Source organism: Pristis pectinata, chromosome 29 (genome assembly GCF_009764475.1).
Source record: "Pristis pectinata isolate sPriPec2 chromosome 29, sPriPec2.1.pri, whole genome shotgun sequence".
In the NCBI taxonomy this organism is placed as follows: Eukaryota; Metazoa; Chordata; class Chondrichthyes; order Rhinopristiformes; family Pristidae; genus Pristis; species Pristis pectinata.
This window is the reverse complement of record NC_067433.1, coordinates 2,730,307-2,802,194: the sequence shown is the minus strand read 5'-3', so window position 1 is coordinate 2,802,194 and position 71,888 is coordinate 2,730,307. Positions and strand designations below refer to the sequence as shown.

The 71,888-nt window shown below is 49.5% G+C and overlaps 2 protein-coding genes across 2 annotated transcripts in view; one reads left to right on the top strand and one right to left on the bottom strand.

Moving 5' to 3' along the window:
- Positions 1–16,086, bottom strand: part of ikbkb (inhibitor of nuclear factor kappa B kinase subunit beta) — a 100,857-nt gene extending 84,771 nt beyond the window's left edge. The window contains exons 1-2 of the mRNA XM_052041249.1: positions 15,922–16,086; positions 7,709–7,759 (exon numbers count right to left, since the gene is read on the bottom strand). The gene's annotated coding sequence lies outside the window, so the exon portion shown is untranslated. The remainder of the gene's footprint in view (positions 1–7,708; positions 7,760–15,921) is intronic.
- A 27,814-nt stretch (positions 16,087–43,900) lies between these two features.
- Positions 43,901–71,508, top strand: plat (plasminogen activator, tissue). Its single transcript, XM_052041251.1, has 14 exons — positions 43,901–44,031; positions 56,417–56,510; positions 57,656–57,713; positions 58,918–59,049; positions 60,801–60,911; positions 60,996–61,170; positions 61,970–62,061; positions 62,577–62,751; positions 63,722–63,816; positions 64,886–65,084; positions 65,490–65,626; positions 66,371–66,511; positions 67,323–67,471; positions 69,426–71,508. The coding sequence occupies exons 2-14, from the start codon at positions 56,451–56,453 to the stop codon at positions 69,621–69,623; spliced, it is 1,722 nt and encodes a 573-aa protein (XP_051897211.1). The 5' UTR covers positions 43,901–44,031; positions 56,417–56,450; the 3' UTR covers positions 69,624–71,508.
- The last annotated feature ends 380 nt before the right edge of the window (positions 71,509–71,888 follow it).

The window sequence follows — 71,888 nt, the reverse complement described above, 5'->3', positions numbered from 1 at the left end:
TGGAACTGTGAGGCAGTAGCTCTGCTAACTGTACCATTGTGCCACCCTTCCCATCATTTCGACTCCCACTCTTTTGCCATTGAGGCAGTCTCCTAGCAAGGTCAAATACTTACCTTCAATTCTATGAGATTCAATTTTAGCCCACACTTTGTTGAAAGGGACTTTACCAATTGCCTTCTGGAAGTTTATATAAATAACACCCATTATACCTTCCCTACCACTCCCAGGTATCACAGATGTTCCTTACCCTTTGCTGTCTCTGTACAACTGTAAATTTGCAAAGCCTACAGTCCCTATGTGGTTAACTGCACTGTGGTCATTGCCTAACAACAGACAAGCCACTCAACCTTGAACTCCCTGGCTTCCATCAGTCCACCTTCCTCAAAGTAATAGGTGCAATGTTCCAGTCAAAAGCAATGATTCACAAACACAGAGACCTTTGGAAAATTATAACTGGACTTTCTCTGTCACTCCACATTCCACACTCCACAAGCCCCAGTTCCTTGAAGTTATCACCTCTTTTTGTCATTATTTAATTAATTCCTGTTATTTTGGTTACATTAATTTTCATGAATTTCTTTCCCCACATTGGTTAATTCTATTAGACTGGCATGCTACCTTCTAACATAAATATTGATGCAACATAATTACTCAGCATGACTGTCAAATTCTTATTTCCATTTACAACATTATCATCAATTGTAACTTATTTTGTTAGCCTTTTTGTAGCTCTTCCTTTGTGCTTTGTCATTCTTTTAATCTCCCCTAGACAGGGGGAGCTATGCTAGTTTTGCCTTCATGTATGATACTTCTTTTAGTTTTATGTTGCCCTCTTGCCTCTTTGCTGGGATTCCCCATCCCAATCACACCAAGGACCCCTCTGTACCCTTGAACAGCACAAGATGGGATCTGCAGGTCTGTGGACCAAGTGCTGGAAGGTGGAATTAGGCAGGGCAATTCTTTTATTTTTAACCAGAATGAAAAGAAAGAGGCAGTGGCCTCCTTCCATGTTGTAAATTTTCTATGATTCTGATTCTGCATTGTTCTCTGCCAGTGACTAAGGTCTGGAGGAAACTGCCTGGGATTGTCCTCTGCTCATTCAATGTCGCTGACTTGAATACCTCAAAATTTTAAGACAGAAGTTATGCAGAAGCATTTGCGCTAGACAGCGTCACAGTTCACAAACTTGCACATACTGCAGTCCAGAAGCGCGACCTGTGTCTACATTCATTGGGGCAGATTTACTGCTTAACTGGGCAGAGGGTCGGGGCAGCTGAGCACAAGCCGAAGGGAAGACTTTCGCTCCAAGTCAATGCAGTTGTGCTGTGTCTGCGATCTCCTCAGGGAGTTCATTGAAGCAGCACCGGCTTCATCGGATTTCCCTGCTCTCAGGCTGGAAACCAGCTAACTGGGAGTGAGTACAAGGGATCCTCTGAAATGAATGAGTAAAAATAAATGATTTAATCCAGTTGTTTAGATATACTTAAGTGTATGTGCTTACTTTTTAACAACTTTTTACATATTATTTTTAATTTTTATTAGTTCCCAAGTGCTATTTATCATTTCTAAGGACATCCATAAGTATTCAGTCTCAGTGATGGTCAGGACCCTGGTGAGTGAGGGACAGGGGTGGGGAATAAGGGTCTCACCGGCTATTAAAGCCATTCTAGGAGTGCAGCCAGCTACTAGCTCCGAGACAGACCCTGCTCTGCTACACATTTCTGAGACCTGGACTGCCTACAGCAGGCACTTCACAACACTGGAAATATCATCAGCATTGGCACAATCCTCCAAATAAACTGCAAGGGTCAGCAAAGCAATGTTGGTGTCATCTCCTGAACTTACACCCCCAGCACCAAGGCTCTGGTTACCGTCAATCAGCCGTGTTAGACAGACCACGTCATTCACACGCCCAACAACAGACTCCTGAAACACACACAATATTCTGAGCTCCGTCACAGGAAGAGAGCAAGCGGGCACAGGAAAGGATTCAAGGATATGTTTAAAGCCTCAACATCCCTATTGAATCCTAGGAATCTCCTTCCCATGAGTCACAGAAGTCGTACAGCACAGAAGGAGGCCCTTCGGCCCACCACTTCCATACTGACCATCTACACTAATCCCATTTGCCGCATTAGGTTGGTATCTTTCCATGCCTCGCCTATTTGAGTGCCTGCCTAAATGCCCCTTAACGGCAGTGACTGTATCCTATTCCACCATCTCCTCCGGCAGCGAGTTCCAGATATCACCCATTCTCTGTGTAAAAAATCTTTCCCCACTGATCACATTTAAAACCGTTTTCTCTACCTGAAACCCATGCCTTCCAGTTTTTGATGTCCTTATCATGGGAGAAAGACTTTGACCATCTACCCTACCTCTGCCTCTCACAATCTTATACTCCTCCATCAGGTCACCCCTCAGCCTCTTTTGCTCCAGGAAAAGCAAGCCCAGCCTATCCAATCTCTCCCCATAACTAAAGTCCTACTTCCAGGCAACACCCTGGTGAATTGCCTCTGCACTCTCTCCAGCGCCATCACACCTTTCCTGTAGTGTGGTGACCAGAACAGCACACAATGCTCCAGGTGCAGTCTAACCAGTGTTTTGTAAAGTTGCAACATAACATCCCAACTCTTACATTCTACGCCCTGACCTATGAAGGCAAGGAAGATGTATGGCTTCTTCACCACCCCATGGCACTTTCTGGGAACTATGGGCTTGGTCTCCTCAGTCCCACTGTTCATCAACATTCCTTCGGGCCTTACCATTTATTGAACATGTCCTACCCCTATTTGAATTCCCAACACAAAACCTCGCACTTCTTGGGATTAAATTCCATCTGCCAAACACTCTGCCCAACTTTCCATCTGATCTCTATTCTATAACGAACTAAAGTGAAGCAGGAGCATTTAAGTTGGCACCAAGAACTTCAAGTCCACATGTGAAGAGCACACAGAAGCCCTACGCAAGTGACGGAGGTGGAACACCTCACAACTACCCACCCCCACCTGCCTGTCCCACCGCGCACCTTGTGCACCTGTAGAGTCTGTAGTTCCCACACTGGCCTCTTCAGCCATAAAGTCGGAGTTGGAGGAAGACGCACTGATCCTGAAGGGTTACCCAAGAAGACAATGTTACCCTGATCTCTCTGATCAGCCATGAGTCAGTCCTCAAGAGCAAGACCGGAGCTGGGACCACACTGGAAGGAACAGCAAGGTGCAGGGTAATTCTGGGCTGTTTGGACAGCAGAGGAACCCACCCTTTATCGATACTTACGCACAATGAAATAGGAGTAGGAGGCCACTTGGCCCCTCAAGCCTGCCACAACATTTAATACGATCACAGCTGAGCTGCCCCAGGCCTCAGCTCTTCCAGGCTGTTTCCCAGAGCCCTCAATAACCCGATCTTTCAAAAACGTATCCACCTCCTTTTAACTGCCCCAACGATCCAGCCTCCACAATCCTCTGGGGAAGAGAATTCCAGAGAATCTCCAACCACTGCAAGAAGTCTCTTTGCACCTCAGTTTCACATGACCGGCCCCTTATCTTCTACAGATGTATTTTGAAAGTATCCTGGCTGGTTGCATCATGGTCTGGTACGGCACTATGAATGTGCAGGAATGCAAGAAGCTGCAGAGGGAAGATGACTCAGCCCAATACATCAGGGGCACATCCCTCCCCACCATCGGAAGTATCTACAGAAGACGCTGCCTGAAGAAGGCAACATAAATCATCAAGGATCCCCACCATCCGGGCCGTGCCATTTTCTCATAGCTCCCATCGAGCAGGAGGTACAGAAGCCTGAAGTCCCCACACCACCAGGTTCAGGAACAGCTACTTCCCTTCAACCATCCAGTTCCTGAACAAACCGATAAAACACTAATCACTACAGTTTAGCAACACTATAACCACTTTGATCACTTTGCACTCAAATCAACTTTGTTTTTATTTTGTTCTAGTTATGTTCTTTCTTGTAAAATTGTGTACAAGACCATAAGATATAGGAGCAGAATTAGGCCATTCAGCCCATTGAGTCTGCTCTGCCATTCGATCATGGCTAACTTATTTTTCCCTCTCAACCCCATTCTCCTACCTTCTCCCCAGAACCTTTGACGCCCTTACTAATCAAGAACCTATCAACCTCCACTTTAAATATACCTAATGACTTGGCCTCCACAGCCATCTGTGGCAATAAATGCCACAAATTCACCACCTCTGGCTAAGAAATTCCTCCTCATCTCAGTTCTAAAGGGATGTCCTTCTATTCTGAGGCTGTGCCCTCTGGTCCTAGACTCTTCCACTACTGGAAACATCCTCTCCACGTCCACTCTATCCAGGCCTTTCAATATTCGGTAGGTTTCAATGAGATTCCCCCTCATCCTTCTAAACCCCATAAGTACAGGCCCAGAGCCATCAAACGCTCCACGTGTTAACCCTTTCATTCCCAGCATCAATCTTGTGAACCTCCTCTGAACCCTCTCCAATGCCAGCACATTCTTCCTTAGATATAGGGCCCAAAACTGCTCACAATACTCCAAATGTGGTCTGACCAATGCCTTATAAAGCCTCAGCATTACATCCTTGCTTTTATATTCTAGTCCTCTTGAAATGAATGCTAACATTGTATTTGCCTTCCTTACTACAGACTCAACCTGCAAGTTAACCTCTTGCACTAGGACTCCCAAGTCCCTTTGCACCTCTGATTTCTGAATTCTCTCCCCATTTAGAAAATAGTCTGTGCCTTTATTCCTTCTACCAAAGTGCATGACCATACACTTCCCTATGCTGTATTCCATCTGCCACTTCTTTGCCCATTCCCCCAACCTCTCCAAGTCCTTCTGCAGACTCCCTGCTTCCTCAACACTGCCTGTCCCTCCACCCATCTTTGTATCATCCACAAACTTGGCCACAAAGCCCTCAATTCCATCATCCAGATCATTAACATATAACATGAAAAGTAGTGGACCAAACACCGACCCCTACAGAAACACCACTAGTCATCAGCAGCCAAACAGAAAAGGCCCCCTTTATTCTCACTCTTTGCCTCTGCCAATCAGCCAATCTTCTATCCATGCTGGTACCTTTCCTGTAATACCATGGGCTCCCATCTTGTTTAGCAGCCTCATGTGCGGCACCTTGTCAAAGGCCTTCTGAAAATCCAAGTAAACAACATCCACTGACTCTCCTTTGTCTATCCTGCCTGTTACTTCCTCAAAGAATTCCAACAGATTTGTCAGGCAAGATCTCCCCTTAAGGAAACCATGCTGACTTCAGCCTATTTTATCATGTGCTTCCAAGTAGCCCGAAACCTCATCCTTAAGAATGGACGCTAACATCTTACCAACCACTGGGGTCAGACTAACTGGTCTATAATTTCCTGTCTTTTGCCTCCCTCCCTTCTTAAAGAGTGAAGCGACATTTGCAATTTTCCAGTCCTCTGGGACCATTCCTGACTCTAGTGATTCTTGAAAGATCACTACTAATGCCGCCACAATCTCTTCAGCTACCTCTTTCAGAACCCGGGGTGTAGTCCATCCAGTCCAGGTGACTTATCTACTTTCAGACCTTTCAGTTTCCCAAGCACCTTCTCCTTAGTAATAGTGACTACACTCACTTCTGCCCGACTCCCTCATATTTCTGGCATGTTGCTGGTGTCTTCCACAGTGAAGACTGACGCAAAATACTTATTCAGTTTGTCCGCCATTTCTTTGTTCCCCATTACTGCTTCTCCTGCATCATTTTCCAGCAGTCCAATGTCCATTCTTGCCCCTCTTTATATATCTGCAAAAAGCCTTTGGTATCCTCTTCTATATTATTGGCTAGCTTACCTTCATATTTCATCTTTTCTCCCCTTATTGCTTTTTTAGTTGACTTCTGTTGATTTTTAAAAGCTTCCCAATCCTCTAGCTTCCCACAAATTTTTGCAATATTGTATGCCCTCTCTTTTGCCTTTATGTTGTCTTTGACTTCCCTTGTCAGCCACGGTTACCTCATCCTCCCTTTAGGATGCTTCTTCTTCTTTGGGATGAACTGATCCTGTGTCTTCCAAACTACTCCCAGAAACTCCTGCCATTGCTGCTCTAAAGTCATCCCGGCTAGGGTCCCCTTCCAATCAACTTTGGCCAGCTCCTCTCTCGTGCCTCTGTAGTTACCTTTACTCAACTGTAACACTGATAATATCTGATTTTAGCTTCTCCCTCTCAAACTGCAGGGGGAATTCTATCATATTATGATCACTGCCTCCCAAGGCTTCCTTTACCTTAAGCTTCCTAACCAAATCTGGTTCATTGCACAACACCAAATCCAGAATTGCCTTTTCCCTAGTGGGCTCGACCACAAACTGCTCTAAAAAGCCATCTCATAGGCATTCTACAAATTCCTTCTCTTGGGATCCAGTGCCAACCTGATTTTCCCAATCTACCTGCATATTGAAATCCCCCATGACCACGGTAACATTGCCCTTTTTACATGCCTTTCCTATTTTCTGCTGTAATTTGTACCCCACATCCTGGCTACTATTTGGAGGCCTGTATATAACTCCCATCAGGGTCTTTTTACCCTTGCAGTTTCTTAACTCTACCTACAAGGATTCTACATCTTCTGATCTTATAAATTTCAAAATTCAAAACTTGTAGATAGCATAAGAACATAATTTATGTTTAACTTATGCAAATGTAGTGTATCTGATGCTACGTGCCTATGATGCTGCTTCAAGTAAGTTTTTATTGCACCCGTGCATACATGGATTTGTGCATGTGACAATAAACTCGACTTTAACTTTGACCTTGACCTTGTGACTATGTCTGCTCATTCATGACTCTCCAACTCGTAGAAACATCTTAACATCTATCTACCTTGTCATGCCCACTTAGGATCTTATGTTTCAATTCCTTCTAACCTCCAAACACTACAGATCTTTGTGACTATTTGTTACACCGTTTTATGGACATACTCTTAAACTCACTGACGTGCACTAAAACACTGACCAAAATGTGAAATATTTTGCTGCCTTCTCCAGGAATCACTACAGGTGCTGAGGTGAAGTGGTGCACCTTCCCTAGTCCTGCCGAGCTCCCAGCTTCTCAGTCTATCGCACTGTCCTCTGTCAATGAGGTCTGTGCTTCAACCTTCATCCACCTTTACAGCCACCACCAAGCAGCTTGTGCTCAGAGCCTTACTCTCACGATTATTATCCCTTCAGACGACCTCTCCCTGCTAGATTTGGTGCACAGGGAAATAGAGACACAAAGCCATAGCTTCAAAACTTGTAGGTAGCATAAGAACATAAGAAAAACCAGAAGGAGTCAGCTACGCAGGCCCTCAAAGCTGCCTCGCCTTCAATAAGATCATGGCTCAATCTCTACCATGTCCATTTTCCCACATGATCCTCATTATTCCTTACTCCCAAAAATAATTGTCAACCTTGCATGGACTCGATGACTGAGCATCCACATCCATCCAAGGTGGAATATTCCAAAGATTCCAAACGCTCTTGAATTTCTCCTCCTCAATCCTGAGTAACTGACCTTTTATCACGAGACGATTCCTCTCATTTCTAGACTCTACACAGCCTCTTAGCACCCACACTGTCAATTCTTCGCAAAATTGTGTACATCTCATGGAGATCACCTCCCAATCATTTAAACTCCAGTGAGTCAGGGCCAATCCAAGTCAGTCCCTCCACAGAATAAGCCCTCACTCCAGAAACCTACCGAATGATTCCACCAACACGGTCGGATGGACGAGACAGATTCAGTAGCAACCTGCGAAAGAGAACAGATGAACAGGGATAAGTAAGTTGCAGGGATGTGGGGAAAGAGGCAGGGAGAGGGACCCGGTCACTTTAATTCTCCATTCCAATCCCTCCCCGACTCCCTTTCTTTGATATGCTACATGGTTCAGATACAAGAGAGAAAGCACAGAGCAGGGACAGGAGAGTGAGCAAGAGCGACTATGTATTAGGAATCAGCAATAAGACAGGCCAATGGCACAGTGGGTTCATTACATGGGTGACAAGCACAAGAGTAGGAAAGTAGTGGGAATTGCACTGGTCTTTAGTTCGAACGTGCCTGGACTCTGTGCTTTTCTGGGGTCCATACCTACACAAGGCTGAACTAATCTTGGAGGTAGTGCATTGTGATTCTTGGGGTGAAAGGCAATAAAACTGCTGGAGGAACTCAGCGGGTCAGGCAGCACCTGTGGAGGGAAGGGATAGTCAACGTTTCGGGCCAGGACCCTGCATCTTGGGGTGACAGAGTACGTCTTGGGAGGAGAGATCAAGTAGGAAACTGGAGTTCAAGGGAATGAGAGGCAATCTCACTGGGACATTAAAGGGAGAGGCTGTTTCCTCACATTCAGGAATGAAGGTGGCCATTCAGGACTAAGACGTGATGAAATTACATTACCAAGAGGATGGTAAATTGGAGCTCTCTGACACTTGGAGCTGCAGATGATCTATTATTGAGCATATATAAGGCTGTGATTGGGATATGTCAAGTTCATTGTCATGTCCACAAGTACGGTGAGGTACAGGTATAATGAAAAACTTGCAGCAGCATCACAGGTACGTAGGTACAGACAACACACAGACTGTACATAAATTATACATAAATTTAAATCATACAGTCAAAAAAATGGAATATAGGAATGGGATATGGGGGACAGACCCAGGGGTATATATGCCCGAGGCAATAAACTCAAAACTACTCCTGATACATTCACACTCTCTTCTTATTCAGATATAAATTGGTTTATTATTGTCACATGTACCAAACAACATAGAACAGTACAGCACAGGAACATGCCCTTTAGCCCAAGATGTTGTGCTGAACTAATTAAACTAGTAATTAAACACCTAACTAAACTAATCCCTTCTGCCTACATAATGTCCACATCCCTCCATTCTCTGCACGTCCATGCGCCTATCTAGGAGCCTCTTAAACGCCTCTGTCGTATCTGCTTCCACCCCCACCCCTGGCAGCGCATTCCAGGCACCCACTGCTCTCTGTGTAAAATAACTTGCCCTGCACATCTCCTTTGAACTTCCCCCTCTCACCTTAAATGCACACCCTCTAGTATTAGATATTTTGAGTCTGGGAAAAAGATACCGGCTGTCTACTCTGTCTATACCTCTAATAATTCTATAAACCTCTATCAGGTCTCCCCTCAGCCTCCACCACTCCAGAGAAAACAACCCAAGTTTGTCCAACCTCTCATTATAGCACAAGCCCTCTAATCCAGGCAGCATCCTGGTAAACCTCTTCTGCACCCTCTCCAAAGCCTCCACATCCTTCCTATAATAGGGTGACCAGAACTGAATGCAATACTCCAGATGCAGCCTATCTAGAGCTCTATAAAGCTGCAGCATAACTTCCTGACTCTTGAACTCAATGCCTCGACTAATGAAGGCAAGCATGCCATATGCCTATCAACCTGTGCAGCCACTTTCAGGGAGCTATGGACCTGGACCCCAAGATCCCTCTGTACGTCAGCACTGTTAAGGGCCTTGCCATTAACAGTGTACTGTCCCTTTACATTTGATCTCCCAAAGTGCAAGTGTTCACATTTGGCCATTTCTCCGCCCATGCCTGCACTATATCCCGCTGCATCCTTTGGCAATCTTCTGTACTATCCACAACACCACCAATCTTTGTATTGTCTGCAAACTTACTAACCCACCCATCTACATTTTCATCCAGGTCATTTACATATATCACAAACAGTAGAGGTCCCAGTACGGATCCCTGTGGAACAACATAGTCACGGACCTCCAGCCAGAATAAGTCCCATCGACCACTACCTTCTGTCTTCTACAGGCAAGCCAGTTCTGAATCCAAATGGCCAAGTCACCATGGATCCCATGGACCTTAATCCTCTGGACAAGCCTATCATGAGAAACTGTGTCAAACACCTTACTAAAATCCATGTAGACAACGTCCACAGCTTTACCTTCATCAATAACATTCATCACCTCCTCAAAAAACTCAATTAAATTAGTAAGACACAACTTGCCCTGCTCAAAGCCATACTGATTTGTCCCAAATTAGGCCATGGTTTTCCAAATGCTCATGAATCCTATCCCTAAGATTCCTCTCCAATAGCTTCCATACCGCTGACATGAGACTCACCAGCCTATAATATCCAGGATTATCCCTATTTCCCTTCTTTCTTTGTAATCCTCAAGGGCTCCGTTTGACTTTAGCTTCCTAAACCTTACGTACACTTCCTTTTTCTTCTTGACTAAATTGACTCTTGACATCCCAGGTTCTCATACCCTGCCATCCTTGTCCTTCCTTCTTACTGGAACATATCTGTCCTGTACTCTGTGCAGTTGGCCTTTAAACACCCTCCACAGGTCATGGAACAACATTAGCTACTCACCAGTCCTCTGGGACCTCACCTGTGACTAGAGAGAACATGAAGATCTCATCTTTTGCTTCTCTCAATAATATAAGGTATATCCCATCAGGCCCTGGGGACTTATCCACCTCAATGTTCTTTCAGAACCCAACTGTACCTCCTTCTTTATCTCAAAATGCCCTAGCATATTAGCACACTCCACAGCTATCTCACTATCCTCCACCTCTTTGGTAAATACGGATGCAAAGTACTCATTTAGGACCTCGCCCACATCCTCCACTTCCAAGTACACATTCCCTCCTTTATCCTTGAGTGGTCCTACCCTCCTGCTCTTGATGAATGCACAGAATGCCTTGGGACTCTCTTTAATCCTACTTACCAAGGACTTTTCATGGCCCCTCCTGGTTCTCCTAATTCCCTTTTCGAGTTCTTTTCTAGTTTCTTTATAATCCTCAAGGATTTTAGCTTCCTAAACTTTGTTCTTCTTGACTAAATTGACTCTTGACATCCCAGGTTCTCATATCCTGCCATCCTTGTCTTTCCTTCTTACTGGAACATATCTGTCCTGTACTCTGTGCAGTTGGTCTTTAAACACCCTCCACATGTCAGATGTGGACTTGCCCAAAAACAGCCGTTCCCAATTAACTCTCCCTAGTTCCAGCCTAATATTTTTGTTATTTGCCCTGCTCCAATGTAATATTCTGCCTCAAGGTCCATACTTCTCCTTATCTACAGCTATCTTAAAACTTAAGGAGTTATGGTCATTGTTCCCTAACTGTTCTCCCATTGAAAGGTCAGTCACCTGGCCAGGCTCATTTCCCACCACCAGGTCCACCCTCCTCTCAGTGGACTATCTACATATTGATTTAAGAAACGCTCCTGGATGCAACTAACAAATTCTGCCCATCTAGACCTCTTGCACTGAGGTCCCAGTCTATAGTGGGGAAGTTGAAGTCACCCACGTCAACAACCCTGTTGTTTTAACACCTTTATCTAATCTGCCTGCATATCTGTTCCTCAATGTCCCGGTGGCTACTGGGGGGGGGGGGGGGGGGGGGGGGGGTGGCAGTGGTCTGTAGTATAATCCCATCAGAGTGATTGCACCTTTCTTATTTTTGAGTTCTACCCGTATAGACTCAGTGGACGAGCCTCCATTATGTCCCCTCTGAAAGCAGCTGTGATATTGTCCCTGATCAGTAGTGTTATTTCCACCCTCTCTATCTTTTCTAAACATCGAAACCCTAGAACATTAAGCATCCGTTTCTGTCTCTCAACCAATGTGAAATCTTTGTTTTGCATGCCATCCATACAGATCACTTCATCACATCAGTGCATTGAGGTAGTACAAGGGAAAAGCAATAACAGAATGCAGAGTAAAATGTTACAGTTACAGAGAAAGTGCAGTGCAGGCAGACAATAAGGTGCAAGGCAATAACAAGGTAGGTTGTGAGGTGAAGAGTCCATCTTATTATACAAGAGGTCCATTCAATAGACATAACAGTGGGACAGAAGCTGTCCTTGATCCTGGTGGTACATGCTTTCAGGCTTTTGTATCTTCTGCCCGATGGTGAAGAGAGAATTCTGGGGTGGGAGGGGTCTTTGATTATGTTGGCTGCTTTACCGAGGCAGCAAGAAGTGTAGACAGAGTCCATGGAGAGCTAAATGTCGTGAATGGTGTGTCCCATTTCCACCTTGCAGGATGTTAAAGGGCCAGGCAGCCGTCAGGAGTGGTCTGGGACTTGCAAGGACAGGGCGCTTCCTCCTGATGTGGAATACCAAGGCACCAATCTCACCACCCATCTTAACACCCGAGCAATGGGCAAAGTGGATGCCCAGATAACCCTCTGTCCAGCACGTGGCACCAGCCAACCCTGACTCACCAGACCACAGCTGGTAGACCGAATAGGGTCAGAAATTCCTCCATCCACCAAGCACACAACGCTGGTTCACAGCCCAGGCACCGGTTCATGGCCCAGGTGTGGCTGAAGTGGTCCAGATGGATGTTTGTGAGTTCATCCCTCACCTGTGGCTGGACTGAGTGTCAGAATCAGATGTATTACCACTGACATATGACGTGAAATTTGTTGATTTGCAGCAACAGTACAGCGCAAAGACATAAATCTATAAATTACAAAAATAAATAACTAGTGCAAAAAAAAAGGAATAATGTGGTTGTACTCATGGATCATTCAGAAAGCTGATGACGGAGGGGAAGAAGCTGTTCCTGAATCATTGAGTGGGGAACCTTCATCTGGAGCTGGAGGTTTTCACACCGATGGTGCCAACACTATACCTGGACATGTAGCTCCTGCGCCACCAGTACCACCCCAGTCACTCCCCACCCCCCTATCACTTGTCTCCCAACCCTCCAGTGCTCAAGAAACCCCTACTACTGAGGAACACCCAGATCCCTGACAGCCCTCGTGTTCCTCTGGACCCTGGTCCCACACGGAAACCCATTGGATCAGGTTGACCCTCAAAGAGCTCAAATTCACCTCAAGACAAAACCAACCAGAGGAAGAAAGCAACTGGCTATCGGTGCCGTATCACCCCCATCAGTGACAGGAGGGCCTGAATCCAGAGCACAGATCTCAACACACAGCCGTCCTCCACATCACCCACAAAGTCGGTTCAATTCCACCTTCTGCAGGGGACACATTTGGAGAGGAGATGGTTGGGTGGGAGAGGGGCATAAACCGGCACCCCATGGCATAGGAACACTGCAAGATAACATTATATAACATGGTGGTACCTGGAGCATGGAGCACCCTGCCACAGTGGAATACCATAACGCCCAGCACACAGGGGGCACCCTAGCAGGTAGGTGCAGCCTTACACTAAAAGACAGAGGTGCTCTGTCACCCTGCGATACAGAGGCACCTAACATAATGAATCACCATCACCCTATGACACAGGGGCACCTTGCAGTGTAGGAGAGCCTTGGCACCCTGTCATACCTGAACACCACTGGCACAGACAGCTCAGGTGTGCCCAGCACCCTCACATACAGGGACCCTATGCCAGGCTAGACCCAGAGTTACTCTGCAATACAGGGGCACCCTGACACACGCCAGCACCCTGACATACAGGGGCCCTCTGCCAGGCTAGACCCAGAGTTACTCTGCAATACAGGGGCACCCTAACACACGCCAGCACCCTGACACACAGGAGCCCTCTGCCAGGCTAGACCCAGAGTTACTCTACAATACAGGGGCACCCTAACAAACGCCAGCACCCTGACACACAGAGGCCCTCTGCCAGGCTAGACCCAGAGTTACTCTGCAATACAGGGGCACCCTGACACACGCCAGCACCCTGACACACAGGAGCCCTCTGCCAGGCTAGACCCAGAGTTACTCTGCAATACGGGGGCACCCTGACACACGCCAGCACCCTGACACACAGGAGCCCTCTGCCAGGCTAGACCCAGAGTTACTCTGCAATACAGGGGCAACGTGACACACGCCAGCACCCTGACACACAGGAGCCCTCTGCCAGGCTAGACCCAGAGTTACTCTACAATACAGGGGCACCGTGACACACAGGAGCCCTCTGCCAGGCTAGACCCAGAGTTACTCTACAATACAGGGGCACCCTGACACACACCAGCACCCTGACACACAGGAGCCCTCTGCCAGGCTAGACCCAGAGTTACTCTGCAATACAAGGGCACCCTGACACACACCAGCACCCTGACACACAGGAGCCCTCTGCCAGGCTAGACCCAGAGTTACTCTGCAATACAGGGGCACCCTGACACACGCCAGCACCCTGACACACAGGAGCCCTCTGCCAGGCTAGACCCAGAGTTACTCTGCAATACAGGGGCAACGTGACACACGCCAGCACCCTGACACACAGGAGCCCTCTGCCAGGCTAGACCCAGAGTTACTCTACAATACAGGGGCACCCTGACACACACCAGCACCCTGACACACAGGAGCCCTCTGCCAGGCTAGACCCAGAGTTACTCTACAATACAGGGGCACCCTGACACACACCAGCACCCTGACACACAGGAGCCCTCTGCCAGGCTAGACCCAGAGTTACTCTGCAATACAGGGGCACCCTGACACACACCAGCACCCTGACACACAGGAGCCCTCTGCCAGGCTAGACCCAGAGTTACTCTGCAATACAGGGGCACCCTGACACACACCAGCACCCTGACACACAGGAGCCCTCTGCCAGGCTAGACCCAGAGTTACTCTGCAATACAAGGGCACCCTGACACACACCAGCACCCTGACACACAGGAGCCCTCTGCCAGGCTAGACCCAGAGTTACTCTGCAATACAAGGGCACCCTGACACACACCAGCACCCTGACACACAGGAGCCCTCTGCCAGGCTAGACCCAGAGTTACTCTGCAATACAGGGGCACCCTGACACACACCAGCACCCTGACACACAGGAGCCCTCTGCCAGGCTAGACCCAGAGTTACTCTGCAATACAGGGGCACCCTGACACACGCCAGCACCCTGACACACAGGAGCCCTCTGCCAGGCTAGACCCAGAGTTACTCTGCAATACAGGGGCACCCTGACACACACCAGCACCCTGACACACAGGAGCCCTCTGCCAGGCTAGACCCAGAGTTACTCTGCAATACAGGGGCACCCTGACACACACCAGCACCCTGACACACAGGAGCCCTCTGCCAGGCTAGACCCAGAGTTACTCTGCAATACAGGGGCACCCTGACACACACCAGCACCCTGACACACAGGAGCCCTCTGCCAGGCTAGACCCAGAGTTACTCTACAATACAGGGGCACCCTGACACACAGGAGCCCTCTGCCAGGCTAGACCCAGAGTTACTCTACAATACAGGGGCACCCTGACACACACCAGCACCCTGACACACAGGAGCCCTCTGCCAGGCTAGACCCAGAGTTACTCTGCAATACAGGGGCACCGTGACACACACCAGCACCCTGACACACAGGAGCCCTCTGCCAGGCTAGACCCAGAGTTACTCTGCAATACAGGGGCACCCTGACACACACCAGCACCCTGACACACAGGAGCCCTCTGCCAGGCTAGACCCAGAGTTACTCTACAATACAGGGGCACCCTGACACACACCAGCACCCTGACACACAGGAGCCCTCTGCCAGGCTAGACCCAGAGTTACTCTGCAATACAGGGGCACCGTGACACACACCAGCACCCTGACACACAGGAGCCCTCTGCCAGGCTAGACCCAGAGTTACTCTGCAATACAGGGGCACCCTGACACACACCAGCACCCTGACACACAGGAGCCCTCTGCCAGGCTAGACCCAGAGTTACTCTGCAATACAGGGGCACCCTGACACACACCAGCACCCTGACACACAGAGGCCCTCTGCCAGGCTCGAGCACCCTGTGACCCAGAGGCACCATGCAGTACAGGAGCATCCTGGCACCCTAACACACAGGGGCACCCTGCACTACAAGGGCAGCCCGACACCCTGCCGCACCGGGTGACCCGCTAGCGTGTGGTCTGATCCCCCGGCTTTGCCCCGCGTGGCCCCGGGCACGGAGGCCGACCGAGCCGCAGCGGGGTGGGGAGCAGCTTACCGGAGGCGCTGGCGGTCGGAATGTGCAGCCGGGATCTTGCTGTGCCGGGGTCGGGGGGCCACGCTGCCCCCCACTCACTCCCCGGCTCCGGGAGCGCCGCCGCTTCAGCCCGACTCACCACTTCCGGGTTCTGCCCGGGGAGAGCCGGTCACGTGACCCGCGGGGCCTGGGCCGGGTGAACCTCTGACACCAGGGTAACCAGGGTAACCAGGTAACCTGGGCTCACAGGCTGACCAAACTAACTAGCAAACCCGGAGGGATCAGACTAACTAAACAAAATCAAAAGCAAAACAACTGCAAATTGCTGGAAATCTGCAGTAGAAAACAGAGTCACAGAGTTGTACAGCAAAGAAGCAGGCCCTTCGGCCCACCTTGACTATGCTAACCTTTTTGCCCCTCTACACCAATCCCATTTGCCCGCATTAGGACCATATCCTTCTATGCCTTGCCTATTTAAATGTGTGTCAAAGTGCCTCTTAAAAGTAGTGTTTGTATGTGATTTCACCATCTCCCCTGGCAGCAAGTTCCAGATGTCAACCACTCTGTGTGAAAAACTTTTCCTATCGGATCCCTTTAAGATTCCTTCCTCTGAGAAAATTGTGCCCACTTTTGATATCATAAGAAAAAGATTTTGACTACCTGCCCTATCTATCTCCCTTATATACTTCTATGAGGTCTCCCCTCAGTCTCCTTCGCTCCAGGGAAAACAAGCCCAGCCTGTCCAATTTCTCCCCAAAACTAAAGCCCTCCAATCCAGGCAACATCCTGGTGAATATCCTCTGCACCTGCTCCAGCAGAATCACATCTGACCAAAGGTTCTGGACCTGAAACTTTAACTGCTTCTCCCTCCACAGATGCTGCCTGACCTGCTGAGTGTTTCTAGCATTTTCTGCTTTATTTCTAACTAAGCCAACCTCAGGTGACTTAGGCAGCCCCTCAAGATCAAGGGTGACTTGCTCCCATTGTGTTTTGTGAGCTCTGAGGTGGCTAATGAAGCCAGAGTGGGAATCTCAGCCCCCCAAGATGACTGAAGGGGCAGATAACTGGATCGTTTGTGTGGTGGTCCACACATTCTACTGCATATCCTGGGGTTCTGGTGCACCCGATGCATGGCCTTGAGGTCCCCAGTACTATCCTTCTTCACTTTGGGTGGCCATGGGCCAGAGATTCACAGGAACCAGTGGGGATGGTGCTCTTGCCGAAGGACATTTTGAGAAGATCCTTAAATTGTTTCCTCTGTCCTTTTGCCATGGCAGAGTTCAGCATAGGGAGTGTGATTTGGGAGTCTGGTGTTGGACGTGTGAATGATGTGCCCTGTCCAGTGTAGCCAACTGAGTGTAACTCGGGGAAAGGATGCTTACCCAGCATTTGGAGGGTTTGGTGGAGACACCATTGGTTTTACCTCTGTAGTGCTGTAAGGTATCTGTTCTGGGTGATCCATATCTTAGAAGCTTAAATGAGGGAGAGGGTTTCTACTGCCATGAGTTTTGTTCCAGGATTGAGGTCTTGAACTCCAAACGGCCAAAGGCTGTTCTGCACACTGAAGGTGATGGTGAATTCTGTCACCGATGCCTACCTTTGTTGAGGGATGGCTCACGGGATTTGGGAAGTGGTCCATGTTTTCCAGGGTCTCATACTGGACCCTTATAGCAGTGGGGAGTGAGGCTGAAGTTGTGCAGTGACAGCAGCTAGGTACTGGGCAGCAAGAAGGAGGGTGTGTCTGCAACAGAGTGGAGGGCAGGAAGGAGTACACAATAACAGGGACCATGAAGGATGTAAATAAACAAGATCAGTCTTTACAACAATGGAGTAACTTCCTGGTTACTAATGATGAGACACCAATTCTTTTTAAATTCCAGATAGAAATAATTTCTTTGAATTTAAATTGTCTAGGTCTTGTGGTGAGATTTAACCTCACACCTCTGAATCAATGGCCCAGAAATTTCATTCTGGTAGCATAACCTTTAAGGAGACACATGAGACTGAGAGAGGAAACCACACTATCTTTACACTACCACAGAATTCAAGTGACAGGTGGCTGTAAATTCAACTTCACCAATGTGGACTGAACAGAGGTATTCTGCAATGCTGTCACTCAATCTGCACTGGGTCTCCCCATTGAAGGAGAAACAAAATTGTCAAAGTCGAGTTTGTCGAGCATAAGTCCACAGGTGCAATGAAAAACTTACTTGCAGCAGCATCACAGGCACATAGCATCAGATAAGCAGCATTCACAAGAAAAACATAAATTAAACATAAATTATACAGAATTTTTACAAGAAAGAACACAATTAGAACAAATTTTGTTCTAACTGAATGCAGTACACTAAACAATGAAGTGCGTGTACATGAAAACAGAAAGTTCCGGAAATACTCAGCGGGTCAGGCAGCATCTGTTGAGAGAGATAAACTGAGATAATGTTATGGAAGAACATAAGAAGTGTTGAATCTCCTCTGCACCCTCTCCAGTGCAACTACGTCCTTCCTATAGTGTGGTGACCAGAACTGTGCACAGTGCTCCAGCTGTAGCCTAACTGACGTTTTATACAGTTGTACTGTAAACTCCGAAAAACGAGAGACTGTTTGACCTGGAATGAAGGTGACTGAGGGGTGACCTTATAGAGGTTTATAATATCATGAGGTATATAGATAATTTGGATGGTCACTGTCTTTTTCTCAGGGTAAGAGAGTCTAAAACTAGAGGGCATAGGTTTGTGAGAGGGGAAAGATTTAAAGGAGACTTGAGGGGCAAGTTTTCACGCAGAGGGTGGTGGGGATGTAGAACGAGCTGCCAGAGGAAGTGGCAGAGGCAGGTACAATTACAATGTTTGAAAGACATTTGGACAGGTTCATGGATAGTAAAGGTTTAGAGGGATAGGCGCCAAACACAGGGAAATGGGACTAGCTCAGGAAGACACCTTGGTCAGCATGGGTGAGTTGGGCCAAATGGCCTGTTTCAGTGCTTTATAACTCGATAACTTTATAAATCTAAAAGGGGAGGAGAGAGGAAGATGTGTGTCAGGTGCATGCTGGTCGGCACAGACACGGTGGGCTGAAGGGCCTGTTTTGGTGCTGTATGACTCTGTGACTCTACTCTATAAACCAGGACCTTCCCAGGGGTTTCCATTTACACTGCTTGAAGTTAATCCAGTGCTGTGCCTCCTCATCGATGATAACCCCTTGGGAGAAGTGACTGTTTAAAAGACAGTTGGATAGGTACATGGATTGGAAAGGTTTAGAAGGTTATGGGCCAAATGTTGGCAAATGGGACCAGCTTGGATGCAGCATCCTGGTCAGCATGGACCAGATGGGCCAAAGGGCCTCTTTCCGTGCTGTATGACTCTGTGACTTTATGACTGCTGAGAGACAGGAATTGTTCTACATGTTCCCAGTCTCTGTGAATGCTGTGAGGGAGTTCAGCTGGTCTGGGGCTGCAGGGGAGGTCGGTGGAGGATTGTTGTCTTGGTTGGGCCAAGCTCCGCAGAGATCCAGTGTTGTCTGCAGCTCCTGTGATGAGTCAGCTGTAGCGCTGTGACAAAAGTTCATAGATTTCCTCAGTGAAGGGTTTTGTTTTGGCCCTGAAGCAGCTGAGATTAAATAAAGAAAGGGAAGGGAAGGGTCAGAAATGGAGAGTGTGGGAGTGAGTCCAGGGTGGAAACTGGCAGCAAAGTAATAACGTTTTCAAGTTCTGTCCAAGTGCAAGAAACATTGCTGACGGTACATTATCCCTTAGTGTAAGTCATGAAAGAATCAAAGAAGGTTAGAGTCATAGATACATACAGCACTGAAATATGCCCTTCACCCCAACTGGTCCATGCTGACCAAGATTCCCATCTAAATCAGTCCCATTTGCCCATGTTTGACCCATATCCCTCTAAACCTTTCCTATCCATGTACCTATGCAAACATCAAAAGTCCCGAAGAAGGGTCCTGACCCAAACCATTGACCGCCTGCTTTTCTCCACGGATGCTGCCTGGCCTGTTGAGTTCCTCCAGCATCACCGTGTTTCTCATCTGGATTCCAGTATCTGCAGTCCTTTGTTCCTCTATGCAAACATCTATTAAATGTTGTTATTGTACCTGCCCCAACCACTTCTTCTTGCAGCTTGTTCCATATACTCACCACCCTCTGTGTAAAAAAAGTTGCCCTTCAGGTTCCTATTAAATCTTTCGCCTGTCACCTTAAACCTATGTCCTCTAGCTCTTGATTCCCCAGCCCCGGGAAAAGGACTGAGTGCATTTCTCCACATGATTTTATACACCTCTATAAGGTCACCCCTCAGTCTCCTACGGTCTGAGGAATAAAGTCCAAGCCTGTCCAACCTCCCCCTAGAACCCAGTTCTGCAAGTCCTGGCGATATCCTTTCTGATTTCAGAGTTTATGAGCATGTGTGAGATGATGCATTGTAAGCTGCAGGGAAATAAGGAGAGGGGAACAGGACTGATGGGATTGTTCTGCTTAGAGCTGGCATGGACATGATGAGCTGAATGACCTCCTTCTGTGGTGTAATAAGTATAATGTGGCTCTAATGAGTACACCATCTTATTTCTGCCTGTGGAATCTTGCTGTGTATAAATTGGCCGCTGCAACTCACCACAGCAACTGCACTTCAGAAAGTATTCCATGGGCTGTAAAATGCTTCAGGGCATTATGGGTGGAGTGAAGGTGTTACTCTGTTAAGTCGAGTTTATTGTCACATGCACAAGTACACGTATGCACGGGTGCAATGAAAAACTTACCTGCAGCAGCATCACAGGCACAGAGCATCAGATAAGCAGCAGTCACAAGAAAAACATAAATGAAATATAAATTAAACACAATTTTTACAAGAAGGAACACCACTAGAACAAAAAAAAAGACGACTTTAGTGCAAAGTGATTAAAGTGGTCACAGTGTTGCTAAACTGTAGTGATTAGGGTTGTGCTGAGGTTGAAGGGAGGTAAGATTTCTCTGTGAAAGCAGCTGAATACATCTCGAATCAACCCAAACTCCTCACTTCCTTAGAAGCAGGAATCAGCAGGGATTGCAAACCAGAGCTAGTGAGAGGCAGCCAGAATACACTTGTGCCCGGTGCCCTTTGCTTTCTTATCACACCACGTCCTACAATAAGGAAAGCAGGAAATTACTTGTTAGCAGCTGCAGGAGAACAAAAGGCATTTCATGGCCACCAAGACTCCTCCCCAGTGCCTCTCGCAGTGTACTGAGCTGCTCAGTTACTCAGCTGTGCACTTGTTTAAAAGGTTAGGCTCTGCGTCGAGTGCCTATCGTGCAGGTGATCCCGAGGAATGCCAGGAATGTGGCTCTGAGCAAAGAAGATGAGGTTATTACAGATACCAGGGTCATTCCGGGAAAGAAGCTGTGGTTGTCTACACAAAGGAAAAATACTGGGGATACTGGAAATCTGAAATAAAAAAACACACAAAATGCTAGGAACACTCAGCAGGTCAAGCAGCACGTGTCAATGTTTCAAGGCAATAACCCTCCATCGGAACCATCTGAAGAAAATTCATTGACCTCAAACATGAACTGTTTCTCTCTCTACAGATGCTGCCTGACCTATTGAGTGTTTCCAGTATTATCTGTTATGACTTCAGATTTCCAGCATCAGCAGGTTTTTTTAGATTAAACTTTCTCCATAATTTGATAGGATATATTTATCTATTATTCACATGTACATGGAAACACACAGTGAACTGCGTCTTTTTGCGTTACTCAGAATGTGCTGGGGGCAGCCTGCAAGTGTCGCCGCTCTTCCAGCCCACAGTTAAACAGGTTTAAGATGCAGAAACCGGGGGAGGAGAGGCAGGAGAGGTTAACGGACAAAAGGAGGTGACAGTGTAAGGTTACAATATCCTGAAAGAGGTGAAAATGCAGAACCATTATCTGACATGACTAAGGGGACTTGGAAGGAAGGAATGCTGGAATTCTGGGATGAAAATGCTGGAATTGGTGATTATTCCAGTGCTGAGTCCAAAAAGTTACCATGTGCCCGGTGGGGAGATGAGGTGTCATTCACTGACCCCGCCACGAGCTTCATTGGGACCATGTTGGAGATCGAGGACAGGACAGTCGGAGTGGGAGTGAGGGGGAAGGAACAGATGACGGGAAGGTCGGGGAAGTGAGGGAAGTCGCTCCCAGATAGAGAGACCACATCGTCAGCAGGAAACATAAAACAAAGGTACAAATAAATCACTGCTTCACATGGAGAGAGGGAACAATGCCACATGGAAAGGTATGGCTCATTTATACCCCAGGCTGCTCCACTCAGTCTGTCACCTGGTTGTTAACTGAACCAAGGGATGCTTGCCTTCATTAGTCGAGGCAATGAGTTCAAGTGCCAGGAAGTTATGCTGCATCTTTATAAAACTTTTCTTTAGGCCACATCTGGAGTGCATTCAGTTCTGGTCGCCCCATTATAGGAAGGATGTGAAGGCTTTGGAGAGGGTGCAGAAGGGGTTTACCAGGATGCTGCCTGGATTAGAGGGCATGGTGCTATAAGGAGAGGTTGGACAAATTTGGGTTGTTTTCTCTGGAGCGGCAGGGGCTGAGAGGAGACCTGATAGAGGTTTATAAGAGGCATCAATGGAATAGATAACCAATATCTTTTCCCCAGGGTTGAAATGTCTAATACCAGAGGGCATGCATTTAAGGTGAGACGGGCTAAGTTCAAAGGAGATGCGTGGGGCAAGTTTTTTACATAGAGATCGGTGGGTGCCTGGAATGCATTGCCTGGGGTGGTGGTGGAGGCAGATACGATAGGGGCATTCAAGAAGCTCTTAGATAGACACATGAATTTGAGGGAAATGGTAGGATACGGACATTGTGTAGACAGAAGGGATTAGTTTAGTTGGGCATTTTATGACTAATGTAATTAGTTTGGCACCGAAGGGCCTGTTCCTGTGCTGTTCTGTTCTATGGAATGCGCTGCCTGGGGTGGTGCTGGAGGCAGGTACATTGGTCAAATTCAAGAGATAACTAGATAAGCATATGGAGGAATTTAAAATAGGGGGATATGTGGGAGGAAGGGGTTAGATAGTCTTAGGCGAGGTTTAAAGGTCGGCACAACATTGTGGGCCGAAGGGCCTGTATTGCGCTGTACTGTTTTATGATTCCATCGTTCTATGTTCCATGTTCTATGATACGGAGTTAATGCAGGAAAGTGGCATTGAGGTAAAAGTTCAGCCCTGACCTTATTGAATGGTGGAGCGGGCATGAGGGGCCAAATAGCCTCCTCTTGCTTCTGCTTAGAGTCATACAGTCATAGAGCACGGAGAAAAGCCCTTCAACCCATCAAGTCCATGTCGACCATCAACAATAGTCCTCCACTAACCATAGTCCTGCACTGATCCTATTTTATTCTCCCCACTTTCCCATCAACTTCCCCCCAGATTCTACCCCTCACCTACACACTAGGGGCAATCTACAGCAGCCAATTAATCTCCCAACCCACACATCTTTGGGATGAGGGAGAAAACTGGAGCATCCGAGGGAAACACACGCTGTCACAGGGAGAACGTTCGAGCCAATGAGGGATTGTTTAACCTGTTAATCCTGACCTGCTGGACTATCCCTTATTTTAGTTCTACCATGGGCACCTGCCCTTAGCTACCGAAACCCCAGGCTCTGGAATTCTTATCAAAAGTTTGCCACTCTTTAGCCCTTAACCCTTCTCTCCCAGAGGAATCTTGTGCTTCCGTAATATCTCCTGACCTTGTTCAATGCCAAATGTTTGCAGACAAAAATGCTTCGTTGAATCAGAGGCGCTACAAGAATATAAGTTGTTGGTGTTGTAGAGGTCACGAAGCTGGAATCACTAACGCTGTACAGTACCAGGATGAGCACCAGAGGCCACAGTCAGGGGAGCCAAGAAAGGCAGACCCTGGGCTGGAGGAGGGGACAGGAAGGAGGGTAATCAGGTGGACAAGGGGTGAACAGGATCCTGGGATGGTGAGGTTTACAGAAAGTGTAAGCCAGAGAAATCCATAGCATACTCTACAGGGCTTTGAGTAGACTCATTCTCTCTCTCTCTCTCTCTCTCTCTCTCTCTCTCTCTCTCTCTCTCTCTCTCTCTCTCTCTCTCTCTCTCTCTCTCGCTCTCTATCTTGCTCTCTCTCTCTCTATCTCACTCTCTTTCGCTCTCTGTCTCTCTCTGTCTCTCTCTCCACTGATGCTGCCTGGCCTGCTGAATATTCCCAGCGTTTTCTGTTTGTATTTCGGACTTGCAGTATCCGCCATATGTTGCTTTGTTCTGTTGGAGTCTGGAGCCAACATAGGGTGGGGCTGCACTTACCTCTGGTCAAAGGGCAGGTTACAGGAAGGAGGGGAAAGGGGAGGGGGGAGGGAGGTATAGCTGTCCCAGAACAGAAACACTGGTGATGTCACCACAGTACATTTACCAGACAATGACCTGAAGCACTGAGCAGGAAGTCGGGGTGTGTTGTTGAATGAGATCAGAGGAATACCACTGAGTGCTTTGTCAGTGACTGATGGCAGCCTAGTTACGGTGACGCAAATTGCACTCTCCAGGAACCTGGCGCACACTCTCTGCATTGACCACTTTCTTCTTCCTTTGGACTGTTATTCACCCACGTCAAAGACTACAACTTCACGTGCTCCCTGGGCACTTGCATCAATTTCCCTTTTCATCTTGAGTCACCCGCACTGCTCTCTGTATTTTCAAAGTCATCAGTTCCACCCCCAGTGCCTGTCTACAGGTGGGGCTCAGTTATAATGGGGAGACACCGGTGTCCCATTGTATCTGTACACACCTCTCTTATTTGTGACTCCCCCCCATACCGCTCCTCCTCCACATCGCAGCTTCCCAATCAAAGCAGCCCTGGAAATACATGTGGACCGATCAGACAGAGGTTGAAGAACTTGGGACTGAGCTGGTGACCTGGTCCCAATGTTCCATCCGGGTTGGAGGGCACACCTGCTTCTAGGGTCTGGTCCAGGTCCAGAACTATCAACCATCATTCCCTACGGTCCAATGACTCACTGAACTCGGGAAGTTAAATCAAGCTCTTGAAATCTCTGCACCCGTCCAATCGTCCAGCTAAACCAACCTCTTCCAGTTACCCCAGTCAGTAGCGCAGCGGGTAGTGTGGCTGCCTCACAGCTCCAGTGACCCAGGTTCGACCCTGACCTCCAGTACTGTCTATGTGGAGGTTGCACGCTCTCCCTGTTGTGACTGCTCAAACTGAGTCACACAGAAACTGTAGATGGGAGACGTAAAAGGTGTTTGTCCAATGAAGCAGACCTTCTAGAGAGAATCTAACTCCCCTCACACAAGGTTTTGTATTTTTTTTAAACACAAAGACAACAATGAACAATTAACTACAGGTTCAATGGCTATAATTAACTTTCACATTTTGAATGCAGACAGGTAACTTTCCAGAATTACGTATTTACAATGGGAGCACGTCCCAACTTGCAGAACCCATTTGAACGTTCAAATACTGGTGGCTGGTCTGAAAGCTTCTCAGCACAACACCCAAAGTATACTCCTTTTGTTAGTGTTGAGGGACGGCTTCCTGAATTTTAATTAGCTGGAACATAAAGTGACAAAGCAGACCTGTCCTGAGAACTGTGCATTAAGATGCAGGGGTATGTCTTTAACGACGTGTTAATACACGTGATGGCTACTTAATGCCTTCCTTGATCTCATTCTGAAGTTTTCAATAACCACCAATTAACATGAACATTCATCTATTGCTCCTCCCCCTCTCCCCACCTTCTTATTCTGGTTTCTGCCCTCTTCCTCTCCAGTCTCGATGAAGGGTCTCGGCCCGAAAGGTCGACTGTTTATTTCCCTTCGTGGATGCTGCCTGACCAGCTGAGTTCCTCCAGCACTTTTTGTGTCTGGCTCCAGGTTCCAGCATCTGCAGAATGTTTTGTGTCTCCATCGATTGTCTGCCCCTGCATAGTTTCAATGATACACAAACAGAATGCCCCACACCCAATGATTGGTTTCAATGGCCTTAAAGTATCATTTGAAGTTAAGTTGTAAACTGGTTTTATTTCCTGAAGGCTGACTCTCATTTTAATTAATATCTGTTATCTGTAATTTTATAACTCCAGAATAATCCCTAACACTCCCAATGACTGCATGGGTTTCCCCCAAATGTTCCAGTTTCTTCCCACATGCCCAGGACATGTGAGGTGGTAGATTAAACGGTCATTTGAAGAATCCCCGAGAGGAGGTATCAGATGGACCTATGAGAGAGATTAGGTCACAGGGAAATTGGGAAGATGGGATTGGTCTGAGAGCCAGCATGGAGTCAATGGGGCAAGTGGCCTCCTTCTAGGTTGTAGAAAAATATGAGAAATACTAAATGAGAATATACACTGATGTTGTCACATTGCAGAGAGCTGTGGACACAGCCCAGTATATCAGGGAAACCAGCCTCCCCTCCACTGACCCCGTCTACACATTCTGCTGCCTCAGGAAAGCAGCCGACATAATCAAAGACCCCTCCCACCGCGGACATTCTCTCTTCTCCCCCTCCCATCGGGCAGAAGATACAAAAGCTTGATAACACGTATCACCAGGCTCAAGGACAGCTTCTACCTCACTGTTATAACACTCTTGAACAGACCCTTTATACCATAAAGATGAACTCTTGATCTCCCAATCTACCTCGTCGTGGCCCTTGCACTTTATTTCTCTACCTGCACTGCACCTTCTCTGTAACTGTAACACTATATTCTGCATTCTGTTACTGTTTTTCCCTCTGTACCACCTCATACTTATGTTTTGGAATGATCTGTATGGATGGCATGCAAAACAAAGTTTTTCACTGTATCTCGGTACATATGACAATAATAAACCAATTCCAATTCCTATACTGTCTTCAACATAGTTTGAGGAGATTTGGTCTGTCACCAAAGACCCTTGCAAATTTCTACAGATGTACGGTGGAGAGCATTCTGACTGGTTGCATCACCGCCTGGTATGGAGGCTCCAATGCACAGATCACAAGAGGCTGCAGAGGGTTGTAGACTCAGCCAGCTCCATCATGGGCACAACCCTCCCCACCATCGAGGACATCTTCAAGAGGCGGTGCCTCAAGAAGGCGGCATCCATCACTGAGGACCCTCACCACCCGGGACATGCCCTCTTCTTATTACTACCATCAGGGAGGAGGTACGGGAGGAGGTACAGGAGCTTGAAGACCCACACTCAACATTTCAGGAACAGCTTCTTCCCCTCTGCCATCAGATTTCTGAACGGTCCATGAACCCGTGAACACTACCTCATATTTCTCTCTTGCACTATTTATTTATTTCTGTAACATATAGTAATCTTTATCTCTTGCACTGTACTGCTGCCGCAAAACAACAAATTTCACAACATAGGTCAGTGATAATAAACCTGATTCTGTTTCTGATTCTGATTCTGACGGTGAAGGACCCAAGGAGAACATGCAACAGGGAGAACATGCAAACTCCATGCAAATAGTACAGGAGGATTGAACCTGGGTCACCGCTCCATCAGCTGCATCACTCTGCTCTCCCGGTGACACTGCATCTTGAATGTCATGTGCAGGTCTGGTCCCCCTACCTAAGGAAGGACACACCTACATTAGAGCAAGTGCAGTGAAGGTTCACCCGATTGCCTCCTGAGATAAGGAGATTTTCCAACAAGAACAGATTAATCAGACTGAGACCATACTTTCTTGAGAACAGGTGATCGGATTGTAACAAATTCTAAAGGGGCTTGAATGGGTAGATGGGGTGTCTAGAACCAGGGGTCACTCGATCAGAACAGGAGTTGGTCATTCAGTATAGAGGGAGATGAAATTTCTTCACCCAGAGGGTGGTGGATTTTTGGAACTCTGTCCCCAGGAGCCTGAGGAGGATCAGTCACTGACTATATTCAAGACCAATGAATGGACTTTCAGATATTAAGGCAATCAAGGGATACAGGGTTGGTGCAGGGAATTGGCACTGAGGTAAAAGTCAGCATTATGTCACTGAATGAGTAACAGGCATGAGGGGCTGAATGGCCCACAAGTTTGGTGGAGTACAAGGGTTGGAGTAACAGGATTTAAGGAGGGAACTGAGGCACAGCTGAATAAAGGTTTTATTAGAATTGGAAAGTACAAGAAGCCAGAATTGGAGGAGATATCAGTATTACTGGATCGCTGGAGCAGACTTCGAGGTACTTGGAAACAAGGGTGAGGGTTTCAAAGTTGCAATGCTGCTGGACCCAGCGTAGGCAGTGAGCACAGACAACTAGAATAAGGGCTGGAAGAATCTCCGTCTCTCCTGGAGGATCCCTTCACTCCAGTGGGCACTAGCTCAGCCTACTGTTCCTGGACACTGGACAGTGCTCACTTCATGGGTCTAGTACTCTTGTTTCATGTGGAATTCTGCACTGCGAATGGGTGCCAGCTGGTAAACCACGGGGAACATCAATGTGTGCTTCTGCGTCGCACATTGAGGAGTTAGAAACAAGAGGGCACAGGTTTGAGGTGACAGGAAGGGGATCTGAGGGCTTTTTGACACAGAGAGTGGTTGATATCTGGGTCTCACTGACAGAGGAAGTGGTGGATTTGGGTATAGTCACTACGTTTGAGGCATTTAGACAGGTACTTGAATAGGCAAGGCATAGAAGGGGAAGGATCCAATGTGGGATTAGTGCAGATGAGCACAACGGTTGGCATGGACATGATGGGCCGAATGGCTTGTTTCTGTGCTGTTAAATTCTATGACTCAGGATCCCCTATATTCCTATCCAAGATCCAAGGGTAAGGAGGCCATACTGAACCCATTCAGCACGGAAAGACGAGAGACCGCAATATTCCCAGTAATTTCACTCTGTCCCACTGCAACATTTCTGCTGCTTAAATCAGCCTGTTCTGTAGATCTGGTGCACAAGTAACCTGGATCCACACACGGGCTCAGTAACATCCATAACATCCTTTGTATATAAAGAACAAACCACTCTGAAAGTCCTTGGAAGGATCTGAACAGGACGATGTGCGGGGGCTGTAACCATAGGAATGTCTGTGACTGGTGGGGCCTCACTGTTCTTTTCTGCAGGATAAGGTGGCAGATGGTTGGCTCTGACACTGAGTCAGGCAGTTAACCATCACAGTGCCAGTTAATGCAATTCAGTGTGTCCTGACAAGGAGGGGATGCCCACTCTCCCTCACCCTCCGCCATCTCAGTGCAAGGGCCACTGGTGCTGGAGGCCGAGGGGTGTGGTGCCAGCCACAGTTCCAGATGTTGAGAGGCACATTACAGATATTGAGACACCAGTTCCAGATGCTGAGGGGCACCAGTTCCAGATGTTGAGAGACACCAGTTCCAGATGTTGAGTCCAGTTCCAGATGTTGAGAGGCACCAATTCCAGATGTTGAGGGACACCGGTTTTGGGCATGATGGGCACCAGGATGGGCTTGCCATGCTGTTCTGCCAGGTCCTCCGGATGGGCACTCTGCCTATGACACAGCAGAGGAAGGGCTTCGCCCATGCTCCAGCTGTTTCTGCTTGATGCAGCTGTGGTGCCAGCCTGGAGTTGACCACTGTCCCAGCCACATGTCAGTCTGGCTCTGCAGCCACTGCCTGAATTTTTCTCTGAGCTGAAGGAGGCACCAATGGGGAACAGGCTCAGCACTGACCGCCAGGAACCATTCCTGCTCCGATATTCTCCTGGCCCCATTGATCACGTTCCAACCACAGGGGCTGGAACAGAGGGGACATGGCTGCAGGGTGTCTGATAACCCACTGGATGGGAGAAGCAGTTGGAGGGAGATTCATAGACTCATAGAACAGTACAGCACAGGAACATGCCCTTTGACCCCTGAGGTTCATAGTAACAAGACGCAGAAGAAACCATTCGGTGGTAAATTATTGCAGCCCAGCAACCCCTGGGAATCTCTGGCCCATGGAGAAGGTGCATTCAGAGAGGCATTAGGGAGCCCAGTGTACGGAGTGGGAGGGGCACAACTCCTCCCAAACTATCCAGCCATCCCATCAAGCACCTCCGGCCCCACCTGTAATGGTGTCTCCGGCTCCCACATTGGCCTCATCAGCCCTCCCTTGGGAGCCCAGAGAAGAGGAATGGAAGCTACTCATCCATGTGCTGAGGAAGTGCCTGAGGCAGAGGGAATTCTACACTGTTGGAGGTGGAGTAGTGAGTGAGCTGCTCTGTCGAAGAAGCTGTTCTACACGGTGTCACTGCGGGAGAGCCGTACTGTCAGAGGGACTAACTTAATTGGTAATTGGTTTATTATTGTCACATGTACCAAGGTACAGTGAAAAGCTTAGTTTTGCGTCCCATCCATACAGATCATTTCATCACAGGCAGGCACGGTAGCGTAGCGTTTAGTGTAACGCTTTACAGCGCCAATGACCCGGGTTCAATTCCGACAGCTGTCTGTAAGGAGTTTGTACGTTCTCCCCGTGTCTGCGTGGGTTTCCTCCGGGTGCTCTGGTTTCCTCCCACATTCCAAAGACGTACGGGTTAGGAAGTTGTGGGCATGCTATATTGGTGCTGGAAGCGTGGCGACACTTGCGGGCTGCCCCCAGAACACTCTACGCAAAAGATGCATTTCACTGTGTGTTTCGATGTACATGTGACTAATAAAGAAATCTCATCTCATCTCACATCAGTACATCGAGGTAGTACAAGGGAAAAGCAATAACAGAATGCAGAATATCATGTTACAGTTACAGAGAAAGTGCAGTGCAGGCAGACAATAAAGTGCAAGGGCCATGATGAGGTAGATTGTGAGGTCAAGAGTTCATCTTTATTGTACAAGAAGTCTATTCAAGAGTCTGATAACAGCGGGATAGAAGCTGTCCTTGAGCCTGGTGGTGCGTGTTTTCAAGCTTTTGTACCTTCCACCTGATGGGAGGGGAGAAGAGAGAATGTCCGGGCTGGGAGGGGTCTTTGATCATGTTGGCTGCTTTTCTGAGGCAGCCAGAAGTGTATGGAGTGGAGGCTGAGATCTTAACCCAAGGCCCTTTATACTGTATTAGAAGTATGCGTAAGGTATCACAGCAGTAACCTGGAGAAGAGGAGAAGACTGAGCTTCAACATCAATCTACCAGGTTTGCAAGTCACGATTATGTTGTTTGTGGGAGCTTTCTGTGGGCAACTTGGAGAAAATAATCATGACTTCCCAAACGATAATGACCACATTTCAGGAGCACCTCACTGACTGTTGGGCCCATCCTGAGGTTACGAATGGCACTATGAAAATACAATTCCCTTCTTTGTCTGAAACACTCCTATCAGGAAGACGGGAAAGATGTCGGGAATGAGTCAGCAGCTGGCGGGAGTGATGTGGAGCGGCAGCATGGAGATGGCTCTCCATTCACTGCTGTGTAGGATGTTGAAAGCAGTCAGTTAACTGTGGGAGGACACAACTCAAATGGCAATAACTCTGGAGCCCACAGCATGTTCCAGACGGAGGAGAGATCGATATCATCTCCTTCTGTAACTTGTGTTTACAAGTGATTCAGAGAACTGTAGTATCAATGACATTCGGAAGGTCAAACCAAAGCTGTAATGATTGTGTCAATGGCTGGAAGTTCTTGACTCGGGAACATTAGCAGCAAGTACTTGGCCAGAGAGTTGGAGTCTCTTCATGAGACTTGGCTCCACATCCAATGAAACCTCCATCACCCTCACAAACAGACGCAAACATAGCTTGTGGGCGATTAGTACCGAGCCTCCCACTCCAGTGACCTGGGTTCAATCCTGACATCTAGTGCTGTCTGTGTGGAGTTTGCACGTTCTGTTATAAGACTCTTGAATGATAAAAGACTCTGTTATTCCAAGCTGTCAACATTCTCAACATTCTCAAGCTGTCCTTGAGCCTGGTGATATGCGTTCTCAAGTTTTTGTGTCTTCTGCCCAAAGGAAGGTGGGAGAAGAGAGAATGACCAGGGTGGGAGGGGTCTGATTATATTGGCTGCATGGATTCAGGGAGGATTCGTGTAAAACTGGGTGGTTGATGGTAGCGCGGACTGGGTGGGCTGAAGGCCCTGTTTCTGTCCTGTGCTGCTCTATAAATCCATGATTCTAGGAGAAAGAGTTTGACATTGACTGTTAAATTGCAAGAACAAGCCAACAATTGCACTGTGCCTTCGATGCAGAGAGAGAAGGAATAAAGTGACGGACACCAAACCATAGGGTGAAAGTGGCTTTGTGGTGTGAGGATGAATGGAGGGGGGTTGGTTTGAGGGCAGATGTTGCTGCAGTGGAACTGAGGCAGCTGTACACCTGGGATCTGTCACGGACTCACAGAGTTATACAGCTTGGAAACAGGCCCTTCGGCCCATCTTTTCCATGCAGACCAAATTTAGCTAGTCCCATTTGCCCACATTTGGTCCATATCCCTCTGAAATTTTTCTATCCATGAAACAACTGTCCAAATGTCTTTTAAACATTGTGATTGTACCCACCTCTACCACTTCCTCTGGTAGCTCGTTCCATATCCCCACCACCCTGTGTGTGAAAAACTTGCTCTTCAGGTCCCCTTTAAATCTTTCCCCTCTCACCTTAAACCTGTGCCCTCTTCTACCCTGGGAAATTCCATCGGGTAGAAGATACAGGAGCTTGAGGGCACGTACCACCAGACTTAAGGACAGCTTCTACCCCACTGCGATAAGACTATTGAACGGTTTGCTTATACAATGAGATGGACTCTGACCTCACGATCTACCTTGTTGTGACCTTGCACCTTATTGCACTGCACTTTCTCTGTAGCTGTGACACTTTACTCTATACTGTTATTGTTTTTACCTGTACTACCTCAATGCACTCTGTACTAACTCAATGTAACTGCACTGTGTAATGAATTGACCTGTACGATCAGTGTGCAAGTCAAGTTTTGCACTGTACCTCGGTACAAGTGACAATAATAAACTAATACCAATACCAATACTGTGACCATCCACCTTATCTATGCCTCTCATGATTTTATAAACCTCCATAAGGTCTCCCCTCAGCCTCCTATGCTCCAGGGAAAAAAGCCCCAGCCTATGCAGTCTCTCCTTATAACTCAAGCCCTCCAGTCCCAGTAACATCCTTGTGAATATTTTCTGCACCCTCTCCAGGCTAGTGACATCCTTCCTACAGCTGGGTAACCAGATATCTTGTACAGTTGTAACATGATGTCCCAACTCTTGTTCTAAATGCCTTGCCCTGACCAACAAAGGCAAGCGCGCCAAATGCCTTCTTTGCACCCTGTCTATTTGTGTTGCCACTTTCAGGGAACTATGTACTTGTAAGCCTATGTCTCCCTGTTCTACAACACTGTCCAGAGCCCTGCCAGTTACTGTGTAAGTCCTGCCCTGGTTTAACTTCCCAAAATGCAGAACTTGCACTTGTCTGAGTTAAATTCCATCTGCAATTCCTTGGTTCACTTTCCCAGTCGATCCGGATCCTATTGTAACCTTCCCTGTCCACTATGCCACCAATTTTGGTGTCATCCACATACTTACCAACCAAGCCACAACATTCTCATCCAAGTCGTTAATATAGATGACAAACAGCAGCGGACCCAGCACCGATCCCTGCGGCACACCACTGGTCAGAGGTCTCCAATCCAAAAATCAGCCCTCCACTACCACCCTCTGACTCCTGCCACCAAGTCAATTTTGAATTCAATTGGCTATCTCAGCCTGGATCCCATGTGATCTGACCTTCCAGACCAACTTACCAGGAAGGACTTTGTCAAAGGCCTTGTAGACAACATCAAGCTCCCTGCCCTTGTCAATCCTCTCAATCATCTTCAGAAAACTTGATCAAATTCATGGGACACGATTTCCCACGTACAAAGCCAAGCTGACTATCCCTGAACAGTCCTTGCTCTTCCAAACGCAGGTCAATCCTGTCCCACAGAATCCCCTCCAGTAACTTCTCCCACCACTGACGTTAGTCTCACCAGTCCATAGTTCCCTGGCTCGTCCTTGCCACCTTTATTAAATAAAGTTACACCATGTGGGAGGAAACTGGAGCACCTGGGGGAAGCCCACGTGGTCACAGGGAGAACATGCAAGTTGCACACAGATTGCGCCAGAGGTCAGGATTGAACCCAGGTCACTGGAGCTGTGCAGCAGCCACGGTTTTTCACACATCTCCAAAAAATAGTTAAACATGAATACCTGAGGAAGGATCAGTGAAATAACTCAAATACACCGCAGAAGCTAATTGACAGGGAATTAACGGGAAGATTGGAAAACAGGCCAAATAGGACCTAAGTTGCAAAATTAGAGAGGTAGGTATTGGTGCAACAGAGTGTCAAACCTGAGACACATCTTCTCAGAAGCGAAGTTTGTGTAATGTCAGTTTCTCAGAAGTTTTATGCAGGAAGTTAAAATGCCTGAAAAATCAAAAGGTGCAAGAAAGAAACAGTCAGTTTTCCCATCATACACAGCTGCCCACGGTCAACTGTTGGGTTACTGGAAAGATGAAAGACTAGAGAATGCCCCAATAAAGAAACAGGTTCGAGGCAAATATGGCCAAAATGTTGATAAAAATAGTTGCATCAAGGAGGGACTTTCTGGGGAGAGCTCATGACGGCTGTGGCTTAGTCTCAAGAAGAACCAAAAGAAAAATCATGCAGCAGCCCATTACTTGTTGGGTCTGCTTCAGCCCACACAGTCTCTTTCCATCTAAAGCCTTTGCAATTCTTGATTTCTGAATAAATTGCATTTGGAAACTCCCTCACTACTGCGTGTTTGATCCTTAAACCATGATAAAATTCTGGAAGGAAAGTTGGGAAACATCTTCCCAACAGAGGGCAGGATGTACTTGTGCTAACTCAGTGAGGGTACTGGCAAGGGTTGGGTCCACTGGGGAAGGGTTGGGTGGAAAAGGATTGGGTGCAGAGGATTAAGATTGGGTGCATAAGGGTTAGGTCCAGTGCAGGAGGGGTTGGGTAGTCAAGGATTAGGTTGGCAAGGGTTGGGTGCAAGGGATTAAGGGTTGAGTGGGCAGAGCTTGGATTCATTGGGTGAGGGGTTAGGTGGGCAGGGGGTTGGTCTAGCGGGGAGAGGTTGGATGGAAAAAGATGGGGGCAAAGTTGGGGAGAGGTTGGGTAGGAAAGGATTTGGTCTAGTGAGACAGTGGGGAGTAATAGAGTGGGGAGGAGTGATTGGGAGGAACTTGGAACCAGCGAGAGGTTGAGGAGAGAGAGGTTTCCAATCCATACAATGATTGAAGATAAAAATGGGAAGATTCACATTGGTACCATTGCCAGTTCCAGTCTGAAGACGGGTCATCCCATGAGCCAAACCCATCCTGGAAATGGAAGGAATTTTTCTCCACCCTTGGGAAATCCATGACAGCTCAGTGATTAACCATCCATGGCTCGTGTCATCAGCTCAGTGCACAGCTCACATTCACCACATCCTCACTGGTGCTATTTTCAGACCACGGGTTCACACTTTTTTCTCCTATTTACCACACAGCTGAGCTGCACCCTCTGCAGAACTCACCCCACTTCCCATCCTTTCAGCATCCTCCTCCACCTGTGGTTCCACCCTGTTTTGGCTGTCTCCATTTGCTGCATCTAGTTAGAGATTCTCACTGCTTACTGTCCCATCACTGCTTACAGCCCAGACCTTCACTCACAGAACCACAGAGCTGTGCCTTCTCTGAGACCCTTCAGCCCATTGTACCCGGGCCAGCTCAGTGCAAGAGCTTCAATCCACCCACCCGCCCTTTCTCCCTGTAATTTTTCTCATTTGATGTGTTTCTATTATCCTCCCCTGAATGTTACTGTTGAATCTATCTCACTGCGCATTTAGACCTCTGTAACTCATTGAATAAAATTCCCTTCTCTCTCCTTTTTCACTTGAACTCTTGTGTCCCCTGATCACCGACTCTCCAGATTGTTTCTGCTTATTTGCCTTCAGTGTCTCTCTTAGACTGTCTCTTGGCTCCCTCTATCACGAGGAGGATGACGCTAGCTTCTCCAGTTTATCCATGTAATTAAAGTCCCAGCCCTTGACTGTAATCCTCTCCTGCACCGTTTCTGGGTCCTTCCTAAAGTGAGGTCCCCAGATCTCAGTTCAGGCTGTCTGTCACACCAAATCACTCACTCCAGAACTGTACACCCACTCCACCCACACTGTGAATTGGTAAATTAGTTTATTATTGTCACATGTACTGAGGCACAGCGAAAAACTTTGTTTTGCATGCCATCCATACAGATCATTTCATCACATCAGTGCATTGAGGTAGTACAAGGGAAAACAGTAACAGAATGCAGAACAAAGTGTTACAGTTACAGAGAAAGTGCAGTGCAGGCAGACAATAAGGTGCAAGGCCATGACGAGATCAGGTCAAGAGTCCATCTTATCTTACAAGAGGTCATTCAATAGTCTTAGTGGGATAGAAGCTGTCCTTGAGCCTGGTGGACCGTGCTTTCAGGCTTTTGTATCTTCTGCCCAATGGGAGAGAGGAGAAGAGAGAATGTCCGGGGTGGGTTGGCTGCTTTACCAAGGCAGCGAGAATTGTAGACAGAGTCCACGGAGGGGAGGCTGGTTTTATTGATGATCTAAGCTGTGTCCACAACTCTCTGCAGTTTCTTGCAGTCCTGGGCAGAGCAGTTGCCGTACCATTGCAAAATCTACTTACAGATGGGAAACATGTTTTGAGGTCATTGGGTAACAAAATAATGGGATGTGGGGGTCTGGACTGAAACTCCAGGAGCACCCATCCCAAAAGGAAAACTACTGTAGCCTGCATTCCCTTGACATCCAGGACAATCCTTCACCTTGTCCTATCTCCACTTCCAAATGGTCTCCACATGGACATCCCAGCCTCACTTCCACAGCTTCCTTTTCCCAGCTCAAGTATTGACCCAACCCTTGATACTTCCTCTGCTCAGCATCAGCTTGGTAGGAGATTGCAGCTTGAAGCCCACTCTGAGACTTCAGCAGCTGACTTCATAATTCAGTGCAACACCAAGGGAGTGTCAGAGCTGTTCTCTTTCAGATGAAGTTGAACCGCGGGTTGTGTACTACCTCAGATGAATTGAAGATACTCAAAACCCTCTAATCAGATAAAACTCTGAAATAGATTAATTGATTACTTACCACATTGTCGTTCACAGGACCTTGCTCTGCACAACTTAGCTACCAAGTTTCCTTTCAATCATCACTGGTCTAAATCCTGGAGCTCCCTGCCCAACAGCACTGCGGAAGCACCTTCACCAGAAGGACTGCACAATGCAGGAAGACAGCTCACCTCCACCATCTCAGGGGCAATTAAGGACAGACGTGCAGAGGACATTTCCCCTGTCTGAGGAACGTAGAGCTAGGAGTCACAGTCTTAAAATAAGAGGCTGAGCACTGAGATGGGGGAAGATGTCCTCACTAAGCGGAAGGTGACTGGTGTTCTCTACCCCATCAGCCATTGGTTGAGAAGCGAATGAGCAGGCAGGAGTGAGTCGGCTTAATGTATGCCTGTTGGGAGGTCACCTTCACCTTCTCAAAGCCTTCATTCATTCCCCCGTTCAAATTGTCTTTGAGGAGGGGACGGTGAGCCGCCCTCTTGATCCACATAAAGGGCAGTGCCGTGGTGCAGCAGGTAATGCTGCTGCCTCACATCTCCAGTGATGCAGGTTCAATCCCGACCTCTGCCAAAGTTTGTGAACAATTCACACCTTCTCCCCGTGACCACGTGGGTTTCCCCGGGTGCTCCGGTTTCCTCCCACATCCCAAAGACGTGCGGGTTGGTAGGTTAATTTGCCACTATAAATTGACCCTAGTGTGTGGGTGAGGGGTAGAATCTGGGAGGAGTTGATGGGAATGTGAGGAAAATAAAATGGGATCAATGAAACTGGCTTGATGGTCGGCATGCACTCAATGGGCTGAAGGGCCTGTTTCTGTGTATGACTCTTTACTCCCATAGTGTTGGCTTCCAGGATGCGGAATCCGCAACAATAACGGAAAGGCAATCGACTTTCAGGCCAAGATTGAGGACATCTTCAAGAGGCGGTGCCTCAAGAAGGTGGCATCCATCACTAAGGACCCTCACCACCCAGGACATGCCCTCTTCTCGTTACTACCATCGGGGAGGAGGTACAGGAGCCTGAAGACCCACACTCAACGATTCAGGAACAGCTTCTTCCCCTCCACCATCAGATTTCTGAACAGTCCATGAACCCATGAATACTACCTCGATATTCCTTTCCTTGGCACTATTTGTTTATTTTTGTAATTTATAGTAATTTTATGACTTTGAACTGTACTGCTGCCACAAAACAACACATTTCCCATCAGTGTTAATAGATCTGATTCTGATTCTGGATAGACGAAGGAGTTGTGATGTTTCCATGTGCGTGGTACCTTTGTTGTCTGAGTGTGCAGGAGAGGTGTCTGTGAGTTGCCACAGCACTTGGTGGAGGTGGGACACACTGCAGCCACGCGACAATGAAGCTGGACGCAGCGGGTGCAAACTCTGATGGACAGCTCAGCCGTCCTGGATGGTGTTGAACATGGAAGATCCTTGGGGATGAACTCATCCATGTAAGGTGGAGAGTATCTTATCACACTCCTGACTTGCACTGTAGGTGGTGGGAAGGCTCTGAGGAGGCAGGAAATGAGCCACTCACCACAAACATTCTGCTTCTATAGCTGCAGACTCATGTTCCTGGTCCAGTTATATTCTTGATTAACCCTTCGAAGTGGCGAGTGATTTTGTGATAGATATCTGTCAAATGTCAAGGGAAGTTGACTAAGCTTTTTCTCGGTGGAGGTGATCAATGCTGTCACTTGGTCAGCACTTGCGTGCCCACATAGCAGCCCATGTCTGATGGGTGGATGTGGAGACCACCTCGTTACCTGAGGAACTGAATGCTGTAATCAGTGAACAGCTCCGGTCCTCACCTTGTGAATGAGTGAAGGTCATTGAGTCAATTGAAGATGACCATACCTGGGCGAGGTATAACTCCAGCTTTCTTGCTGATCGCCACCAAATGCAGTTTAACCTTCATGCCTTGGTCAAACGCTACCTTGATGGTCAGGGCAGTCATTTTCACCTCCCCTCTGGACGGGACAATGGCAACAACGAGTGGAGCTGCTGCCTATCAGCTCCAGAGACCCAGGTTCAATCCTGACCTCTGCAACTATCTGACTGGAGTTTGCATGTTCTCCCTGTGACTCTGTGGGTTTCCATAAGATGTAGGAACAGAATTAGGTCATTCAGCCCATCGAATCTGCTCCACCATTCAGCCGTGGCTGGTTTTCTTTCTCGATCCCGTTCTCCTGTCTTTCCCCATAACCCCTGACTTCCCTACCAAGCAAGAGCCTATCAGTCTCTGCCTTAAATACACCCTATGATTTGGCCTCCACAGCCGTCTGTGGCAACGAATTCCACCGATTCACCACCCTCTGGCTGAAGAAATTCCTCCTCATCTCAGTTTTAAAGTGATGTCCCTTTATTCTGAGGCTGTGCTCTGGGATTCTAGACTCTCCAACTACTGGAAACATCCTCTCCACATCCACTCTATCCAGGCCTTTCAGTATCCTGCAGGTTTCAATGAGATCCCCCCTCATCCTTCCGAACTCGAGTCCAGCCCCAGAGACATCAAATGCTCCTTTCATTCCTGGGATCCCCCGGGCGCTCCAGTTTCTTCCCACAGCCCAAGGACATGCAGGTCGGTGGGTTAATCAGCTGCTGTAAATTGCCCCTAGTTTGTAGGTGAGGAGTAGAATCTGGAGGGAATTGGTGGGAATGTGGGGAGCATAAATTGGGATTAGTGTGGGATTAGTGTAAATGGGTGGTTGATGGTCAGCACGGACTGGGTGGGCCGAAGGGCCTGTGTTCGCGCTGTGTGACTATGTGACTCAACTCATTTATCTGTTTTTGTATCAAAACTGCAGAGATATCTGGAGCTTAGTGATCTTGGGTTCATACAGCACAGAAACAGGCCCTTCAGCCCAACTCGTCCATGCCAACCCAGATGTCTACTTGAGCTGGTCCCATTTGGCCCCTATCCCTCTAAACCTTTCCTATCCACGTAGCTGTCCAAATGTCTTTTAAATATTGTATTTGTACCCACCTCAACCACTTCCTCTGGCAGCTCGCTCTGTACACCCACCACCCTCTGGGTGAAAAAGTTGCCCCTCGGATCTCTGTTAAATCTTTCTCCTCTCACCTTCAACCTATGTCCTCTCGTTTTAGACTCTCTTATGCTGGGGAAAAGACTGTGACCATCCACCTTTGCTATGCCCCTCATGATTTTATAAACCTCTATAAGGTCATCGCTATACTCTGGGGAAAACAGTCTCAGCCTATCCAGCCTCTCAACCCAGCAATACAAAGAGTGAACATTGGTAGAAACAGTCATTTGCCAGAGCTGCTCAATAATCCTGCCAGTAACCACGCGCTCAGCTGCTGGGTGAGATTACGTTGAGGATGACGAGTGAATGCTGGAGGCGGTTGGCAGTTGACAGATTTGTCCAGCCTGTTGCACACCAACCACAGCGGAGCAAGTTCCCCCTTCCTCTGGTCGTTACCAGTGTTGCTGCAGCACCAGAACCCTTTGGTCAGGGGCACGGTCAGTTCCGGAGCACAGGTCTCCAACATGGTTGATGGGATGTAGCTGTTCCTCATTCGTTCTGTAGCGTAACGCTTTACAGTGCCAGCGATCCGGGTTCAATTCCCGCTGCTGTCTGTAAGGAGTTCGTACGTTCTCCCCGTGTCTGCGTGGGTTTCCTCTGGGTGCTCCAGTTTCCTCCCACATTCCAAAAGACGTACGGGTTAGGAAGTTGTGGGTGTGCTATGTTGGCGCCGGAAGCGTGGCGACGCTTGCGGGCTGCCCCCAGAACACTCTACGCAAAAGATGCATTTCACTGTGTGTTTCGATGTACATGTGACTAATAAAGAAATCTTTTATTTTATCAGCTGTTTCATGATATCATTCAGATTGAATCAAGGTACCTGCATGCTGGTTTTGTAAATCGAGGAACGTCCTGGAGGAGACTGAGGTGGACCCTGTCCTGAGGTTGTGTATCCTGTGCCTTTTGCATTAACTTGCCAGGCTCTGCATCCCTGAGGACAGGACGTTCTCGGAGCCTCCTGCTTCCTCGAGCAGTTCACTTGTCCACCACCTGGGTGTGTAAGGTCTGCAGACCTTTGGCTTGGTCCATTTACAATGCTTCCTCTGTTTAGCATTCAGGACCTGTATCTATACCAAGTAGGTACCTCGCTCTTGGGTGTACTTGCTGCTGCTCCTGAGATAGTCTCCTACTGTGGAAACTCCACAGACGCTGCCCGACCTGCTGAGTGCTTCCAGCATTTTCTGTTTTTATTGCAGATTTCCAGCATCTGAAGTTTTTCCCCGCACTGTCCTCATTGAACCAGGGCTGATCCCCTGGTACAACAATAATTATAGAGTGAGAGACATGCTGTGTTTGAAGTACAGTCTGTAGTGGAATGCAGTTCTCAGGCTGATGACGGCCAACAGTGCCTCACAGACATGCCATTCTGAGCTGCCAGATGTGTTCTGCGCCCTTCAGTTTATACAGTGGCTGCACCACACCCCACAAATTGCAGGTTGTCCACAAGGACACTTCTACCAATGGATAGATGCTCATGGAACTGAAAGGCAGTGAGCAGAAGATCAGATGGGTTTTTCCCTTGCACTAGTTCCCTCATCATCTCTTACAGCTGGTCAAATATGTCTCAGTTGTTGCCATACTGGCCTTTACGGAAGTTGCAGCTTCAAAGTCCCGCTCCAAAAGTCCAACCTGTCAGGCCATGCAGTACTGAAGGAGTACTGCACTGCCATGGGTCCCATCTGTCCTATGAAAGATCCCACTGTCCTGTACCAACAGCATGTGATAATCAGCAAGAGGGTTCCTTGCCCCGATGTTATCGAGCTGCAACGGGACTGTTCTGATGTTGAGATTCACCCAATCACTCCTCACCCCCTCTTCATTTGTTCATTCACTTCTGAAGATAATGATGATTGAGGTCATACAGCACCGAAACAGGCCATTCGGCCCAACTTGTCCTTGCCAACCAAGTTGGGTAATTGTGTCAGTCCCACCTGCCTGGGTTTGGTCCACATCCCTCTCAACTTTCCTCTCCATGGACCTGTCCAAGTGCCTTTTAAACATTGTAATGGTACCCACCTCTGCCAGTTCCTCTGGCAGCTCGTTCCACACACCCACCACCCTCTGTGTGAAAAACTTGCCCCTTGGGTCCCCTTTAAATCTTTCCCCTCTCACCTTAAGCCTATGCCCTCTGGTTTTATACCCCCCTACCCTGAGAAAAAGACCACCCACCTTGCATATGCCCCTCATGATTTAATAAACCTGTATAAAGTCCAAGAACCGACCAGACAATGGCCATCCTTGTGGTTTTGAAGTGCCCAGGACAGAAGACTGCATGCCTCAGTGTAACTCCTCCTCTGCTGATGGTCTGTGCTCAGCTGGGATGAACCACCACCACCCGCCCCCCCCCCCCCCCCCGGACTCTGTCTTTACTGGTGTAGCAGCCAGCATAATCAGAGACCCCACCCACCCGAGACATTCTCTCTTCTCTCCTCTTCCATCAGGTAGAAGATACAGGAGCCTGAGGGCACGTACCACCAGACTTAAGGACAGCTTCTACCCCACTGTGATAAGACTATTGAACAGTTCCCTTATACGATGAGATGGACTCTGACCTCACGATCTACCTTGTTGTGACCTTGCACCTTATTGCACTGCATTTTCTATGTAGCTGTGACACTTTACTCTGTACTGTTAGTTTTTACCTGTACTACATCAATGCACTCTGTACTAACTCAATGTAACTGCACTGTGTAATGAATTGACCTGTACGATCGGTATGCAAGACAAGCTTTTCACTGTACCTCGGTACAAGTGACAATAATAAACCAATCCCAATACACCGTCCTGAACATCTCTCACCGAGGGACACAGCTCATTCACTCCCACATCACGTCAGGAACTGAGGCCAGAATATCAAGAAGGCACATAAGTAGTGTGGCCTGGTCATGTTTATGCTGGGGCGGGTTACAGTGGAGAACGCACTGCCTGACATCAGTGAAAACAAATTCAATGGTAGCCTTCAAATTGAGTAAATGCTGGGATGAAGGAATAGTTCAGAGGTGTGGACCTGTGAGGCCAAACGGGTTGCTCTCTGATCCCTGGAGGCTGAATGGTTAAAGAGAACTTGAATACAGTTTTCAAGGGTACTCAAGGAAGATGATCGAGTCGTCGCAAGGAAGTTATTTTCACCGGCTGGGGAATGTGGCACTAGGGGGAGTCATTTAAAAACTATTGGCAGGAATTAGGAAGCTCTCCCGCACACAGTGCACGGTCAGTGTCGGGAACCGCTGAAGATGGTAGCTGTCTGTTGTTAGCTTTGAATGTGAACACTTTCTGACAAAGCTTGGAAGCGATAAAAGAGTGGGATCGCCCCTCGGCCACGGTCTCCGTGAATGGCAGAGCAGCCACCCAGCTTCCCCCGACTCGGGCTCCGGGTGTGCTGACCACGGTCTATCCTCCTGCATCCCAGTGATGTAACTAATCCCAGAAGTCCCAACCCCTTCTCCAGATTCCCGGATTCTTCCCAGACCAAGTGCCTGACGCCAGCCTCTCTCCCTCTGCCTGGCTCCCACTCTCCCAGGGTTTGACTCCCACACCAAGGCTTCAGTACCAGACCCTCTCTGGTGAAATGAGATCCCAGTGTGAGGATCTCAGTCCCAGTGGAACTTTTGAGTGGCAGTCCTCCCAGTGCTCCACTGCCAGTGTTTCCTGGTACCAGTGTCTTCAAATGCCATGGTCTTCCAGTGCCCGTCTCCCAGCGCCAGAGTCTCCCAGTGACAGTGACCCCCCCCCCCCCCAGTGCCAGAGTCTCCCGGGTTTTGAGGTTGCCAGGGTTTCTCCTCTGCCAGTTCTGATCTCCAGTGCTGGGGGAGGGAGGGAGGGAGGGAGGGAGAGGGAGGGAGGGAGGGAGGGAGGGGGAGGGAGTTTCTCTCCGACCACACTGCCGGACCTCCGGGCCGTGACATCAGCGCCCCGCCTCTCCCCGCTACAAAACCCGGCGCCGAGCAGCGGGGGCAGCTCAGCCTCGGCGATCGCGGCGGTGACGGGCGGTCAAGGAGCAGCGGCGTCTCTCGGTGAGTCCTGCGGCTGGCGGTCGGGGCTCGGAGCGGAGCGGACCGGACCCCCGGCCCACGGCGGACATCTCCCCTCCCCCCCCCCCCCCCCCCCCCCGGGACAGCGCGGCGGCCGGGACCCTCCCGAGCTCGGATCCTTCCACGGAGGGGCTGCCCCTCTCTCTGCCCCTGCCCTCCCCTCTCTGTCCCGTTGCCCCTCTCTGCCTCCTTCCCTGCCCCCCAGCCCCGCACCCTCTCCCTGCCCCATTCTCTGCCCTCCTCACACACCCATCCTTCGCCCGTCCCCTCTCCCTGCCCCATTCTCCCGTTCTGCCGTTTGCCCTGAGCTCACTCGGAGGGAGGGAGAGCGGGCACCGAGGGGCAAACCCGGGTTACCGGCCATGTGGGTGGGAGAGGGTCTGGTGCGGGGCTCAGAGAGCGGCGCGGTGTGTGTGTGTGTGTGTGTTTCTGTCTGAGCGTGTGTCTCCGAGTGTTAGTGTGTGTCTAAATGTGTCTCTGTGTGTTGGTGTGTGTGTGTGTTAGTGTGTGTCTAAGTGTGAGTGTCTCTGTGTTAACGTGTGTGTCTGTGTGTGAGTGTGTGTGTCTGTGTTAGTGTGTGTCTAAGTGTGAGTGTCTCTGTGTTAATGTGTGTCTCTGTGTGTTGGTGTGTGTCTGTGTTAGTGTGTGTGTTAATGTGTGTCTCTGTGTGTTGGTGTGTGTGTGTGTGTTAGTGTGTGTCTAAGTGTGAGTGTCTCTGTGTTAACGTGTGTGTCTGTGTGTTGGTGTGTGTCTGTGTTAGTGTGTGTGTTAATGTGTGTCTCTGTGTGTTGGTGTGTGTGTGTGTGTTAGTGTGTGTCTAAGTGTGAGTGTCTCTGTGTTAACGTGTGTGTCTGTGTGTTGGTGTGTGTCTGTGTTAGTGTGTGTGTGTTAGTGTGTGTCTAAGTGTGAGTGTCTCTGTGTTAATGTGTGTCTCTGTGTGTTGGTGTGTGTCTGTGTTAGTGTGTGTGTTAATGTGTGTCTCTGTGTGTTGGTGTGTGTCTGTGTTAGTGTGTGTGTTAATGTGTGTCTCTGTGTGTTGGTGTGTGTCTGTGTTAGTGTGTGTGTGTTAGTGTGTGTCTAAGTGTGAGTGTCTCCGTGTTAATGTGTGTGTTGGTGTGAGTGTGCGCCTCTGTATAATAGAGAAGGGAGGGTTGTTGGAATTAGCGGCAGCTGTAAATCGCTCCAGTAAATTTGTACACAAAGTAGAAATGTTGAAAGCGGCCCCGAGACGGGCGTCCTGTTAACCACCGAGTTCTGACAGAGCGTTCAGGGAGCGGCTCGGTCCCTCTGACATTTTCTCTGTCCGGTGATACTGCTGCCGGCACGGGAAGGGTTAAACCCGCCGATACCTGTCCGGTGAAATTCTCCTGAGCGGGAGGCAGAGCCGCTGCTGCCTGTTGGTGTGTGTGGCGGGTGCTGGGAGAGGCCATTCGGCCCGCGTTTTGTCTGCACTCCCAGCCTCAGCCGCTCTTTCATCACGGGAATCCGTCGGGAGTCCTTCTCTCTCACTTTCTTGCACATCAGTTGCGAATGTCAACAGAAACGGTCGGAAATACTCAGCACGTCAGGCAGCGTCTGTGGCGGCAGGAGCAGGGTGCATGTTTCATGTTGAAGAGCCTCCCTCAGAACTGGGACAGAGAGAAACGTTCACAAGTCCAATTCAACTGCAGGAGATACGACACCTATGTTCTCAGGGCTTCCCTTCCCACACCCAGGGGCCACACGGTCAGGGCGAAGCAGCCATTCACTTGCAATTCTTCCAATCCAGTCTCCTGCTTTGGGTGTTCACACCTCTACACTGGAGATACCACACTCACACTGGGTGAACACACCCTCCACACTGGAGATACCACACACACATTGGGTGAACACACCCTCCACACTGGAGATACCACACACACATTGGGTGAACACACCCTCCACACTGGAGATACCACACACACACTGGGTGAACACACCCTCCACACTGGAGATACCACACACACATTGGGTGAACACACCCTCCACACTGGAGATACCACACACACACTGGGTGGACACACCCTCCACACTGGAGATACCACACTCACACTGGGTGAACACACCCTCCACACTGGAGATACCACACTCACACTGGGTGGACACACCCTCCACACTGGAGAAACCACACACACATTGGGCGATCACCCTGAGTTTCCTGTTACCTGCCACTTTAATTCCCCCATCCCACCCCCACCCTGACCCACCGGTCTGTGACCTCCTGCACTGTCACAGTGAGGACCCACACAGACTCGAGGAACAGCAGCTCGTCTTCCGTTTGGGCACGTTGCACTTTCTGGGCATTCTCCAGCTTCATGTAACTCACTCTGTATCAGAAGGGGCCGTTTCTGTTGGAGGTCACCTGTCAACCTCACCCGGTCAGATATTATCCTAGCCCTCCCTCCCCAGCCTCTCTGCACCTTGTTTTCTCGTTTCTCTACTTCTGATGAAGGGGGCTCCAACCAGAAACGCTGACTCTTGTTTCCTTCTCCACAGAGAGTTTGCAGCATTTTCTGGTTTTATTTCAGATTTCCACCACCTACAATTGTTTTTGGTTTTACTTCTCTCTTCATTGCCTCAACACCTCCCCACAGGAGTGACTCCCACATTCCCGCTGCTCCTTGGGTGAAGAAGTTCCCTGTGACTTTCCGACAGGGGTTTCTGGCTGACTGCCTCGGTTACGTGCTGCCCACTAGTGCAAGCACTCTCTCTGAATCTACCTCATCTACAGTCCTCTTATCGGCATAGAACAAAGACCCAGTGTTTGTTCTGGTGATGAATTAGGATCAGGGAATGAAGAGTCAGGACACTCTTGCATTTTTAATAAGTTTCCTCTGTCACCTTGCCAATGCCTTTACATCCTTTTGTAGGCTATAGCAACAAGAACTGTGCATAACTGCGGTCTAACCATGGTTCAATAATGGCATATCATAACATCCTTTGCTTTTCAATTCAGTCTCTTTAGAAATAAATACTAGAACTTGGTTTGTTTTTTAATTTATGGCCTTGCAAAGCCGTGGTGCAGCTCTTGTGTGTTGGTTCTACCCTTGCTGGACAGGTGCCCTCTGAGTAATGTCATTTTCCCGTGCTTCCTGCCCAGAGGTACCACCTCATGTTTATCTGCACGGACCCCCACGTGCCAAGTATTTGCCCACGCTGCAAATATATTAAAGTCCTGCCGTGATTTGTTGCAGTCCTCCTCAGCATGACGGACCTCCAAATTCACATCATCTGCAAATTTAGAAACTGTTTCTGACTCCATGCCAATTGATAATGTAACTTATGAACAGCAGTGACCCTGGTCCTGATTTTTGTGGAACATCTCTATCGACCATCTTCCACAGCTGATAGCTACTCTCTAATCCTGCTTTCTGTCCTGAACACAGCTCGCAACACATTCTTCAGTTGTCCCTAACTCCATATTTCCTGATCTTCTTCCTCGGACTATTGTGGGGTATCTTATCAAGACCCTCAATACCTCCACAGTATTACCACTATCTTTGTTCTTTGTTATTTCTTCAAAAATTCAATTAGGTTTGTCAAGCAATGTTTCCCCCTTTTGAAATCCATGCTGATTATTTATTACTGTACCTTCTGTGTCTAGATCTCTCTATTTTCCGTTATTTTTCACTGTGCTGATTCTGCAAAATTCCCAGGGCATGTAGTGTTTAAGAAGCATTTAGACAGACAATTGAACATGTAGGGTTTGGTGGGATGTGGATCACGTGCAGGCAGATAGGTTTTGGTTAATTTGGCATCGTGGTCAGCACAGATATGGTGGGCTGAAGGGCCTGTTCCTGTTCTGTATCAGAAGCAGGTTTATTATCACTGACTTATGATGTGAAATGTGTTGTTTTGCAGCAGCAGTACAGTGCAAAGACATAAAATTACTATAAATTACAAAATAAATAGGTAGGAAAAGGAATAATGAGGTAGTGTTCATGGACCGTTCAGAAATCTGATGGCGGAGGGGAAGAAGCTGTTCCTGAATCATTGAGTGTGGGTCTTCAGGCTCCTGTACCTCCTCCCCGATGGTAGTAACGAGAAGAGGGCGCGTCCCAGGTGGTGAAGGTCCTTAGTGATGGATGCCGCCTTCTTGAGGCACCGCCTCTTGAAGATGTCCTTGATGGCGGGGAGGGTTGTGCCCGTGATGGAGCTGGCTGAGTCTACAACCCTCTGCAGCCTCTTGCGATCCTGCGCGTTGGAGCCTCCGTACCAGGCGGTGATGCAACCAGTCAAAATGCTCTTGTGTAGACATTTGTAAGAATCTTTAGTGACAAACTACATCTCCTGTACTGTTCTATGTTCTATCCTCCATCTTAAATATAGGTATTCATTAGCTGTTCAGCAGTAGTTACATTACCCATGTATTGTGGGGTCAGTGAGATGGATATAGAGTGATGTGGATCGGGAAGTATGGGGCTGTTGTGGGTGGGTGTCTGAAGCTTGACGAGCAGCTTCCCGATGCCAAGCAGCAGAAGTGGGCTTGGTCCGGTTAATTCTGATCGCAGGACCATGTGAGTCTTCTGCTGCCCCAGGTCACACAGCAGGGAGTTGAGCAAGGAGGCAATAACGTTTGGTGCCGGTAAACACCTCCTTGTGAAGTGTAGCCATTGTTGTATTGCAGCCCCACCTGTGGCGGCTCACAAATATCGGTGCATCGATGACCAATTGTAGAGACGTCAGGGAGTTGGCAGAGTGAATTTCTGCAGCCTTTCCTGATCTTCGGACAGCACAATGGGTGCATGGTGGTTAGCGAGGACATTGTGGGCTGAAGGGCCTGTTTCCTTGTTGTTTGACTCTGTAACAACTTTCTGAAGTTCAGAAGGTCCAGGATTTTGACCACATTTCCACAGGAATGTTGCTTTGACTGGCAAGGGGTTTGGATTTGGCAGATCTTGCGCACAGCCTGGTTCTTTGCCAATCTCTCCTCACTGAGTTACAAGTGGAAAATGCCAGCCTGCCACAGCCTGCAGCGAGAAATCGGAATCAAAATATTTCCTTCCATTGTGTTTTTTCCTCTAAGTAAAAGTGAAGGCGGGGTGGAGGACAGAGCTGCTTCCTTCACACTCGTTAGCTATTTCTGTGGTGAGCCATTCCATGACTAACCAGGGCTCTCACTTGCCAAGAGTGCTCACTGTTCCAGGGTCAGATTTGAATTCAGTGATAACCCCAGCTTCTTCCCTTGCTTGCAAACCACCTCCTCCTCTTCTTCCCTTCCCCCCCCCCCCCACTTTGTCTCCTTCCCCCACTGCAATATGTACCAGGAACGCCCGAGCTCGTTTACCACGAGGGTTCACACAGCCAGATAAGAAGTTTCCACATCGTTACGCGACGTTACTTTCAGATGTGGCTGGTTTTGTGCATCTCATGGCCTCAATGAGTCCCACCTCCTGCTTCCAGGAGCCTTTGTTCACTGCAATACTCAGCACAGACTTCCCTCCCTGGGCACCGTCTGCACTGATGTTGATCTGGACCTCCCTCTCCTCGGGTGCTTCCAAATCTGCTGTCAACCCCTCCCTGCTCAACATAAAACAACCCTTCCAGTGACCTCCCTGTCTCCCACCTCCTTTTCCTCCCCAGGACTGTTTGAAGCTGCTGTTCCCCCTGAAATCCCTTCGTGGCCTCACTTGCATCCACCACCTTCTCCCCCTCCCCCTAACCTCACCTGTTTCGTTCTCCGTGGTAATTCCCTGATCTGCAAACATTCTGTTGATGAATTTTCACTGCCCCTTCAGAGCACGTCCGTCAATTTACGAAGTTAGTTGTTGTAATGACTAATGGACCAGGCCCTACCCTACAGAATACACTGCACCAGAAAACCCTTAATTCATTTCAGTGTTTGTGATTTACAAAATTTCACTTAACAAAACGATATCCAGGAATCGAAGAATCATAGTCATCACTTCCTTCTCTACAATCTTCTCATCTAATTCTGTCCTGATCAACCTCACATTTATCATCCCACCACTGACACATTTCCTTCAGCTCGCAAGCCTCTGAGCTCAAATTCCCCTCATTAAACCTCCCTGCCTCCTCAGAATCCTCATTAAATCTTTGCCTTTGCTCCTCCTCTCTCCCTAGTATCAAATTTTGTTTGACAATGCAAAGTGTCCGGGGACAATTTTTTTAGTTAAAGGCATAACACGACTCCAAATGGTTGTTGCTGCAGGGTTGACAGTCTTGTCTCTGTGCTGTTGGCCTGATCAGTGTGTGGGATTAGTGTTTCTGAGGGAGAGTCTTGGGAGATGGGAGTGTGGTAATGGTAAGTGGGGGGTTGGGGGGGGACCATCCGTGTTAGAACTGAAGAGAGAGTTTGCTCAGCGTCTACTTCAAGTCCTTCTCATTCTTTGTTTTCAGTGCAGCTTGTAGGCGTCAGTAAACTTCAGCCCACTCCTGGGACACTGGGCTTCCAGGAATATAGCTCAGATTAGTTGTTACTTGGAGCATTTTAATCACCGGATTTATTCACATCATAGAACTTGAAATCTGCAGTGAATATTTGGAGCAAAGAGGAAACGATGGCTTGTCAGGAATTCTCCAGGGAAGAAGATTAAAGGTCACGGTTATTTACTGAACTGGATATATGTTTGGTTTGGACCTGGATGATCACTGAGTTAGTAGATGGGAAAGTTCTGAACAATAGTAACAGATACAAAGTGGGTAGGTACACAGCAGATGGAATCAAAATCAAAGTCGTGTTTATTGTCACGTGCACAGGCACATGTGCGCACAGGGGCAATTACCTACAGCAGCATCACAGGCACAGAGCATCAGATAAGCAGCATTCACAAGAAAAACAAATTCAACATAAATTATACACAATTTTTTTACAAGAAGGAACACATTAGAACAAAAAACAAGTCCATTTCAGTGCAAAGTGATCAAAGTGATGAGGGTTGTGCCGGTTGGTTCAAGAACCGAATGGTTGAAGGGAGTCGCTGTTCCTGAACCTGGTGGTGGGGCTTCAGGCGCAGTATGTTGGTTAGGAAAAATAAAAAGGTGAGAAATAGGAGCCAATGTGAACCAAATGATACGGTTCTAAGCGGGCCAGAGTAGAGAGACTTATATTGCTGTATAAACATTGGAATATGGTGGGTGGGATTGAGAGGAAGACTGCTTAAAAAAATCATTGGGGATCCTTGGATTTATTGAGAGAGGAATTGGGTATCGCGGCAAACTCAGAAAACTGTTCAGATCTCAGACGAAGCGTCGTGTTCTGTTCTGGGCTCCATGATTCAGATCGACGTAAAAACTTTGCGGGTGCACAGAGATTCGCAGCCAGGACCTGGGACAGGCTCTGTGGTGAGGCTGGGTGGGTCTCCATAGGGCAGAAGGTTTGGGGCAGATTTTGTAATAAGGAAAAACTCTTATAACAGCAAATAAAGAGAAATAAAGAATCTGCTGGAGGAACTCAGCGGGTCGAGCAGCATCTGTGGGAGGGAAGGAATTGTCGAGGTTTTGGGTCAAGACCCTGAATCATGTCCTGACAATTCCTCTCCCCCCACAGATGCTGCTCGACCCGCTGAGTTCCTACAGCAGATCGCTTTTAGCTTCGGCTTCCAGCATCTGTCGTCTCCTGTGTGTGCAAATAAAGAGTAAGTGGGAGAAGGGTTAGGGACCAGGGGATTCGGGTTAAAGGTTTGCATAAGGATCAGAGGAGAGATAAGAGGTTTATCTTAATATGTGAACCTTTGTAATAAGGAATGTCTACCTAAGGGTTTGAATGGAGACAAGTTCAAAGGTAACTTTCAAAAGGAAATTGGGATGATAAAGGAGAACAATAAAGTTTCTGGGCTCTGAGGAGCAGTACCAAGTGGTGATGATCTGGTACAGACACTTTCTCCTACACTGTCAGGAGAAAACTGCGCTGGTTGTTCTGTGTTAGTTCAATAATTTGCAAAGTAAGTGTTTTTTAAAAATCCTTTGTTGGTGCAGGAATCTAAAACCCCGTTGTCTTGGTGACACTGCAGACGTGAGTAGAATCCTGCCCTCTCAGGAGGCAATTGGGTGCTGTGGGGTGACTGGGCCGTAGAGGGTGACGCAGACGGGGAGCAGGGATGAGGGGTTCCATGGTTTAACCGCTGAAGGGTTAGGAGGTCTGTGCTCCCGAGACTGAGGACAGGGAAAGGGTTTGGCTCAAACGGTCCCACAGATTGCCAGAGATGGGTTGTGTTACCACCGAAAGGGTTACAGCATTGCTGCTCCCTCCGCCCACGACATGGTGCAGCCATGAGGCGAGGGTCCCAGTCACAAAGGGCCGCGTTCTCTTTCACCACCCAGGCCCACTGAATGAAGAAGGCAGGCAGGAGGTCAAAGCCCCTCCCCCTGTGAGTGTCTGGGGGGGGGGGAGAGAGAGAGAGAGAGAGAGAGAGAGAGAGAGAATGAGGGGGGAGAGAGAGAGTAGGGAGAGAGAAAAAGGGGGGGAGAGAGCGGGAAGGATGGGGAAAGAGGGAGAAGGGGAGAGAGAGTGGGGAGAGAGGTTCAGAGTGAGATTGATCCAAAACCTGCCCTTCCCCACTGTGGGTGTGGGAGAGAGGCGGGGACGGATACAGAGAGCAAGAGCAGATGAGAACAAGCCTGTTCGCTCCTGTCCCCTGCACTGGCCCCTGAGCATTGGGTGGGAACGAATCTCCCACAGGACAAGCTGCTTGTTTCCTGCAGCTCAGTTTGTGTTGATCTCAAATCAAAAAAACTGCACAGCTGCTGCCTCACAGCTCCAGAGCACCAGGTTCAATCCCGACCTCTGGCGCTGTCTGTGTGGAGTTTCCACGTTCTCCCTAATTACCCCTCGGTGTAGGTTAGTGACCAAGGCTTTGAATGATGCTGGCTCAGCAGCTCTGGATGACAACACAGCCCAGGCATCCTACACGACAGGGCTGGCCCCTGTGACTGAGCTGAAGGGAGCACTTGCTTCACCCTGACGCTAGTTTCCTGGGGTCTTTTGCCTCTTCCCGTGGCCAAGAGTTACAGTCGGAGGAAGAAGCAGAGTTGACATTTCAGGACGAAGACCTATTGTCAGCCCAGCCCCAGTATTGTCCATTTATATTCCAGTTTTTGGTTCAGTTGATCTACTTACCTACTGCGGCACAAGAGGACAGTTTTGACCCTCTATGTCCACACCAGTTACAGACACACCAGTCGGATCAATCCCATTCCCCCTTCCTTATTTCCTGGAACCCCTGCAATTTATTCTCTCTCTCACAGGCCCATCAACTCTTTTCCCACAACTGCACCGAGCGGCAAATTAACTACCAGCTCATCTCTGGGATGTGGGAGGAAACCGGAGCACCCGGGGGGAACCCACACGGTCACAGGGAGAACATGCAAACTCCACACAGACAGTGACGGAGGTCGGGATTAAGCTGGGTCGTTGGGGCTGTGAGGCAGTGGCTCTACCTTACTGCATCACTGTGCTGCTCTCTGACTAACCTTGCCTCGGACGGTGGGAGGTTCAAATCCCAGTCCAGGCTCACACTTGAACGTAGTACTGAAGATACAGCCTTATCCACGTCCCCATCTTGTATGAATGGAAAAAAGACCAGGACAATATACCGAAGAAGGTCAGGGTTTGTCCCAGTGTCCTGATCAATATTTATCCCCAATATCACTTTAAAATTGTCAGCTTATTAACCACATTTGTAATTATGTGGTCTTGTTTCAAGCCTTTTGACTGTAGCCCTCTTTGACTGTAGCCCTCTTTGACTCTATCCCACATTTCAGCAGTAATTGGATTCTATTGAGTGTAACGCATGTTATAGTGAGCAGAGACTGAGAGACGTTTTCTTTATACAGACAACCTCGCCAACATAGCCTTGTGGGTACTGACGGTTACTGGTGACAGCTCACCACAATGAGAGAACTTCAATTTCCAAAGACTTGGAATAGAAGAGCTCTCAAATGGAGCTGTTCCCTATACTCTGTGTTTTATGGTACTCAGCAAAAGAAAGTCATTAAAGTTCAGAGACAAAAAAAAGAGAAAGATAAACAGAGGAAATGTCTGAACCAGGACTCAGCCGCCCTCCCCTCACACAGCCGGAGACCTCCAGCAGATGGAGAATGTCAGTGAGACCCACACACATCCCACAGGGAGGTTCAATCAGTGCCAGAGCTCCACTTTCCCACTGCAGTGTCCTGGAGCCAAGCACCTCTCCCCTGACAGACCCCAGCACTCCCCAGGCACAGACGGGTTAGCACCGGAGTAACAGTCCCTCTACACCACCCAGTCCAACTCTCCCAGGGATTGTACAGCATGGGTTAGACGTAGAGTGAAACTTTCTATATCATCTCATCACGGTGTGGTGTTGCACACTGCCAGGGCAGGGACAGGCTGGGTTGGATTCAGAGTGAACCTTCCTCCACACTGTCCGGTCAAACATACACAGGGTGAGGACAGTTCAAAGGAAAATCTATCAGTTGTGTTCATTCTTTACAGCAAGCATAATTAGGTTGCACCTATTGGGTTCTGGCAATTGGTAAAATGCCATTGATTTGTTATTTCAAAGAAGTGCTCTGTTTTCAGCGTACATTCTGTTCTTGTAGGGTCGCCATTGTATTAAAGGCCTATTGAACCGGGCTAGGATAAAAGTTTTAGTGCAGAGCAAAGCTTCCTGTGCACTGCCCCATTAAACACTCAGCATAGGGCAGGACAGGCTGTAACGTTGATCCCTTGGTATGTTCCTGCTCCTCCACCATTTACAGTCATTATTATTGAAACTATGGTTGGTTCGCTGCAGTACTGTGACATTGGACAGTCCAAGGACAGATGCAGCATGGATTAGACACAAAGTGAAGCTCTATAGCACACTATTCCTGAAACACTGCCAGCCGATCACTGTGCACTTCAATACAGAGTGAAGCTTCCTCTATTTGGTCCCAGACCAAACCCTGACTGCACTGCCATGATATTTCTCCATTCCCACACCAGGCTATGACTTTGAACAGATTTCCCAGACCTACTGGGAAGTGGGCTGAGCCAAATCGAGTTAGTGGGAGATTGACAGGAAGGGAATGGGATAATGTGGTTACAAAGGATTGATATCACCAATTCCCAGCAATGCCAAGCAGCTACTTGAGGTACCTTCCCCTTCTCGACAGCTCCTCGTGATCTCTTCTGTTCTCAGTCAAGCTCGTGACTACTTAACAGGCACTTTCACATCCCAACTGAGGGCCAGCGCTGTGCTGACCACAGGTCAGGCAAACTTGGCCATGTTGACTCAGAGACGTCCCACCATACAGCCCAGCCAACACCATACAGCCCAGCCAACTCACAGTCCAGATGGCTGCTTGTTTTTGGAATTTCTCTGCTCTTTCCCAAGCACAGGGAGTCCTCAAGCTGGCACCCTGTGCGAGCCCCCACATCAGTCTGTTCAACAGGTGTTAGCCCACTGGTATGGAGGTCAAATTTTCTCTTAAAGTTTGGTCCTTCTCTTTTGTCACGTCCCACATTGATCCGTATGGGTCTTTGAAAGTTGGGAATGCTGTTTAAGAGAGGAGATCCTGGGCTTTGTAAACACAGAGCATCAAGTAGGAAATGAGGAAGTTATGCTTAATGAAATATTGGCTTGGGCTCAGGCGCCACCTGTGGCACCGGACTTTGGGAAGAGTGTGGATGCTCTGGAGGGGATGTCAAGGACACATACCACAACAGGAAATGGAAGTCGTGTTGTGTGGAGACACTGGGGACTGGCATCCTGAGAGCCAGGAAGGTCGTGGGGGGGAGGGGAGAGCAAGATCAGGGGGTGGGGTTGAGGGTTGGTAGACTAAATGTGGGCAATGTTTCCAGTAGCCCCAGGCTTGCCCACCTGGTGACCTGGTTTGAGGTCACCACCAATGACCACCAAGTTAGTACAGCACTTCCAGAGAGTGATGGAAGCAGATTGTTGTAACTTGCAAAAGGGAGTTGGATTAAAATGGAAGGGAAAGTTCCCATGACTGAGGGATGAAGATGGGAAGGTTGGGTAGTCCGGGCGAAGGACAGACACAGGCATGACGGGGCACAGGGTTGACTTGAGGTCTGTCTGAATAACGTCTTGAAGGTGAAACCTCTGGGTGTTAGACTCTCACTGCCCTGTGATGAACAATGGACCATCAGACTAGATGCTATAGTGGCAAATCACTGACTGCACTGAAAACAGCCCTTTGGCCCATTGTGCTAGCACTAGCCCTTTGATAGGACTAGCCCAAAGAGTGGTCTCCCCTCGCATTCCTCCATTGGGTGAAATTTTCCTTTAATTTTTACCCTCAAGTCTCGGTGATCTGCCTGCTGGGGACTCAGCAACAGATGGCCACCTGGAACCCAGAGCAGCCCCTGCCGGCTCTCACGGTGCCGTTGTTAATGTCTTTGTAGGAACACAACTTGAGGACCAGGTCAGAAGCAGAACATGCTGGTGAACATCTCCATCCTTGTTGCTCTGCTGCTCGGCCTCACTGTGGCCTCAGAGGTAAGAGGTTCAACTCCACTCTCCACTCACCCTCTTCACAATCTCCTTTCTGCCCCCTCCTGCTCCCCCCCCAACACATCCCCCTTCCACCTCAGCCTCCCCCCGCTCACCTCCCCCTCGAACCTGGCCTCTCTCGACCTTTGCTCCCACCCGCACAGCCCCCACTCCCTTCTCTTCCTCTAAACAACCCGCAATTTACTTTTGTAAATAAGTGAACTGAGAACAGAAAGTGCAGTGGGGAAGCCGAGCACCAATTGCGGATGCGGTGAAAATGTGGAAGTAGCGAGGTCGGCCCCCAGATCCTGGGGGGTCCGTGTCCCAGTGCCACGCACACTGAGGATCAGCCACCGTCCAGGGGAACCATGTCAGGCAGCAAGAACAGACCCTGCCTGGTCCGCTGAACGCTTCCACTGTTCCCTGCTTTAACTCCTCATTCCCTCCTCAGTAAACCCGAGGGATGTCTCAAAACCGTGCGCGTCACCCATGTGAAAGGCACGCTCTGCAAGGGAGGGAGGCTGATTATCCCAACTTTCAAAGGGGAATTGGATAAAAATGGAAGGAAGTTCAGCCAAGTGAGGAATGAGCAGGGGAGGGGACCGTTTGGAAAGCTCTGCTAAAGAGGTAGCACAAACATGATGGGCCAAAGGGTTGTCCTTGGTGCCACATGATTTAATGACCTTAAACAGCAGGTCTGTAGTGTTGTGAAGGTGAAATCGCCCGGTGTTAGAGTCTCAGTGCCCTGACTCCCAACAATGGACCATCATGTTAGATGCCACTTAGGTGTGTCACTGATCGCACCATAGACAACCCTTTGATACATGGTGCTGGTACCAGCCCTGCGGTAGCTGACCTCTCCTGCTCATTCCTCGGTTGTGTGAGTTTTTCCTTCAAGTTTTAAGTGATAGTTGGGACCAGTTGGCCCCCTGAGTCAGCGCACCAAGTCTGAGACTCACAGGAGTGGAAGCCCACCTCAGATGGTCAGGGCACAGAGCACATGGACTTTGCTGCAATCTCACTGGGGGAGTAGGACAAAGGCCAGGGAGAGGGAAACTGTGCACGGTCACAGAAAGAGAGTGGAGAGCTTGTTCAACGAGCCAGTTTGCACAGTCCGATTCTCAACTCCTGGGTCTTTTCTCTCTCAACAGCAGCAGCAGCACCTGCGAGTCAGAAGAGGGACAAGGGAATTTGAGTCCAGTTCTCGAAGTGAGTTCACCTCCACTGCTGTGTGTGTGTGTGTGTGTGTGTGTGTGTGTGTGTGTGTGTGTGTGTGTGGTGGGTGAATATGTTTTGTGTGTATAGGGGGAGGTGTATGTGGGTGGTGTGAGTGTGGGTGGGATGGGGGAGTGGATATGCTTTGTGTGTTTGCAGAGGGAGGTGTGTGTGTACGGAGGGGGTTGGTGTGTGTGTGGGGGTTGGTGTGTGTGTGGGGGGGCTGGCTGTGTGTGGGGGTGGGTGTGTGTATGGGGGGGTGGGTGTGTAGGGTGGGGATGGACATGTTTTTCTGTTTCCATCATTGCTTTGTTCAATATGTTCTGCCGCTGAGTTACCAGCTGAGGCCCCCAGATAGCAGAATCTGCCGCCCACACCCCACACACACGTCCCTTGTTGCCGGGCGCTGTCCCCGGCTGGTGACTCGTTCATACATTCTGCTACAACAGCATAGGAAGATCACAACAGTCCCGCTGACCAATCAGAGGGACCACACTGACTGGAACTGCTGGCTTCTGGTGCTGAAAGGTTCCGTGTGATCACACCCCCAATTCCTGACAGTTCCCACAGGGAATTACTTCCAACTGTTGTGGGAGCGTTAAGCTCCTGCATGTTCCCACAGGCAGCGACGAGGGGAAGGATTAAGGGCAGGGTTTTGGGTGGTGACAGCACAGGGAGGAATGTCGGTCAGGACCCTGGGAGAATTTGTTCCTTTTCAATTAGTGCCAGCTGCTGGGATTACAGAGAAACAAGTTACATTCATTCTAACATCTGCACTTCCAATGGTGCAGTGCTCCTTCAATGGGGCCCCCTAGCAGGGCAACAAGCCCTAATCAGATACATCAAGTTGGGTCACAAACCAGCCTTGGTCCCAGTGAGTTGTAGGACGAGCCTGAAGGGTACAGGTTCGGAAAAGGTTTGAGGTGGAGCTGCTGTGATCTTGGTGAACGGGGAGTAGACTCGAGGGGCCGAATGGCCTACTCCAGCTCTTCCATGTGATCTTCCTCCACGAAGTTCCCAGGTATGATTTACTACCTTACGGGGGCCTCACTGATTGTTCTGTGGTCTCGGTCTTTGCCTCTGGTGTCTGCTCGCTGTGTGTCCCATGTGTGGAGTCTGCCAGATGTTCTGGACCCGCCTGGCCAGATGTTAGCTCAGCTGGTGCTCGGTCTCACTCCAGCTGCTCTGAATATTCCAGGTTACTGCTTGGATCGTGCCAACTCACAGATTTACCTGGACGGCGAGACGTGGCTTCAGGTGGAGGGGAAATGGGTGAAGTACTGCCGGTGTAACAGGTGGACAACCCGGTGTCACAGCGTGCCAGTGCAAGGTGGGTACGGCCGTAACTGCTCGCGGTACGAGCAAGGCACCTGTGCAAGCAGAATGGGGAGGAACTCGTCCCTCACTCGGTACGAGGGGTGATCCCTGTTCCCTGGGCCAGGTCCAGTCAAGCTGCTGTGAAGCGAGGAGAGCAGGGTGCACTGAGGGGACGGGCTACACTTCTCACTGCCTCGGGAAAGCAGCCGGCGTAATCAAAGACCCCACCCACCTGGGTCATTCTCTCTTCTCCCCCTCTCCCATCGGGCAGAAGATACAAAAGCCTGAAAGCACGTACCACCAGGCTCAAGGACCGTTTCTATCCCACTGTTATAAGACTATTGAACAGTTCCCCAGTTCAATAAGATGAACTCTTGACCTCACAGTCATCTACCTTGAACCTTATTGTCTGTCTGCACTGCATTTTCTCTGTAGCTGTGACACTTTACTCTGCATTCTGTTATTGTTTTACGCTGTACTACCTCAATGCACTGTGTAATGAATTGATCTGTACGATCGGTATGCAAGGCAAGTTTTTCACTGTACCTCGGTACAAGTGACAATAATAAACCAATTCCAATTCCAACGAGAAGGGGTGCAGGGTGATGAGCAGCCCACCACAGAGGGCAAGAGTGAGCCGTGCAGGGTGAAGAGGGAGGCAGGGACAAAGCATAATAGTATAGCATGGAGATGTCGGGCCAGAAGGCCTGTCTCTGTGCAGTATAACACTGAGAGTCGGACTCTGTCAGCTCCCAGATGATGACGTTGTGTGGGGTGGATCCTGTGCTCCTGTCCCGCACTGGGTGCCGGTCGTCGTGTGGAGGGTGCTGACCTGCCCCCTCTTGCCCAGGGGTCTGCCCCCACACCCAGGCCCCAGTTTGCTCCCGCCCCACACCTCCCTCACTGCTCCCCTGCTCTCCGATCATGTTCTTATCAAGACTCACTGCCCTTCACCCCTGCTCAGTCCACCAATCACCGGACCCCTTTCTCACCCCTCCCCTTCTCTGTGCTGACCATCTCCCACTCCATCTCAGTCCTGAGGCAGGGCCTCAGCCCGAAACATCAACAATTCTTTCCCCCCCCCCCCCCCCCACAGATGCTTCTCAACCCACTGAATCCCCCAGCAGGTTGTTTATCACCCAGCACCACTGGTACATTTTGTGACATGTCTTCTCGTTGCTCCATTCTCTGGGACCTGTGTGTGGTTGGCTGAGCAAGCAGTCATTGCCCATCCCTCACTGACCCCTGTGGTGAGCCATGTTCCTGCAGTCCTTCTGTTGACAGTGCTGCTGGGAGAGAGTTCCAGGGTTTGGTCCCAGTGACGGTGAAGGGACGGGGATCGATTGCCACTTAAGGATCGTGCCCTACTTAGTGGGGAAGCTACAGGTGGTGGTATTCCAATGTCCTTGTTGTTGGAGAGGTCCTGCGTTTGGGAGGAGATGACTGGGCAAGTAACTGCGGTGCGGTTTGCAGACGCCCACTGTGGCCACCGTGTGCCGGTGGTGGAGGGAACTCCCGAGCTGGTGCACGGGAACCAGGCAAGTGGCTGCTTTATTGTGGATGATGTCGAACTTCAAGGGAACTGGGAGCCGCACTCATCCAGAGAGTCCTCCATCACCCTGACCTGGGGCGGGTGAGAGTGTTGTCCAAGGGTGAGTCACTTGTGGCAGGGAGCTCATCCTCTGGGTGTTTCTGTGGCTGGTGGGTGGGGGTAGCATCGCTGCCCAACTCTGCCTGAGGTGTCCTGTGCTCCTGTTCCGACAGATTGCCCCCAGAACAAGTGCTACAACGGTGGGAAGTGTCGACAGGCCATTTACTTCCAGCACCACATCTGCCAGTGCCCCGCCGGGTACAAGGGACCGCTGTGTGAAATCGGTAGGTGACACTGCTGCTCTGTGCGACCTCCGCACCTCCCTCACCCCCTCCATCTCCCTCACTCCCCCACTCTTTGTGTTGCAGACACCAAGGAGGTTTGCTACAAGGGTCGTGGGACCAGCTACCGTGGTACCTGGAGCACCACTGCCTCCGGGAAACAGTGCCTCAACTGGAATCTGAGCGCTGTGGTCCGATCGCGCTACAACGGCCATGCTGCCAATGCCCAGCAGCGCGGTCTGGGTAACCACAACTTCTGCAGGTAAGGACCGAGTCTCCGGCCTCTCCCAGCTCACCCAATGGAGCTGCTGGTCACTGACCCGGTCACAGCCCGGCTGCTCTCTGCTCCATCTTGGGTGGGGGGTCTCTCCCACTCACAACACAGACCCTGCTCCCCCCACCCCTCGTGGCTTTCCCCAGACCCCACCCCGTCCCCGTCCCTACCTCCTCTGTAGCCCAGCAGCACCGGGACTGAGGGGGTAACTGTGTCACTCAGCACCGACCAGGGGTCCAGTTGGATCACCCTGTGCCATTAGAGTTTCTTCAGAGGTGGGGTTGTAGTGCGACACCAGGCAGCCGTTAGGCTACTGGGTCCTGTCCAGTTGTGTGATAGAGTCTCAGAGTCACACAGCACAGAAACAGGCCCTGCAGCCCAACTCATCCATGCTGACCAAGATGCCCATCTAAGCCAGTCCCAATGACCTGCGTTTGGCCCATATCCCTCTACACCTTTCCTACCCATATACCTGTCCTAGTGTCTTTTAAGTGTTGTTAACGTACCTGCCTCAACCTCTCCCTCTGGCAGCTCGTCCCATATACAGACCACCCTCTGGGTGAAGAAGGTTGCCCTGCAGGTCCCTTTTAAATCTCTCCACTCTCAACGTAAACCTCTGCCCTGTAGTTCTTGGTTCCCTTTCCCTAGGAAAAGGACTGTGTGCATTCACCCTGTCTATGCCCCTCATGATTTTATACACCTCCATAAGGTCACGCCTCAGTCTCCTGCGCTCCCCTCCTGCCCGACCTCTCCCCGTGCTGTGAGTGTAATGTCTGTCTTGTTGCAGGAACCCCGACAACGACACGATGCCCTGGTGCCATGTCTACAACGGGCACATCCTCAGCTGGGAGGAGTGTAGCCTTCCCGCCTGTCCTCAGCGTAAGTCTCCCGCTAATTCCCGCGGAGCACTCGAACCGGGGGCTGGGGGGGGTGTTGGGGGGGGGGAGGGGTGGTCTCCACCTTTTGTTCCTCCTACTGCCGCACAATTAGCCCATCACTGACCTCAAACATACCCCCATATCTCCCCATTGCCTCTCTCACTGGCTCCATCTCTCCCTCTTCCCCACTGCCCCTCCTGGGTTCTCTCTCTCTTTCTCTCTCTCTCTTTGCTAACCTATCTCACTCCCCCTCCCCATTGCCCCTCCCGGATACCATTTCCCCTCTCCCTTTCTCTCCTCACTGCCCCTCCAATGTTCCCCTCCCTCCCAATCCCCGTACCTCACCCTCTCTCTTCAATGGAGTCACCAATGGGTTTTCCAGTTCAGACCTGCCCTACCCCCATCCCATGTGAAGCCAGCTGCCCCCTGGAGCCAGGGGCAGTAGAAGTGGGCGGGGGTGTGGGGGCTGGAGGGACATGAGGACTGATGACTAACCTGGTCTCTGTTTGCCCACAGTCTCCAAATCCGAGTGCTACACCAAAAACGGAGCGGAGTACCGGGGAACCAGCAGTTACTCACGGACCGGGAGAACCTGCCTCCGCTGGGACTCCGAGGCGGTACGACACAGCACGCAGAATGCCTGGGTGCCCAACGCCCATCTGCTGGGGCTGGGCAGCCACAACTACTGCAGGTACCACCCACCGCAGAATGGGGGAAAGTCGGAGAGGCCGGGGTTGTTTTCTGTGGAACAGAGGCCGAGGGGAAACTGAATTGAGGCATAATGAGGGACCCAGACTGGGTAAACAGGAGGGGGCCCTCTCCCTTGGCAGAGGGGCAAACACCTGAGGAGGTAGATTTAAAGTAATTGTAGAGGGATATGTGTTCACCCTGAGGGCTGGGAGGTCCTCCCACAGGGGGTGTCCCTGAAGAGCTGTGATCTACAGGACCACGGACGCAGTGCCGGACGGTGGGGTTAGGCTTGGTGGGTCTCTGCCAGCCAGCATGGATCGATGGGCTGAATGGTCTGTGATGGTGTATGGAGTGGTGTAGAGGGAGGGTCGGATCCAGAGCAGTGGCTGAAAGCGAGGTCCCCGGTGCTGAACAGTGGAAGGAACACCCACTCCTGATCTCGATGCAAAGGCATTGGAGCAAGGTCATAGAATCAAACAGGAGGAAACAGGCCTTTCGGCCCAGCTGGTCCATGCTGACCAAGATGCCCATCTAAGCCAGTCCCATGTGCCCACATTTGGCCCATATCCCTCTAAACCTTTCCTATCCATGGACCTGTCCAAGTGTCTTTTCAATGTTGTTATTGTACCTGCCTCGACCACTTCCTCTGGCAGCTCGTTCCATACACTCACCACCCCCTGGGTGAAGAAATTGCCCCTCAAGTTCCTATCAAATCTCTCCCCTCCCACGTTAAACGTGTTGCCCTCTTCCAGCACTTGGCCCATGGCCCTCCGTGCCTGGGCACTTCAAGTGCTTGTCCAGACACTTCTTAAATGCTGTCAGCGGCTCTGCTTCTACCAGTCTCTTGGGCAATGCATTCCTGGTACTCACTGCTCTCTGGGTGAAGGAGGTGGGGTTAGTCCAGCAAGCTATTTTTTTGTAGGAACAAATACATATTTTAATAAACCTGCTTGCTCAATGTCTCTTTCCAGGAATCCCAGTGGAGATCTGAAACCCTGGTGCTACGTTAAGGGAAGGCGTACGGTCATGATGGAATTCTGCAACGTTAAGCACTGCAGCCCATCTGGTAAGAATCACACCCGTGCTGACCCACAGCTGGTGTTCACTCCCCCACCACTCACTCCCTCTCTCTGGCACATGTGCTCAACACCCGGTTAATGCACAGGGCAGGATATAGTGTTGTGTCTGGCTCTAATGACTCACACAGACCATGGAACAGTACAGCACAGGAACAGGCCCTTCAGCCCACAATGTCTGTGCCAAACACAAAGTCAAATTAAACTAAATCCCTTCTGCCTGCACATGATCCATACCCCTCCATTCCCTTTATATTCATGTGGCTGACCAACAGCCTCATAAACACCACTATTGTAACTGCTTCCACCCCCACCCCTGGCAGCCTGTTCCAGGCACCCACCATTCTCTGGGTAGAAAAAAACTTTCCCCACACATCTCCTTTAAGCGTTCACCCTCTCCCCTTAAATGCATGCCCTCTAGTATTTGACATTAATACCTGGGAATAAAATTCTGACTGTCTACCCTATCTATGCCTCTCACAATCTTATAAACTTCCATCAAGTCTCCAGAGAAAACAATCCAAGTTTGTCCAACCTCTCCTTATAGTTCATGCCTTCTAATCCAGGCAGCATCCTGGTGAACCTCTTCTGCACCCTCTCCAAAGCCTCCACATCCTTCCTGTAATGGGGTGACCAGAATTGCACACAATACTCCAAGTGCAGCCTAACCAAAGTTTTGCACAGCTGCAACATGACTTCTTATTCTCAATGCCCCAACCAATGAAGGCAAGCCTGCTATATGCCGCCTTTAACACCCTATCTACTTGTGTAGCCACTTTCAAGGACCCCAAGATCCCTCTATACGTCAATGCTGTTCAGGGTCCTGTCATTAACTGTGTACTTTCCCCTTACATTTGACCCCCCCCCCAAAATGCAACACCCCACACTTGCTCGGACTAAACTCTATCTGCCATTTCTCTGCCCATATCTGCAACTGATCTATATGCTTTGATAACCTTCTTCACTGTACACAACCCCACCAATCTTTGTGTCATTAAGTTTGATAGGATGGTTTAAACCCTTTTGCTCAGTTGTCACCTGGTCTGTATGTGTCTGCAGTGGAGAATTGCGGCAAGAGACATCCTAAGCTTCAGCAGTTCCGGATCAAGGGAGGGTCATTCGTCGACATCACTTCTCACCCGTGGCAGGCAGCCATTATGTACTATGACAGACGGGGAAAAAGTTGGAGATTCCTGTTTGGAGGGAGCCTGATCGGATCATGCTGGGTTCTGACGGCAGCTCACTGCTTCAACTCAAAGTAGGTGGTTGGTGAACAAGGGGCTTGAGTCAGTGGGAACTCAGAGACAAAGTCCACCAGGAAGGGAATGACAAACCAAATCCACAATAGTCATGGGCAACAGATGCTAGGGATCTGAAATCAAAATGGAAAATGCTGGAAATGCTCAGCAGGTCAGGCAGCGTCTGTGGAGGGAGAAACAGAGTTAATGCTTCAGGGCAATGACCTTACCAAATCCTCAGCCCGAAACATCGACGTCCATTTCCCTCCACAAAGGCTGCCTGACCTGCTGAGTTCCTCCAGCAGTTCAGGTAGGGAGACCGAGTTAGTGGGAGAGACCCTCGGGTAGGGAGGTGGGAAAGACCCTCGTCTACGGAGCCCCCAGTCAGTGATGTCTATTAAACATAACTTTCTGCTGCCAAACAGATTCAAACCACATGAGTTGAAAGTGGTCATGGGCAGGACCATGGTGGAGAAGACATCGGACGATGAGCAGTTACTGGAGGTGGAGGACTACTTCGTACACCAGGGATTCAGTGACGACACCTTCAACCACGACATCGGTACGAGATTATTCCTCTCTCCCTCCTGCAACAGGTCCCCACAACAAGCAGTCACCACCCGCACCATCCACACGTCCTCACCCTTACCCATGGAACTGTGGACCAGGTTTTGCCAATCGCTGGCAGTCAGCTGAAGGTTGGAGCTGTTGAGGGGCCCAGAATGCCAGCCCCAGGGGTTGAGGGCTGAGATACCAGTGGCTCATTAGCACTTTCTGCTGTGAGGATGTGGTGCAGCCGAGCCCCCAGACCATGCCTGTGCTTGAACCTCTGGGACAGGGGAAGGTGTGGGGGATGTCAGTCATGGTTTCTGCTGCTGACCTGTATCTGGTCATCCCAGGATCACCAGGGCTATCCCAGAGTGTTTCCGCATGAACAGACCAACAAGTGGGTGGGTGGGAGGTTTATTGTCAAAGAGCTAGTGTTGAGGATGGTGGGGGGGTGAGGGGGGGGGATCCTTCCTCATGTCCTGCATTGTTTGGGAGTGGATCTCCCCCAGTGTCCTGGACCGTGAGAGGGGAGTGGATCTCCTCTGGTGTCCTGGAGAGGGGAGTGTGTCTCCCCCAGAGTTCTGGACTGTGAGAGGATCGTGAATGGGTCTCTCCCTCAACCACTGTTACACTGTGGAAGCAGCACCTCCCGACCAACCGAGAGGCAGTGCCGGTCTTGGGTATGCCAACAGCACGAGGTAGTTTGACTCTCGTTTGTCTCATTCCACCCCTTTCCCACCCTCCCTCCACCCCTCAGCTCTCATCAAGCTCCACTCCAAGACCGGGAGGTGCGCCAAGATGACACGATCCGTGCGCACAGTGTGTCTGCCGCACAAGGGACAGCGTCTGGCCGACTGGACTGAGTGTGAAGTCTCCGGATACGGCATGGAGAAGGAATGTAAGTGCGTCCACCCCAGGGCTCCCTACAGTAGGACCTGACTGGATTGGGGAAACGCGGTACAAGGGTACAAGCCTCAGCGTGGCTGTGCAGGGCTCAGAGGGAAGCAACACACACAAGAGGGAGGGTTCCCTGGACTGATTCCGGGTACAAACTGGTCATCCGCTGAGGAAAGGCCAAGCACATTGGGTCCACTCTCTCTGGAGCTGAGAAGCAGGAGAGGTGATCTTGTCAAGAGCAGCGAGCTGCCGAGGGTCCTGGGCAGGCTGATGCTGGGAGCTCATCTCCTCCACTCAGAGAATCTAGAGGCAGGGGCCAGATCTTGGGACCCGAGGGGCAAGTATTTCTTCCTGTACAGAGGGGGGTGGTGGGTATCTGGGACGAGCTTCCAGAGGAGGTGGTGGAGGTTGATACAATCAAGTAATTGGACGGGTTCATGGATGGGAAAGGAATAGAGGGATATGTGCCAAATAGGATTATAGGCATCTCAGTCTGCACGGACGAGTTGGGCCGAAGGGCCTGTTTCCGTGCATGACTCTATAAAGTAGTTGCCCCCCTTGGATTGAGGAAAAATAGGAACTCTTTCATTTGCAGCTTTGCGAGTCTGCAGAGCAGAGTCTGTACTTGAGGGTGGAGTGGTCCTTAGGACTTCAGGAGAACTGAGGGCAGATGGGTTAAGGGGACCAGGCAGGAGACTGAAGCTGTGGCCAAGCTGAGATCAGCCACGGCCCTGTTGACTGGTGGAGAAGGGCCAAGTGGCCTCCTCCTGTTCCTGACTCCCCTGACCTCTAACCTTTGCTCTGGCCCACAGACTCTTACAACTTCTCCAAGAAGCTGAAGGAAGGAAATGTGCGTCTCTTCCCAGCAAATCGCTGCAGTCCAGCTTATCTCCAGAACCGCACCGTCACCGATAACATGATCTGTGCCGGCGACACCCGGGGCACAGACGACGCCTGCAAGGTCAGTAGAACCCTGGCTGGGGGTGCAACTTTACGTCCAGGCCTTGGGGCCTACTCCTGACCCTCTCAGAGGAGTGTTGAGCCGAGCCCGTAACTTTCTGAGCTGCCACCAGCAGTTAACTGTGTGCCCAGTGGCTCAGGATGTGGAACCTCAGCCCAGTCCTGTTGGGAAAGGCTGACATTTCCATACTTCCTTGCATCACTGAGGGAGGCCAATCAGCCCATCGAGTCCATACTGACCTGTAGAACAATCCCATCCCCCCCACCAATATTCCCTGTAACCTATCCTCTGCCCGTCGACATTGATTGTCCCACTCACCCTCACACTAGGAGTGTTGTACAGTGCATAGTTAACCCGCCAACCCTGCACTTCTTTGGGATGTGGGAGAAAACCAGTGCATAGAGCATAGGACATAGAACATTACAGCACAGTACAGGCCCTTCGGCCCACAATGTTGTGCCAACCCTTTATCCTGCTCTAAGATCTATCTAACCCTTCCCTCCCACATAGCCCTCCATTTCTCTATCAATCATGTGTCTATCTAAGAGTCTCTTAAGTGTCCTTAATGTATCTGCCCCCACAACCTCTGCCAGCAGTGCACCCACCACTCTGTGTAAAAAAAAACTTACCCCTGACATCCTCCTTGTATCTTCTTCCAATCACCTTAAAATTATGTCCCCTCGTGTTAGCCATTGTCGCCCTGGAAAAAGTCTCTGACTGTCCACTCGATCTATGCCTCTTATCATCTTGTGCACCTCTATCAAATCACCTCTCGTCCTCCTTCTCTCCAAAGAGAAAAGCCCTAGCTCGCTCAGCCTATCCTCATAAGACATGCTCTCCAATCCAGGCAACATCCTGGTAAATCTCCTCTGCACCCTCTCTAAAGCTTCCACATCCTTCCTATAATGAGGCGACCAGAACGGAACACAACACTCCAAGTGTGGTCTAACCAGAGTTCTATAGAGCTGCAACATCACCTCACGGCTCTTGAACTCAATACCCTGAGTAATGAAGGCCAACACACCATACGCCTTCTTAACAACCCTATCAACCTGCGTGGCAACCGTGAGGGATCTATGGACGTGGACCCCAAGATCCCTCTGTTCCTCCACACTGCTAAGAGTCCAGCCATTAACCTTGTATTCTGCCTTCGAATTCAATCTCCCGAAATGTATCAGTTCACACTTATCCAGGTTGAACACCATCTGCCACTTCTCAGCCCAGCTCTGCATCCTATCAATGTCCTATTGTAATCTACAGCAACGTTCTACACAATTCACAACACCACCAACCATTGTGTCATCAGCAAACTTACTAACCCACCCTTCCACATCCTCATCCAAGTCATTTATTAAAATCACAAAGAGCAGGGGTCCCAGAACAGATCCTTGCAGAACACCACTGGTCACCGACCTCCAGGCAGAATACGCTCCATCTACCACCACCCCGTCTTCTATGGACGAACCAATTCTGAATCCAAATTCAGCACCCGGGGGAAACCCACGCAGTCACAGGGAGAACGTGCAAACTCCACACAGACAGTGCCAGATGTCGGGATTGATCCAGAGTCGCTGCAGCTGTGCACTTGCCCCAAAATTCAGGAACAACTCCTGGCAGAAAGTGCGTGTGGCCGGGAGCCAGATTCTGCTTCCTGTTCCAAAGCTCTTCATTGCTAGACTCCTACCCCACACACAGAGGCTGTTCGGCCCATTGCAACGGTGGCTGCTCATTGAGGAAGCCCTGCAGATTTCCCCTATCCAATCTCCTCCCTCCCCTTGTTCTTTCCCTGTCACTTCAGCTTGCTCCCCACGGGGTCCCTGTCCCATCCAGGACCATCCCAGCGTCACCCCCCCACCCCCCCCGCTGGCCTCTGGAGAGGTTGGACAGACTTGGGTTGCTGGTCTGGGACCCGTTCTGCTCCCTGACTCCAGCTCTGTTTGTTGTGACCACACAGGGAGATTCTGGAGGTCCACTGGTCTGTCAGACAAAGGGACAGATGATCCTCCAAGGCATCATCAGCTGGGGCATCGGCTGCGGGAAGAAGGATGTTCCTGGTGTCTACACCAAGGTAGTGAACTACCTGGACTGGATTCACGATCACATGACCAAGCCTGCATTCAACAGGTACAAGAGCTTTAACCGTCAGGGATAACAAGCCAGCAAGCACCGATAAGCGTCTGACCCCCGTGCTGAGGATGCAGTGACAGAGGGAGCCCACCCTCTCCCCCGGCCTCCAGACTCTGTGATGGACACCGGGGGGCTTACAGTCCCATTGATGAACTGCTTTCCAACCAAAGGAAGACTTGCTCGCCTCTCGCTGTTGATCGCTTGGTGCCCCCTGTAAAATTTCAGTGCAATTGTTCCAATCATGTTGTGTTGACTTTACCCTCCCACAGTCCATCATTTCCCGCTGGAAGACACTGGCCTGTCCGCAGTTAATGACTGGGGACTCTGGGTGGGAGACTGAGCCTGGGGTCTGGAGTGGCTCTCTCTCTCCCTCACACACACACACACACACACACACACACACACACACACATGCACAGAAAGTACACACAGATGCAGGCACACACAGGAACACACATACAGAGAGATACAGACTCACACAAAGGCCAACACACACAGAGACACACAGACATACACACTCACATGCATGCTGACAGACACACACACACAGCTGATGACTGAGAGATCTTGGTTATTCCAACTGACCAGTGTCAGAATCCTAATTATTAAGTGTTTTTCTGATTTTACCAGTTGTTTTCAGTAGTTACCCACACTGTACGAGCACTCAGATTGTACCTGTTATAATAGCTTCAGTATTGTCCCGGTCTGGCACCAGGACAGATGTCCCAACCACACCAGCCCCTCCCGCAGCCTGTAGGTGCTTTCAAACCCAAACTGTTCCCTTCTCATTGTGTACACAGCTCCACACCCCTCCAGCCCTGGCGCTGCCTCACAACATCTCCCGCCCTTCTCAGTAACCTGAGATTGGGAACATAAAACTTGTCTCGTCAAGACTACTGTGAATTAACTCTTTACTTGCTGCACTTGCCCGTGGCTGCGGTCCATGGTGTGAACATGAACCCATGAGGGATCACAGGTGGAGGCTTCTGCTCTCCAGCTCCATCTCACTCGCTTGGCACTGGCTCCGGGAATGAATGGATGGGGAAACACCTCCTTGGTCGGCTGGGTGGATCCCACAAGGTGCCACCAGCAGCCCGTGTAATGGTCACTGAATCGTTGCTGAGCCAGATATCTCCAGTCTGCTTCTCGGAGACATTATTACCACCACACTGTTCTGACTGGACACAGGACTTGCACAACGAGAAAGGCAGCTGTGGTTTTTGAGCTCCAGCTGAATACAGACAACTCAACAAACCCTAAGCTCGGCAAAACGCAGCCGTGACCACCCACAAATCCAGAATCTGACCACAGCTGGATGTGAGACGGTGCCAGCACACTGTCCGTGCACACTGACAAACCTAGTGAATCGGGGGGGTTCTGGGGATAGTGCGGGAAGGGGGTGCTGAGGCCAAAGATCAGCCTCCATCCTTTGCATGCTGGAACACACAGGAGGGGCCGAATGGCTTCGGCCCGTTCATGTGTTCACACGCCTGTGAGTCTGGCTCTGCACCTGTGAGTACGTGAACCAGCCAGTGTGCACACTTGCAGATGTACGAGTGTGCACGCAACTCTAGGTGTGTCAGCGACGATGCATGCCTTCCTTGGCTTGCAAAGCCACACTCTCCTTTATAGGGGCGTGGGTGTGCGTGCACAACCCTCCAAGTCTGTGAGTGAATGTGCAGGCATGTGAGTGTGCAGGCACCTCTCTGTAAGTGAGTGAGGGTACATAACCCATCTTCACAGTGTACACTTCCATTCGTTAGTATTTAAGCATTCCTACGTACTAAAATATTTATTATTCTATGTTTTGGATGTTTTACAAAATGTTTTTTCTGGATGATATTTAAAGATTTTTGCATCACGTGTTCCTTTTTTTAAAAAAGAATAAAAATTGAACTATTTGCTTACTTTCCCTGGTTCCTGTCTCTCCATTTACAAGGTTGAGTCAGATATTGGAATTTCCCTCAGCAGTTATTCATGGTGAGAAAGCCTGTCTGCTCCTTCACCAGATTCCCGTCCAAAATCATCTTCAATATACCACCACCTCCCCCAGCAACCACCAGTCATTCCGTTCCTTATTAAGCAACAAGTGAGTCAGGCAGACAGACTAGGGTTTAAGCTGCTCATTCACCACTTTACGGGTTAGAGGTCAGTGTCCAGAACAAGGTCAGATTCCACAAGACTGACCCCAGCAAGGAGGAGGGTGGCGGGGGGGAAGTACATCTGTACTTGGGGTATTAACAAACTGAGCTCAGCAGGTCAAGCAGCAGATGTGGAGGCAAAAGGTTAG

What these genes read in the sequence shown, in the direction of transcription:
- plat (XM_052041251.1), top strand. Translation starts at nt 56,451, where the DNA reads ATGCTGGTGAACATCTCCATCCTTGTTGCTCTGCTGCTCGGCCTCACT. An exon ending in GGGACCGCTGTGTGAAATCG is followed by an intron (nt 60,912 to 60,995) that starts GTAGGTGACACT and finishes TTTGTGTTGCAG; the next exon opens with ACACCAAGGAGGTTTGCTAC. An exon ending in GCTCACTGCTTCAACTCAAA is followed by an intron (nt 65,085 to 65,489) that starts GTAGGTGGTTGG and finishes GCTGCCAAACAG; the next exon opens with ATTCAAACCACATGAGTTGA.